This window comes from Camellia sinensis, chromosome 15 (genome assembly GCF_055761805.1).
Source record: "Camellia sinensis isolate YWXY chromosome 15, ASM5576180v1, whole genome shotgun sequence".
Lineage (NCBI taxonomy): Eukaryota > Viridiplantae > Streptophyta > Magnoliopsida > Ericales > Theaceae > Camellia > Camellia sinensis.
This window is the reverse complement of record NC_138975.1, coordinates 17,600,749-17,672,837: the sequence shown is the minus strand read 5'-3', so window position 1 is coordinate 17,672,837 and position 72,089 is coordinate 17,600,749. Positions and strand designations below refer to the sequence as shown.

The 72,089-nt window shown below is 36.5% G+C and overlaps 1 protein-coding gene and 1 long non-coding RNA gene across 2 annotated transcripts; both read right to left on the bottom strand.

Moving 5' to 3' along the window:
- Positions 1 to 42,852: 42,852 nt before the first annotated feature.
- On the bottom strand, positions 42,853 to 44,135 carry LOC114287722 (uncharacterized). The gene is made up of 2 exons (XR_014357315.1): positions 43,870 to 44,135; positions 42,853 to 43,202 (listed from the first exon to the last, which is right to left on the bottom strand). It is a non-coding gene; the product is annotated as an uncharacterized LOC114287722 (long non-coding RNA).
- Positions 44,136 to 50,847: 6,712 nt separating this feature from the next.
- LOC114287723 (inositol oxygenase 1) lies at positions 50,848 to 56,286 on the bottom strand. Its single transcript, XM_028231168.2, has 11 exons — positions 54,982 to 56,286; positions 54,403 to 54,517; positions 53,546 to 53,627; positions 53,213 to 53,417; positions 52,436 to 52,495; positions 52,259 to 52,311; positions 52,038 to 52,160; positions 51,818 to 51,887; positions 51,653 to 51,731; positions 51,458 to 51,539; positions 50,848 to 51,067 (listed from the first exon to the last, which is right to left on the bottom strand). Exons 1-11 carry the CDS (start codon positions 55,010 to 55,012, stop codon positions 51,041 to 51,043), a joined length of 927 nt encoding a protein of 308 aa, XP_028086969.2. The 5' UTR covers positions 55,013 to 56,286; the 3' UTR covers positions 50,848 to 51,040.
- Between the last annotated feature and the right edge of the window lie 15,803 nt (positions 56,287 to 72,089).

Genomic DNA, 72,089 nt, shown 5'->3' with positions numbered 1-72,089 from the left:
TAAAATTTGCTATACAATGACGGATTTGCTTACTATGCCTAGTTTAGTGATAAAATTTGCTATAACAATCATAGATTTGTTTAATTTTCCTAATTGAGTGATAAAATTTTCTATGAAAAATTTATCTCTGAAATTTGTATCATATCATTCATTTTTAATTTTCATCTATGTGGGAGAACAATTTGAAACACACAGATGAAGAGAAAAAAATATACCGAATGCTGCTAGGAGAAATTAAGGATAAAGATGAAGATGAAGATGAAGGCGAAGATGAAGATGCTGATTTTCAGCAACAAAATTAGACTGAAAATTCTAAAAAAGAAGAACAAACATTGATTGAAGACAAATCCAAACATGAAACATGAGAACCAATTCCACACAAAATATGCCCTGAAAAGAAAAAAAAACAGTATCCTTTGAATCACAAAAGAGTAAAGGAAACGAAGTTGACAATCAGCCTGAAGTGGATGAAAATCTGGTAGAAGTACTTGTTTTTCAGAAGATAGAAGACGATATGCTCAAAATGGAAAGGTTACAAATGGAAAATGACATCCTTCAAGCTACAAATGATAACCTGCAGCAGCAACTCAGGAAGCTGAACAAAGAAATGCAAGATCAGCAGAAAACTACAAAAAATCAAATGCAAAGGAAAGATGAAATCAAGATACTTCATGAGAGAATTGCATCCTTGGCTGAGGCAAACAAGTACTCAGAAAAACAACACACACAAGAACAGCCTGCAATGAAGAAATTGAAAACTTTAAATGAAATTTTCAACATCCTACCAAAAAAATAAGGCAAAATCTCATTGTACATTGGGCGAATACAAAGAAAAAGTAACAATCTTCTCTCTTGACTCCTGTAGTTCACTTTTGCCGACTGTTTATCATTAACTCATATTGAATTTATAAATATCAAATATTCCAAAAATATTGTAATGGCCCATTTTTTTTTTTAAATAGCCAGTGCATAACTTAATTGAGCAAATTTTCGAATTTGATTGCCGTGTAAATTCTGTGCGAAAACAGTTTGGTTTTGTATTTTTTAAAAATAGTTTCTGACCTTAGAAAATTATGCAATTTTTATATGTTGTTCCCATATGAGTCTAGCACATTGGATAAAAATTTTAGAATTTAATAATGAGTATTTATTTTATGAAAATTCACGGAATGATTGGTGTTCAGTTTAATTTATAGCAGAATTTAAAATTGAGTTTTGGGTGTTCGGACGATAATTTGAGATAAATCAGTTCGGGATTTATTTTAAATTATTAAACTCCATTCATTTTGGACCCAATTGATTGAATTGTGACCTGTTAGTAACCATGTAATAGTGTTGTGGTTTTATTATTATTATTTGACTACCATAAAAGAGTTGTGAATATTTATGGTGTGTACCATTAAACGAAATATATTTTGTGGTGAGAAAATATTATATTTACTCTTGTCATTAAAGATGTTGAAATATATTTTTAATTGATATATATATATATAGGTGTGTGTATATACATATATGGTTAGATATTTGTTTAGTTAAAACAAAAAGAAAAAAAATATATCTATAAATAGTAACCAAATAGATATTTTGTTCAACTTTTGGGAATTCTTGGAGTTCTTGCCCCGAGGAAACAAGAGAAAAGAGGTTCAAAGTTGGTTTTTCTTGGATTTGATCTAGTGTAAGTCATTTTTGACCCCTAGTGCTTTGGATCAAAACATAGAGGGCGGAAAAGGTGTCGTTTGGCTCCAAAAAAAATTTAATTTCTGTTGCCGAAAAATTTGAAAGCTTCTTGGCTCAAGGTAGGGATTTTTCCTTCACTTCTTTATGTACTTTTACTTGATTATATGGAGCTTAGAGTTGTATATAATTTAATTAAAATTTTTGAAAAATTTGTGATTTATTTGCTTAAAAGGGAAATTTTGAGAAAAATAAAGAGTTGATTCCCAAATTGCAAAAGTGCACACTTGGAATATGTTTTTAAGGTTATGAAAGAGGTATTTTTAACTTTAAACAAAAATGGACTTCGATTCGATCGGTTTCGAAATTTTTACCGTTTTGCGACCAAAAGAGCATTTTTAAAGAAAACAAAAGAATTACGTTTTACTTTTGGAGCTTTTGTTCAAAATAGGATGTCATAGTTGAATAATGCTTAGAGAATGAGTTTGGCAAGAAAATGATGTTTTCTTGGGCATTAACAATATTATTTTGCTTAATGTATATGTTGGAATAAAATCGACACGGTTAGAAATGGACCTTGAGAGGTTACCAGACGTGATTGTGATATGAAAACTAGTGTAGTTGTTCATATTTGATAAGATGTGGAATAGATTGTATTTATCATAATTTTTAAAATTTAATTGTTTAAATATCTGTTTAGAAATATCTGTTTTGGGCTATCGATGAAGGATAGCCATGATTATTGTAGAAATGCATGAGACTTAGGTAAATTGAATCACATTCCTCATTTGTTGCATTGGACATTGCATTACATTCATTTCATTGGAAATGTATCTGTTTTTGAGAAATGTTTGAAAATGTATCTATTTGCGAAAAGATGAATACTTGGTGAATCTGGGTAGGGAGTGTGGAACTGCGCGGTTAGGTGTCGAGCCTTTCAGTTTACTGGTAAAAATGACAGTGGTAGTGCATTAGGGCCTACTTGCAGACACTCACCTAGAGATTCAGAGAGCCTGTATTCATGTAACAGATATGGTTTAAAATGGAAATGGTTTTATATCTATTGTTGCATCTCAGCATTGCATGCTTTATAAAAAGAGAGAGATAAACTGTTTTATCATGAGCATGGCATGAGCATACTCCTCTTTAGTCTCGTCATGGTCCATATGTTGTGTAGTATATCTCAACTGGGTTGTGGCTCACCCTATAAGGGAAACCATTTCAGGTATAGGTGATATGTCTCCGCCAAGACACTAACTTGGGAGGACTCGGAGCTGAGGCTCCATTTTTGTTTTATTGTAATTTGTTGAATGTAAGCCCAGGGCTGTATTTGCGTTGAGCTGAAACTCCATTTTGTGTAACCAAGAATATTCTTGGATAAATTTGTAAGCTTGTAGGGAACTTATTATCTGTTTGGCTTCCATTTCATACTTGTTGTAAAATGCATGCTTGGGATTAGAACTGGGGCATTAAGATGTGAACAATATGTATTTGGCATTTGGGATTAAATGGAAATGGATGTATGGAATAGTTAGCTATATATATCTATTTGTCTATCAGGTGTGTTTGTTGTATAAATACATATACCTTGCCCAATTTTCGAGGCGTTACAAATATTAATAAATTTATTATTCCAACACTAATAACCCTTTTTTCAGGGATCAGCCAGTGTGACAAGGAGCTAACAATGCAACCTATGTCTACTTAAATGACATTGACAAAATATTGAAGGGTCAAGATTTGGCAAGCATTGTAAGTTGAATTTGTAACTCATTAAAATAACATTTTAGTGTTTGATTTATATTAATTCCTTGTTTTGTTTTTTGTTTTCAACACCGGTAATAGACACATATGCAGAACACTTGCTTGCACAAAAACAAGGAACAACATCATTCATATACATTTCAAGTTGCCATGTAAGTAACTAGTTTACTTAACTGAGGAACAACACTTGTTTTGCTTTTTATCAGTGTATAACCTTTGTTTGCTTAACTGAGTAACTAGTTTCAAACATATGACACTACCTTCCCTCTTCAATTGGCCCTGTTTCCTAATTCAAATCTTGACATGTGAAGCAAAAAATCAAGCAAACCAAACCAGACCTTCTGACTCAAATTTTGTAATCACTGTTATATATTTTGACTTTGTTATTATGGCGCCACAGTATGAGTAAATCCTAGTCTTTGATTACAAATTCTGGGCACTTTTTTGGGTTTTCAAAACTACTGCATATGATATTGAGAACTTCAACAAATATTGAGCTGTGTTGAAATTGAAATAGCTGGATTATATGCTATGATGTTGCAAGACATAGTTCACTTTCATTTTGTTAGTGGTGAAGCCTCATAGAGCTCTTGTTTGATGTAATTTATTAAATAATGGACATCTTCCATTATAACTATGGAATTGAGATAATCATGATATATATATATATATATATATTAGTAGATGTACACATTCACATGAGTGTACTTGAAATAAGCAGCATGGATATATAGCCTATTACAGATCATCTATGAATATTTACAGAATGAAAGAGAAGAATAGTATAGATATATTAGGGGATATAAAGATCTATTTGGCATGGAGGAGAAAAAAAGGCCTCAAGACACCAATATATGTGTTCCCTTTATATGTAGTATAGATGAATTTTGTAATGTAGTGATAAATTTTGATATGGATTGATAAAATTTTGATCACAGTGACAAAAAGTTTCATATTCGCTACCTATTTAATTTGAAAAAGTTTAAAGTTAAATTAACATTATTTTTTTTTTTATATTTGTTAGCACTTGTTGACAACAAAAGATGAGGAAGCAAAAAAGAGAATGTTGAACAAATTGATGCCTGAAACCATGAAAGCAAGATACATTCTTTTCCCAATCCACCAAAATTTTCATTGGACAATACTTGTCCTTGACATTGAAGAAGGTTCATGGAAATTCTACAATTCCATGAGACCAAAGGGAGCAATGCCTAAAGATCCACACTTCAATGCCACAAATGAAGTGGTAAAAATGTTTTCACTATCCTGATCCATGCTCAATTATACATCAAAAATTGATACTGTAATATATTTACCATTCTTTAAATCCATGGCTTCTCATTAATTGTTTAAACTGACTTTCTAATAGAACAATTATACAAATGTATATGTTGTCGAGAGAGATTATTGACAAGTACATAAAGAATGAGAAGCCAACTCTCATCAACCCTGATAAATTTCAACAGGAGATAGAGAGCGTCATCAACAGCCCACAACAAGAAGACACGTCATAAGTTTATCAATAACAAAACACTGTTACAAAAAAAAAAAAAAAAAAAAAAAAAAAAAAAAAACAACGAAACCAAATTATAATATTTTGTTTTCAAAATGTTTTTGCAGGCTTGATTATGGAATGAGGCAATATGTTTCAAAAAACAACATAATGCCTACTTTTTTCCAAGGAAGAATGCAATCAATTGAGAGCCGATATGTTAACTGTCTTCTTAACTGACCAACAAGCTGCTCAACAACAAATAGTTGATGAAAACATTGATGACTTGCCTCCGCAATAATCAACAGATCTGGAAGAAAAGAAAACAAAAGGAAACATTGATTCATTTGGTTGTTAGAATGTCAATACTTCATACATTTTGCTTGTTTGGTTGTTACAGTGTTACCTGTATTTTGATGATTTTGGTTCTTACTTTGCTCCAATGAATATTACAATGCTTAGTTGTTACAATGTCAAAGTTATGGACAGTGCTTGGTTGTTACAATATCAAAGTTATGGACAGTGCTTGGTTGTTACAATGTCAAATTTGCTTCAATGAAACATTCAGTCTTTTTTAGCCATATTGTTACCAGATCTGGCTTTTGATATCAGTCTTGTTATGCAAATTTCATTCAAAATATTGATTCTAATATGATTATTTGTGTTGAATTTAAAGGTTAATAACAGGTTTGGAGTCACTATACTGATAAATTTATTTTTTTATAGTGTTTTGTTTACACTGATAAATTATCACTGTTTCAACAAGTTTATCACTATGAACACTGATAAATTTACCACTGTTCAAACAAAAAAACCAACAACTATCTCTTTCTCTCTCTCTCCCTCTCTCTCATTCTTTTTCCCCAATTCAAGTATACAAAACACTATAAAAAATAATAAAAAATTTACCTAAATTGAAAATTAAAACACAAACACTATTACATTGTCCAAATTGGAAATTAAAATACTGTTACAATTTGTAGATATTTCCAAATTTGAGAATGAATGTAAGAACATGTCATCCTTGGTGATTTCTGAATAATCAAAACCATTTGATACTTCAGTTAAACAACTCAAACATCCAAAGCTTGCTTTTGAGTGACCACAAAACAGTATGCAGACTGAGAACTTGTTGGTAAACCAGATAAACATGGTAGTTGATCTAAAATGTTTTGCTTTGCAAAGCAGTTAACATAGCAGATATGCAATTATGTATTCTAGAGATTGAACTATAGCTTTGTATTGTGGAAATTTTTCTTGGGAAAATTAGATAACTCCAGACAAAAATTGCTTCCTATAAGTAAGTAATAGACAAAGATCTATTCCTTTGAATGCTAAAAGACTTATGGGAAAAACCATATTCAAACTTTGAATCTCAAATCTATTGTCATTTGGAATCTCATAAAAGACATCCACTAGATAAAATCACTCAAAAACAACAAAAGACTAAAAAAGGATATATGTATACATATATATATATATATATATATATTCGTTTTCTTTCTTCTCCTTTTATCAGCAATCAACCCAAGAGTAAATAAGGTATAGTGTGAAGAGAAAGAAACTGGAAAGAGGTCTAGCATATGTCATTGTGAAGAGGAATGCATTATCTAACAAGCAAGGCTGTATTCTTGTTTGAATTAATCAAGGCACAAAAAAACTAAAAACATGTATAACTAGTGACATCAATTGATTTTTGTTGAGTTTAAGCCAATGATAAATTTATCACTGTAAAAAAGAGCATTTGCTTGGATATGACAGTGATAAATTTATCAACCACTGCCATAAATATAATAAATCGTCAACTCTTCCCATATAATCAATGGTAAATTTATCATTCTTACAAAAAAATAATCCACCAACTTGTCCAAACCAACCAGTGATAAATTTATCACTGTATAAAACATAAAAAACAACAACTACATTTAACCCAAATCAAATAATATAAATCTGTGAAACTTAATCTTGTAAAAATATCAGCAAAAAATATAATTTATGTTTAACAAATTCCTCAATTATTCAATGCAAGTACCAAAATGATACATCTTTCCAAAAATACTCAATCATTCAATGCAAGTAACACCTCTCAACTCTCAACAAAGTAATTCAATTAAAATCAATACAACTAAAGCAAAGCTTCTTTACATGTCTTCCGATTATGAGTTCCTATCTTTCTACAACTACTACACCTAATTCTCTTGATTTCGCCCTTAGAAGGTATTCTCTCTGTTCTTGGACGTCCAACTGGTCTCTTACAAAGAGGAGGTAAAACAACGTCATCATCAACAACTACATTTGGCTTCCACATACTAGGAACTAGATAGATAGAATGTGAATAAGAATCACAATAACTACTAACACGATAGTAATCATCAAGAAAACAATTCAGATCCTTCTCACTCCTCTTTATAGCACAAAAACTATGTTTGCAAGGAAAAGAATCAATTTCCCACAATCGACAAGAACAAGAATGTTTCCCAATATCAGCCATAACTGAATGATCCAATTGGATTTCATAAATGTCGTCGTTACATTTCTTAATTATCCATGTTTTTGTATCATTAAAAGTTTCTTCCAAATTTTTCTCTGCAAAAGGACAAACAATACGATTCCACTTATTCCCAACTTCTCTCCTTCTTGAAAATTGCTCCATTAGTTTCACCCATAAAACATCAACAAGACTAGTTGAAAAGAAATGGCGTTCATCCCTAATCCATGAATTAAAAGATTCCGCAACATTTGTGCACATTTCACCATACCTCTTGCCTTGAAAATAAGCGTTACACCAACACTCATTAGGCAAATCCTCAAGAAACTTTTCAACACTACGACCACAATGACCCTTAAATTCTTCAAATAGCTCATTAAGCAACTTAATAGTAGGAGCATATGCACATCAACTAAAAAGAGTAAGCAAATACTCTTTAGATTCACAACTCTTCACTGACAAATAAGTCTTCAAGTTTGTCTTCAAATGCATTAGACAAAAAGAATGAGAAGAAAACGGAAAGACCTCAGCTAAAGCTTTCAGTAAACCTCCATGCCGATCAGTAACAAACGTAATATCCCTCCTCGGAGTCAAAATAACTAATAACTTTGACAAGAACCAATGCCAACTGTCATAACTTTCACTATCAACAATGGCAAAACATAACAGATATAAACCTACAAACAAAATATATACACGTTATCAATAACAAATAAAAAAAATTACAAAAAGAAAATCAAAACGCAAAGTATATAACATATAGCACCAGTCATAGATAAATTTATCACTGTACAACTACAAAAATTCAATAGCAGCATACACCATATAGAATCAATGAATAATAAATTTATCACTAAATAAATATAAAAGTTTAACAAAAGTATACAGCATAAGTTTATCACTAATAGATTGACCATACTCAATAATCAACACTCTCCAGTAACAAAAATGATATAATTATAACTGTTTTAATAACAATAACAAATAGACACAGAATATACCTTGGTTACCATCTTTTGTCGTGGCAACCAATAAACAACCTTTGTGTCTTCTTTTCAAGAAACTTTTATCAAGTATCAACACAGGCCGACAATACTTGAAACCATAAATACATGCCTCAAAAGCGAAAAACAAGCATTTGAAATGTCTTCCTTTACTATCAACATCAAATTCCATATAAAAAACACTCCCCGGATTACAATCATTAGCAGCATAACATACCAACAAAGATCGTCAAATGATGATGAATAGTTACCAAAAACAATACCCCTTGCTTTTTCAACACCCATCCAAGCTCGCCGATAAGAAACTTCTGTTCCATAATAGTCCTTGAAATCACAAACCACCTCACTAACCGATGTCAAAGCCTAATTATGACTATCACTTGAAATTAGCCCACCAATCATTCTCGAAGTCATCCTAGCATGTTTAATTGTACGAAAAGAAGATCCACAAGTATGAACATCATTAAATTGTTTAATAACAAAAGCTTTACTATAATTTTTCACTCTAGCATGCACGCTCCATAAACATCCCAAATCAGCACTTCTCTTACAATGAACAGTGACACGATCCTTATCATTCTTAATAAAATCAAAATCAAAATCCGAATGAATAGAATACTTTGACAACGTATCTCGAAATTCAACAACTCCTTGATCAAACCTTTGTCCCCCACTTTTCATTCAATTAACCCACCCATCGGAGAGCAAAGATTTTCATCGATTTGAATAAAATGAAGGCAAAAAATCAGTTTCACAAACAACACTACTACTATTACTACTAGCTTCACCATCACAAATCATATAACCTTCACCCAAAGAACAACACTTAACAAAAACATCGATACAATGAATATCACAAGAAAGTGCGAGTCCAACCATAACCTCCAAATCCTCTTCACTTTGTAGACCACAACAAGAATGTCCAAGAATTTAATACGATATATTCAAAGAACTACCAAGTAACTCACTCCACTTTGCACACAATTTATATACAAAATCCTTGAAATTAAATCCATCATTATACTTGATAACCAATGTCACACCTCTAAACTTGCACATAAGAAACAAACAATTCTCCATCACAATAAATCTTGCAACAAACAACAATTATATTTCAGCAAACAACCAACTCAGACACCCTAAAACAAAATCTATTACAGTGATAAAATTATCAACCAACTCAAACACATCCAAAAACCAACACTGATAACTTTAACAGTTAACACTACCAAAGACCAACAGCATGAACAATGAATAAAGCTTACACTTATTAGGCATGGTAACTCGATTTGAATCTTACCATTAAATTATGCAACTTTTTCATCTCCTATTCTCATACTCACTGATAAATTTATCACTATTGAAAAAGTTAATCCAACAACACCCCCAAAATACTCAGTGATAAAATTATCACTGTATAAAATAACAAACTAGCACCTATGTTCATTAAAAACAATTTCGTAACCAAAAACAAAATCTAAAATTCTTTACATATACATACCTCAAAGCTTTCAATATCATGATCAAAATATGTAACGCCCTGAATTTAAGACATAAATCATTCATTAACAAGTTTCATGAACATAGGGATAAGAATACATTTTCATTCATCAGAGCCTTCTTTACAAAAAGATTACATGTTATCAACAAAGTAAATGCCCTACGGGCTTATAGCTTTCCAATTTACCACTTGGTCACAACAAAAGAAGAGTTTTAACTCTTTACATATAAAGCCCTCGGCTTGAATTTACATTTAATCAACAAAACAAAATAACAAAACATGGAGCCTTCAATTCCTAAACCTTCCAAGCTAAGATCTTGGGGGCGTCATATCACCTGTACCTGAAAAATGATGTCCCAAGTAGGGTGAGCCAATGCCCAGTAGAGATATGCTAAACAATATATGAGAATTAATTAAAACATTAGCATTCAATAAATGTTTAACACTTATGAACCATCTTAAACCTTTTCCATAACCAATCAACGTTGATACCCACAATTCAATTCACTTCCGGTTATTACTCAAGTCAAGTCATTGACATAATTCATTATCATATAAACGATTCAGAATGAGAGTACAACTCATTTATCAACACTTCAATCATAAACATCATTCATACAATTCCATATCTTGCCATTTTACGGAACTACATCCGAGGGAACCGGCACCACCCTAGACACTCTGGCCAACTTAATTATCCATGGAGTTCATTCCCTATCTCCTCCCAGACAAGATACATATACAATGTATTTAAACACGTCGTCATATACAATAACCAATTCAATCACATACACAATGTTAATATCCAACCATCATATTCAATGACATATTCCAATTGATTAGTTTCAATTTACCTAATCAACATGCAGTTCTACAACAATCATGGCTATCCTCCACCGATAGCCCCAAACAGATATATCTAAACAGATAAATAAATTTCTTAACAAATAAAATATCACATTTTCCATAGATGAGTGATTCCTCAATCCAACTACACCATTTAATCACAATTTCCTCCAATTTCAAGATTCTCAAACCAATTTCATATTTCCATAATTATTTCGTCATTTACACAATTAATATATATAATTCAATTAGGGCATTTTTCCCCATTTTCTCAAATAGTGCACCCAAGGCCAAATCTCACCATTTCAACAATTGTACACCATTAACCCCATTTTCAAGGTCTTACATACACATATGGAGCCCAAACAAGTAAACCCTTCTTTCACATTTCCAAACTTAAACCCTAACTTTACCCAAACCAACCATTTATACAAAATGACCAATATTTATGTTAAAACTCATAAAAATGAGTAGATTATCCCTACCTCAAGTGTCGAAGCTCAAAGGAGAAGCGGAAAAACCTCAACGACGCGCAAACTTGATTTTACTCGGATCAAATGGAAGATCTTGAGAAGCTCCAACTTTTTAATGAAAACACAAGGGTTGGAAATCACTAGATCAAGACCAAAATGTAGAGAGAGAGTGTATTTTAGAGAGAGAAATGACAGAAAAAGTGATTTAAGATGTCACTTTCGCGATCTGATATACGTACAGTCCGCTCGAGCAGAGAGTTTGACGCTCGAGCGTCAGACACATAAATTCGACTCGCTCGAGTGCAAAAAATGCCGCTCGAGCGCCAAGACACAACAAAAAGGCACTACCCGCTCGAGCGTAGAATACACTCGTCCAGTATTTTACGGACTTTAGATAGTCGCTCGAGCGCAAGTAAGGCCGCTCGAGCGTAAGAAACTCCGCTCGAGCGTGAAAAGCACTTCTGTAGTATTTTTGCAGACGCACCAAATACTGAAAGATTGCAAACCCTACTCGAGCGCAAAAAGACCCGTTCGGGAGGAAGACCAAAATTCTGGGCAAGGTTCTAGACCAACTAGCAGCCCACCTGTTCCAAACTCGCCCAATGCATCCCAAAACTCAAATAAAAGGAATTAAATGATGGAAACAAGCTATAGACAATAACATTCAACCACGAAACCCGAGTCTGAAACACCATAAAGGTCGAGTTAGAAACTTGGATCGCTATAACCTCCCTCCCTTAAAGAATTTCGTCCCTGAAATTACAAATTAAGCTCAAAATCAACGTTTGGTTATTCCCAACCATGTTAGTCTTACAAACCCAACACCATGACCCATCCTCCGGTCATTCATTTTCACCGACTCGATACACGAGCCCCAATTTGAAATGAAATTCACAATTTCCAAAACATTAACAATGTTTAATCAAAATTCAAATTTTCAAGAAGTGTACATGGCATATACAATGCTCCCAAGGTAATATAATATATGTTATATTCCATATTCCCAAACATGTGCAATGTTTACAAATAATTCGTGTTTCCAAGATGTCCATAACATATACAATGTTTTACAACCCAAACATATTCAATGTTCTTAGAGTTCATCAACAAAACAAGATTTCCAACATATTCTCAAATATTAATAAACAGATCCTGATATTTCTCTCGAACCTCTATTTCACGTTCCCAAGTCGCTTCCTCAACTCCGTGATGTTTCCACAATACCTTGACCAAGGGAATCGTCTTGCCTCGCAAGACTTGGTCCCGTCTATCCAAGACCCTCACGGGTCTCTCTTCATACGAAGCATCCACATCTACCTCTAAGTCGGTCCAATCCAATACATACGATGGATCCGGCTCATATTTTCGAAGCATACCAACATGAAATACGTCATGCACTCCGAAAAGTTGCGGCGGCAACGCCAAACGGTATGCAACCTCCCCAATCCGCTCAAGGATTTCAAAAGGGCCAATAAACTGAGGGGACAACTTCCCACTCTTCCCAAACCTCATCAAACCCCGTCTAGGTGATATTTTCATAAAGACATGATCACCCACCTCAAATGACAAAGGTCTGCTCCTATGGTCGGCATAACTCTTTTGGCGACTCTAGGCCGTAACCAACCTCTTACAGATAAGTGCTACTTTCTCCGTCGTTTTTCGCACCAACTCTAGGCCCAACAAAGGTGCATCACCCACCTCGGTCCAACACACTGGAGATCTACACGGTCGGCCATACAAGGCCTCAAACGGTGCCATACCAATACTCGATTGGAAGCTGGTATAGTAGGCAAACTCCACTAAGGGTAGGTGTTTCTCCCACGACCCCTTAAATTCAAGGACACAGCCTCGTAGCATATCCTCAAGGATCTGAATAGTGCGCTCGGACTGCCCGTCAGTCTGAGGATGGTAAGTCGTGCTAAAGGTCAACCTAGTGCCCAAGGCACTCTACAAGCTCTGCCACAACCTAGCAGTGAAACGCGGATCTCTATCTAAGACAATTGACACTGGGACCCGGTGTAATCTCACTATGTCCCGAATATACAAGTCAACAAGGTAATCTACCGAATCTCTTACGCGCATAGGAAAAAAGTGCGCCGACTTAGTCAACCGATCCACTACCACCCAAATGGCATCACTACCCCGTTGAGTCTTCGAAAGACCCACGAAAAAATCCATCGTGATGTGCTTCCATTTCCACTCGGCTATAGGCAAGGGTTGCAACAAACCCGCTGGCCTCTGATACTCGGTCTTCACTTGCCGACAAATAAGGCACTTTGATACGAACACTGCCACATCCTTCTTCATACCTCTCCACCAAAACTGGCGACTCAAATCATGATACATCTTTGTGCCTCCCGGATGCCCTGCAAGGCGTGAATGGTGAAACTCTCGGAGTACTTCCTCTCAGCAAGACTCCGGCACAAACAAGCAGTCTCGGTACCTCACCCTCAGGTCGGGATACACAGTCAAACCCTTCTCTACCTTTCCACTAGAGATCTTCTCCTGGAGGGATTCTACCTCGAAGTCACCCTTCTGCGCTTCTAACACTCGATTCATAACTGTAGGTTGTGCAACTACAAAAAACAAGGCTACAGATTCAACAGACTCGCTCAGGTGCAAGTCAAACTCCCCAAGAGCACCCAACATCTCCCATTCCCAGATAGCAATATAAGCTACATCACTAATGGACTTCCTACGAAGGGCATCGGCCACAACATTGACCTTCCCTGGATGATAATACAGCTCGAAGTCATAATCTTCTATGAACTCTATCCACCTTCTCTGCCTCAAATTCAAGTCTTTCTATGTAAACAAATACTTCAGACTCTTATGATCCGAAAATAATTTAAACCTCTCTCCATACAAATAGTGCCTCCAAATTTTCAAGGCAAATATCATAGTCGCTAACTCTAGGTCGTGAGTAGGGTAATTTCTGTCTTGTGCCTTTAACTGTCGTGAGCCATAGGCTACTACTTTCCCCTCTTGCATCAACGCACAACCCAAACCCTCTCGTGAGGCGTCACAATACACTGCATAACCCAAACCCCTCTTCAGAATAATCAAGACTTAAGTAGTGGTAAGTCTAACTTTAAGCTCTTGGAACGACTTTTCACAAGTCTCACTCCATACAAATTTGACCCATTTCCTCGTCAATCTAGTCAAAGGCGAAACTAGCTTAGAGAAATCCTTCAAAAACCGACAGTAATACCCGGCCAATCCCAAGAAACTACGGATCTCGAAGACATTCTTAGGTTGTGCCCAATCTTGCACTGCCTCTATCTTGGATGAATCTACAGTCACCCTTTCTTCGGACACCACATAGCCTAAGAATTTAACTTCTCTTAGCTAGAACTCACACTTCCCAAACTTAGCATACAGCTTATGGGCTCTAAGCAACTCGAGCACCACTCACAAGTGTTCCTTGTGCTCCTCCTTAGAAGGTGAATAAATCAGAATGTCGTCCACGAAAATGATCACAAAACGATCTAAGAACTCCCGGAAGATCCAGTTCACCAAGTCCATAAACACAGTCGGTGCATTGGTAAGCCCAAAAGGCATCACCAGAAACTCATAATGGCCATACCGCGTACGGAATGCCGTCTTCGAGATATCCTCCTCCCTGACCCTCAACTGATGGTAACTCGATCTCAAGTCTATCTTAGAGAAGCAGCGGGATCCTTTCAACTGATCAAACAGATCGTCTATACAAGGCATAGGGTATTTGTTCTTAACCGTAACCCAGTTCAATTTTCGATAATCAATGCAAAGTTTCAAAGCCCCATTTTTCTTTTTAGCAAAGAGAGCTGGTGCTCTCCAATGCGAAGTACTAGGACGGATAAAACCCTTATCTAGTAACTCTTGGAGTTGAATCTGTAACTCTTGGAGTTGAATCTTCAACTCACTCAACTCAGCTGGGCCAAAACGATACAGTGCCATGGAAATCGGTGCCATGCCAGGCACTAGATCAATAGAGAACTCGATCTCTCGATGGGGTGGTAAACTAATAAGATCCTCGGGAAAGATGTCCGAGTACTCACAAACCACTCTTGGCAACTCAGTCCAGGCCTCATCACACTCACTACTCATAAAGCTAGCGAGAAGACAACTAAGCTCACTCTGCCCTCACGGATCATACACCGGTGGTAAAACTCTACCAACCCGATCTCCCAAGAAATGAAAATAGTCACCGCTCAAGGTACATACAGTAACCCTATAACAGGAGCAACCTATAATAGCCCGGTATGACGATAACCAGTCCATACCCAAAATCACATCAAACCCAAACATATCCATCAACACAAAAGAAAAGGGTAGTCAACGATCGGCAACCTCTATATCACAACCCCAACACCCTTGTTTCAAAATCATCTCACCCCCAATAGGTGATACAACACAAATAGGAGATGCTAACTGTGCCAACTCCAATCCCAAAATAGATGCAAATGTAGAAGATATAAAAGAGTGGGATGCACCCGTATCAATTAACACATTAGCAACTGAGTTACAAAACAAAAAGGTACCTCTCACAACAGATAGAGCCGGTACAAAATCTGGCGCTGTAACAGCATACACGCGCCCTATAGGTCTCTAATCTACCTGCTCACCTCTTAGAGCATAAGACTGCTGCACAGACTGAGCCGAAAAGGCTCCCTGATTGGCCCTTGAGGCCCGAACTGACTGCGCTGGCTGGTAACTCTGTGTCTGCTTCGACCCAGACGCACCAGGTGTGCCACCCAACTGTGGGCAAAACCTCTTCAGGTGCCCCGCCTACCCACACTGATAACAAGTAAGCGGCTGGCCTCTGCCCTGACTCTGGCCCTAAGAACGAGCCGAAGATGATGCCGCACGCTGCCCTCCTCCTCTCAATGGGCAAGCTGGAGACTTGTGGCCCAACTGACCACATTTGTAACAGGTGATGTCTCCCTGACCGCCTCTTCCAGAACCTGAACTCGGCACTGAAAATGTAGACCTCGAATGCACTCCCTAGGACTGCTGAGGGTTAGAACCCCTCTGCCTCTTACCGTCCCCTTGACCATCCTGACTCTTCCTAGAGCCCCTCATCTTCTCCTCCTTTGCATGCATGATAGTCTCAAGATGGGCAGCAGCCTCCACAAGGCATCCATAATCTCTAATCATGGACCCGGCAACTCAAAACATGAGTCCGGTCCTCAACTTCTTCTCGAACTCCAGACAACGGCGTTCCTCAGTCGCCACTAACTCCGGAGCAAACCTAGACAAACTTGTAAAGGTGGCCTCGAACTCCGCCACATGCGTATTCAACTATTTGAGCTGAGAAAACTGATCCCTCAACTTCTCCCTCACCGTAGCCGGCAAATACTTGTCCTGGAAAGCTTCAACAAAGGCTTCCCAAGTCCCACCAATGCGCCCGCGCACATACTTCCACCACTGACCCGTGTCTCCCTTCAGCTAGAAGGACGCCAAGGTCACTCTCAAGGCTCCGTCTTTGATGTCAAGCATCTCAAACGTCTTTTTCATCTGCTCCAACCACTAGTCAGCCTTCAGTGGCTCCTTAAGGTCACCCAAAAACTCGTCCGGATTCGACTAGAAGAACTCCCTCTTTAGAAAAAATGGCCCTACTTCAACTGCATGGGCCTGGACTTGATGCTCAACCTTGAGAATGTCCATAGATTCCCTTAATGCCCCTGCCATTTCACAGGCTAAGGCGCCCATGGCCTGCTGACCTACTGGCTCGGCCACATTGGCCTGACCAACTCCCTCCTCTTGTACCAGAATCTCATCTGGTATAGGCATCTCCTGCCTCCTAGGTCTACCACGCCTACCACCATGACCTCATCCTGACATCCTAATAAAGGTAACAAAAAAATTAGCACATTCACAAATGTGCCGAAGCTAATCCACCCACGTTCTAATATGATGGACAACAGTAATTCACTCCACTTAAGCACATAATCACATAAACACTTACGAATTTCATTTCCGGATAATGACCGTCCTGTGGCGTTCCTAGAGTTCCAGTTAGAAACGACAGTGATCAAGTGTCTTTCGAACAAGACTCCCAGAAACCCATAGACCCGATCAACATCCTAGAAACTAAATTCCATACCCACATAGTCACAAAAACATGTTATCATATAAGCACATAACATTACACTTAAGTCTTTAACAAGCAAGACAAACCCATTGTGATACTAACCACTTCCCACGTACCCAAAGTATTCAAACCCGGTACGCTCTGATACCAAGTTGTAACGCCCTGAATTTAAGACATAAATCATTCATTAACAAGTTTCATGAACATAGGGATAAGAATGCATTTTCATTCATCAGAGCCTTCTTTACAAAAAGATTACATGTTATCAACAAAGTAAATGCCCTACGGGCTTATAGCTTTCCAATTTACCACTTGGTCGTAACAAAAGAAGAGTTTTAACTCTCTACATATAAAGCCCTCGACTTGAATTTACATTTAATCAACAAAACAAAATAACAAAACATGGAGCCTTCAACTCCTAAACCTCCCAAGCTAAGATCTTGGGGGCGGCATATCACCTGTACCTAAAAAATGATGTCTCAAGTAGGGTGAGCCAATGCCCAGTAGAGACATGCTAAACAATACATGAGAATTAACTAAAACATTAGCATTCGATAAATGTTTAACACTTATGAACCATCTTAAAACTTTTCCATAATCAATCAACGTTGATACCCACAATTCAATTCACTTCTGGTTATTACTCAAGTCAAGTCATTGACATATTTCATTATCATATAAACGATTCAGAATGAGAGTATAACTCATTTATCAACACTTCAATCATAAACATCATTCATACAATTCCATATCTTGCCATTTTACGGAACTACGTCCGAGGGAACCAGCACCCAAATATATATAAGATTTCGGGACTTTCACCCTGGACACTCCGGCCAACTTAATTATCCATGGAGTCCATCCCCTATCTCCTCCTAAACAATAGAGTACATCCCCTATCTCCTCCCAAATACGATACATATACAATGTATTTAAACACGTCGTCATATACAATGACCAATTCAATCGCATATACAATGTTAATATCCAACCGTCATATTCAATGACATATTCCAATTAATTAGTTTCAATTTACCTAATCAACATGCAGTTTCTACAACAATCATGGCTATTCTCCACCGATAGCCCCAAACAGATATATCTAAACATATAAATAAATTTCTCAACAGATAATATATCACATTTTCCATAGGTGAGTGATTCATCAATCCAACTACACCATTTAATCACAATTTCCTCCAATTTCAAGATTCTCAAACCAATTTCATATTTCCATAATTATTTCGTCATTTACACAATTAATATATATAATTCAATTAGGGCATTTTTCCCCATTTTCTCAAATAGTGCACCCAAGGCCAAATCTCACCATTTCAACAATTGTACACCATTAACCCCATTTTCAAGGTCTTACATACACATATGGAGCCCAAACAAGTAAACCACTCTTTCACATTTCCAAACTCAAACCCGAACTTTACCCAAACCAACCATTTAGACAAAATGACCAATATTTATGTTAAAGCTCATAAAAATGAGTAGATTATCCCTACCTCAAGTGTCGAAGCTCAAAGGAGAAGTGAAGAAACCTCAACGACGCGCAAACTTGATTTTACTCGGATCAAATGAAAGATCTTGAGAAGCTCCAACTTTTTAATGAAGACACAAGGGTTGGAAATCACTAGATCAAGACCAAAATGTAGAGAGAGTGTGTATTTTAGAGAGAGAAGCTCTCAACTTAGGGTTTTGGAAAGTTTTAGAGAGAGAAATGACAGAAAAAAATGATTTAAAATGTCACTTTCGCGATCTGATATACGTACAGTCCGCTCGAGCGGAGAGTTTGACGCTCGAGCGTCAAACACATAAATTCAACTCGCTCGAGCGCAAAAAAGGCCGCTCGCGCGCCAAGACACAACAGCAAGGCACTACCTGCTCGAGCGCAATGAGACCTGCTCGAGCGTAGAATACACTCGTCCAGTATTTTACGGACTTCAGACAGTCGCTCGAGCGCAAGAAAGACCGCTCGAGCTCAGACCCGCTCGAACGTAAGAAACTCTGCTCGAGCGTGAAAAAAACTTCTGCAGTATTTTTGCAGATGCACCAAATACTGAAAGATTGCAAACCCTGCTCGAGCGCAAAAAGACCCGCTCGAGCGCAAGACCAAAATTCTGGGCAACAAGGTTCTAGACCAACTGGCAACCCCCCTGTTCCAAACTCGCCAAACATATCCTAAAACTCAAATACAAGGAATTAAAGGATGGAAACAAGCTATAAACAATAACATTCAACCACAAAACCCGAGTCCGAAACACCATAAAAGTCGAGTTAGAAACCGGGATCGCTATAAAATACAAATTCAATCGCAGCGCAAACAACAGAATAACAACAATATCACAACAAAAACAAAATCACCAACTCAAACTTAAAAAAAAAAAAACAAACGCTACAACAAAATGCACTTTTGGCGACCACTTTTGGCGACTAAAAAAAATTTAGTCGCCAAAAGTTGTGGAATCGGAGACTAAAAATAATATTAGTCGGCAAAAGTCAAATAATTAGCTACTAATTTTTTTTAGTCGAGGAATATTGATTATTGGCGACTAGAAAAAAATTTAGTCGCTAAAAATATTACAATTGGCGACTAAAAAAAATTTTAGTAGTCGTATAGCTAATTTTGGCTACTAAAATTGTTTAGTAGCCGAATGAAAAGAAAAAAATTATTTTTTTATCTTTGGCGACCTAAATTTTGGTCACCAAAAGTATGTTTTCAGTGACAAAAGAATATTTTAGTAGCCTTATAGTTGGTTTTAGCTACTAAAATTGTTTAGTAGCTGAATGAAAAGAAAAAAATTATTTTTTATCTTCGGCGACCAAAAGTTTAGTCGCCAAAAGTATATTTTCAACCACAAAAGAATATTTTAGTAGCCGTATAGTTAGTTTTAGCTACTAAAATTGTTTAGTAGCCAAATGAAAAGAAAAAAAAATTATTTTTTATCCTTGGCGACCAATTTTGGTCGCCAAAAGTATATTTTCAGCGACAAAAGAATATTTTAGTCGCCACAAAACTAAAATATTTGGAGGGAGATTTCAAATTTTGGAGGGATTAAAAAAGTAATTAGCAACTAAAATATTTAGTCGTGAATTGTTATTAATTATATATGTATTTTGTTTCCAACCCAAACCGTAACAAACCAGCAGCTCTATTTACATTTTTATTTATTTATAGAAAATCATTAATACCATCAAAACAAATAAATTATATAATGTAACAGAGATACAGCTATAGTAGTCCTGCTAATTTATGAGCGAAAATAAATAAAAGTAAGATTTTATATTATTTGTATATAAAATATATATTCAATATGATTTAATAATCTAAATTACTTTAATATCATGTAATGACTAATAATTTATATGTATATTTAATATTTTTATATATCTATATATGTATAATTCGAGTTTCGGGTTGCTCGGGTTGTTTGACGTCTTTGTCCAAGCTCGCCCAAATTTAATTCAGGTTTCTGAATTTTTGCCAAACCCATATCGAATTTAAAAATATCTTGTCAAAGCCCTAAAATTTTTTTGGCTAGGTTCAGGTTGGTTGGGTTGAGTCGGCCCAAATTGTACCCTTATGTGATATTTTCCCTTTCAAAAATGTTGACAACACATGATGAACTGATCACATTGCACTGAAATTAAAAGTATGAGGTTTAAATAGTTCTAATTGAAATTACGAAAATTAAAGTGAAATGTAATTTACCTCATCCTCATTAACTGGAAAGTATGAATCCTTAGATTTGAATTTTACCAAGTCCTATAATCCTCCCCCTTTCCCTACTATCATTTAAGTATTGTTCAAATTTTACAAGGACTTTTTTGTTCATAAAATTAAGCTTTAAAAGTTAATAATTTAGATAGTTGTCTTCAATTGCACCACATAAGTTGACATAAAAAATTCTAATAAATAAATAAATGAAAGTGATAACTTAAGGGTGAGAATAATAATAATATTAATAATAATAATAATAATAATAATAATAATAATAATAATTTTTGGGATAAAGGTTAAACAAACTTTTATTTTTACTTTTTATATTTCTTATTAAAAAAATCAATTATATTTCTTATTAAAAAAATCAATTATATTCACATGAAACAAGCTTTTGTGGAATTATAGCGCTCCCGGTTTTCCCTTCCTTTGTTTATTGTATTCTGGACTTGGTTCTGTGGTTATGTTGTTGTCTTATTCTCATTTTCATCCTTTACTCTTTGTATTTGAGTCTTGGGTTATGTTAGGCAGGTTTGAAACAGGTTGGTTGTGTTTAGAAACTTTGAGTTGATGCCCAGATTTTGGCCTTCACACTCGAGTAGGGCTTTTGACGCTTGAGCGGGCCCTTCGTTTTTGTTTCTCCGCTCGAGCGGGTGTTTTGACGCTCGAGCATGGTTTTTCATCTCTCAGTTTTTGCTCTGCAGGTCGTCGTACGCTCGAGCGAGAGTTTTGACACTCGAGTGGGACCTTTGATTTTGTTCCTCTGCTCGAGCGGGGAGTCTGACGCTCGAGCGGGGACCATGGTCTGCAAAACTTCTGAAAGTGTGCATCCGGCACTCGAGCGGCACTTTTGACGCTCAAGCGTGAGTCTGTGTCTGACGCTCGAGCGGGGAGTTCCACGCTCGAGCGGGGCGACTCTTATTTCAATCTGAAAAGTGACATTTTGGATCACTTTTTGATTTCCTTTCTCTCTCCTACTTTTTCAAAACCACCATTGGAGAGCACCTCACTCTAAAATTCTAACTTCTCTCTAGGGTTAGATCTAGTAGGAGTGATCCTCTATCCTTGGGCCTTTGTAAAAAGTGTTGATCTCGTTGTGGGCTACATTTTGATCTGGAAATCTTGGGATTTAGAGCATCTCGAAATTTTTCATCTTCTCCAATTGAGCTCCGAATTTGAGGTAGGGATTTCCTTGTTCTTTTATAATGCTTCGTCTATAGATAGACATGTGGTAGTTTTGTATTGCATGAAAATCATATCCATGTTGGGTTTGTTTGAAAATCATGAGGGTGAACCTAGGGTTGGTTGTTTGAAAATGGGTTTGTTATCTTTGATTGTGGTTTGGACTAATTGGGATGTAAATTAGTATATCATTGTTGAAAGAAGAAAAAGCCCTAATTTATATTTGATTTGATAAATTAAAAGAGGGGTTTTATCCTTTGGGCCAATACATATGTATTCTGGGTCTCAAATGTGGTTAGCATTGTTTGTTGTTGGTATTTGAGCCTTTTTGGTCAATATTGAGAAAGATGGAGAAAAGCCCTAATTTATTGTTATGAATTAATTTGCACAATTGATTTGGAAAGTTATGAAAGAATGAAATTGGTTTTGTGAAATGAGAGGAATGATATTGGGTTTTGTGAAATGGGAAAAGTGTTTTCAGAATAAGTGGTGGAACAAGTCAATTTTGAAAATGGAAAATGAATATGAGAATTGGAATATCGCATTATGAGTGTTGAATACACGCATTTGGGGGTTTTACCCTTACCTATCGTACTAGTGGCGTTGTTGGGTTTAAGATCTCATGAGAGTTGAGTCTTTATAATCGATGTATTAAAATCATGCATCTAGAGGTTTTGTCCTTGGTCATCGGTGGAGGATGACTTGGTTATGTTGAATTATCGTGTGTGCATTACACCTGTGTTGATCGAACATTGTATGTAATGAAGTGCTATGATACATTATATGTATAATTGTTAGGGAGGAGATAGAGGGTGTACTCCAGTGTGTGGGAGGAGATAGGGGATGTACTCCACACATACCTATGTGTTCATATACTTTAACACATTGCTTATGTATCTTGATAGTTTATGTTTATGTATTACACTTGTTGGTTATACTCTGTTATATTGTGATTATTGGTGTTATACCCTGCACTTATAATCAGAGGTACCGTTACCTTCCAGCTAGCGGCTGGAGAACTGACTGCACTGAGAATCTAAGGTACCACACCCTTCCAGCTAGCTCCTGGTAAAATGGCATACCGTTGTGAGAAGTGTATCCTTGGCTTACTGTGCATATAGCCGGTAGAGCAAAGTTTTATTATTTTTGTCTCAGTGTATCTGAGTATACCATGGATTGTGATGGTTACAGTTTTGGAGGGCCGAGTGCCTCGTTTGTTGATTATATACATGTTGATGATTTGTTATCTCCCTTTATTAAAGGCATGCATGTATAGATATGAATGTATTGGGAACAAACCAAAATGCCATTGTGAGATTTTGGGAAAGTGTGAAGGAAAATTGGGTATTTGAAAGTATGTTTTGAAAAAGGGAAAATCTGTTGTAAGTATGGGAAATGGGAGAAAGGTAATGGGCTTAGAGAAATTGTTTTTCTAAGAAGTTGTTATTGTTATGAAAGTTTGGGAACAAGTGGTAATGAAATGAAATGAAAGATGAATCGCTTATGGCGCTGAATGGATTGACTGTTTTGAGAAAAGTTTATACTTATGTATATTTTTGTATAAACTGCCACATTGATAGTATAGTACGAGATTGAACATTCATGATCATAGTTATCTGTAAGTTGTTATTGTTGAGGATCATGTAGAGATCCCTACTGGACTATATGTTCATCTCATGTTGTTGAATCCTTTTCAGGTATTAAGCAGGATGTGCTACAAGATGTGGATCTTCTTATTTGCTGGCCATGGGGCCTCTTTGTGTTGGCGGAATGCCATATATGTAAAAGGGTTACACCCTTCTTCTTGATTCTTTAATGATGTAAGCCTTCGGGCATTTTATTTAGTATGCTCATATTGTATTTAATTTGCATTTGGATGAGAGAATTGTTATTTATTTCTACTCATGGGACTGAAGAGTTTATTTCCGCATGTTATCTTTGAACTTGAACTAAGTTAATGAATTTGGTAATGACTTTAAGAAATAAAAAGTGAGGCGTTACAGGAATCCATTTTCATGTGGATTGAACGTGCAATTAGGCCCACAGAGCTCATCACAAATCTTATTCCAATGGTTTAAATAGTTGATTTTATTCTTATTATATTTATTTATTTAAAAATAAATAATTTGTTTTAAAAATATATACTTAGAAGTTAGAATCCGCTTGACAACGTGCTATTTTAGTAAAAACAAGTGTCAAAGTCTTTCAAAAAGTCAAAAATTTAAAAGAATTTCAACTCATATAAAAAAAGGTTAAAGATTCCTTCTTATTCACTCTAATTTTTGCATTAATTTCATTTGGTTTAACTTATTAAAAAATGCCCTCAATATAATTATGTTAAATTTGTAGATTTTTTTTTTTAATCTCAAAAAGGGCAATATAATTTATTCTTTATTTTGTTTCACTTGTTTTCTTTTATATTGGAGTTTCTATCGTAAGATAATTTTATTAGGTTGATTGACATTTATAAAAGTTCATCTCTCCATTCTTGTGTTTTTCTCCTAATTCCCTTTAGGGAGAATTGAACTTATGATCTCTCCTTAGGATTAAACCTTTAGAGGAGTCATGCTTATTTAAGGCCCATTTAGGAACGATTTAGGGAGAATTGAACTTATGATCTCTCCTTAGGATTAAACCTTTAGAGGAGTCATGCTTATTTAAGGCCCATTTAGGAAACGATTTTTTTAGTAACTTTTTGACTAAAATGTGATGTACAAAAAAATAACAGTAATGATACGCACACAAAGAACCAAATACAGAACCAAACACATAAATTTTTTAAACTTTCTAATACTTTTTTTAACTTTTCCACTCAAATTTTATACTTCCAAGCGTGGTTAAATATTAGAGATTTGTGGGTCATATTTATGCAGATTTGTTTAGGGTAAGTTTTACACACACACACACACACATATATATATATATATATATATGCAATAATCTTTGACTCTTTTTTTTTTTTTTTTAAAGTAAGTATTTACATAGAGATCTCTTAAACTATATAAAAGTATATATATATTATTTTGATTCCTTAAATTATACAAACATATAAATAGACCTCTTAAATTATTGATAAGTAGTACTTTGCCTGTACTGCAAATTGATTTATATATATATATATATTTCTTTTTTAGTGAATTTTATAAATATTTATTTTTTAGATACACTTTATCTAAATATGCTTGAAAAATATAATATTAGTGAAACTTTTTTTTAAAAAAATTCAACAAATACAAAAAATATTTAAAAAATAAATTTTAATATATTTTCGTATTTTATTGTATTCAATAAATTTTTTAAAGATTTTTGTACAAATTTTATACTTTTTAATATATCAAGATTAAACAGATTTAAAAAATTTTAAAAATTGATTAAAATATTTTTTAAAATTACTAAATATACAAAAATACAAATTGAAAACTCCAAAAATTATTTTTAAAAATTCCAAATAGTAACTATTCCAAACAGTAACTAGTTCATCTCCCCCTTACTGAACTTTGCACCTCTTTTATCGACCAAAATCATTTTTGGTCGCCAAAAATACTTTGGGTGACAAAAATTTTAGTCACCGTTAATTTCTCTTCAGCTACAAAATAGAATAGTCAGCATATATATTTCATTTGCCGACAAAAAATTGATTTAGCCGCTAAAAATGATAAAAGTTTTGGGAGGGAAACAATGCCCGCGCTTCCTCTATTAGACGAAATGATATTCAAAGTCTCTCACACCCAGACTGTCTCACCACCAAACCTCACACGAAATCACTTCACCGCAGCCTATCGTACGGAGGACGTCGGCACGGCCACTCACAGCTAGAAATCACCACCGCCACAGCCGCAAATCACAGGTTCTCTCTCTCACTCTCTCTCGCTCTCGGTCTGTCTTTGTGTCTCTCCCTCTCTCGCTCACAGTCTCTCTCTGTCTATCTCTGTGTCTCTCGCTCTCTCTCTTTCTCTTTCTCTCTCTCTCCCTCTCTTTCCCATCCTTTGTCTCCTCTTTTTTGATTGTTCATTTAGGGTTTAATTTCATGTTCATTTAGACTGTTCCTCTGTTTCCCCCTTTTTCTGATTTTTTGGACTGAAAAGTGTTTTTTGTTAGCTTTCACAATCTCTTATATATATATATATATATATATATGTATATGTATGTATTAAGTTTTGTGTTGAATGTTGAACTGTGATGTTGAATATGTCACATGTATCATAGAATTTTGCTGGGGTTTGTAATTGTTGTATCATTTTTACAGGTTTTGGGCAATTGATACTAGATTATGAATCATATGAAAATTTGATGTGATTGGATATAGAAATTAGTGAATACTTTTTTTCCTTTGGTGGAGGCATGTTAATGGGTTGATATCTACTCTAGTCATGTTATTGTTGTGATTGCTTCCTTATTTATTTATTGAAAAAGAATAATCGTGGTTTTTATTGGATTTCCTATAAATAGACATAAAAATTGTAGTGGTGCTAACTTCGTATCTAGAAAAAGGGTGTTTCGGGGGTAAAAATTCAAAACAACCACCAAACCACCGTGTGACTCACACGGATAGTTCCCCCATGACAAATAGCACTTGTGACAACTGACGGAATGTAATCCGGACCTGTAGCTTAGGAGTTAGAACCGAATACGCCCTAAACTTAGTCGAGAAATGGCGTTTCGGCGGCAAAAATTCAAAACAGCCCCCGAACCACCGTGTGGCTCACACGGATAGCTTCGCCATGACAAATAGGACTTGTGAGAACTGACGGAACATAATTCGGACCCGTAGGTTGGGAGTTAGAACCGAATACGCCCCACACTTAGTAGAAAAAGAGCGTTTCAAGGGAAAAAATTCAAAACAGCCCCCGAACCACCTTGTGGCTCACACAGACAGTTCCTTTATGACAAATAGGACTTGTGACAACTGACGGAATGTAATCCAGACCCGTAGGTTGGGAGTTAGAGCCGAATACACTCTAAACTTAGTCGAAAAAGGGCGTTTCGAGGGCGAAAATTCAAAACAGCGCCCGAACAACCATGTGGCTCACACGGCTAGCTTCGCTGTGACAAATAGGACTTGTGAGAGCTGACAGAACGTAATTCGGACCCGTAGGTTGGGAGTTAGAGCCGAATACGCCCTAAACTTACTCGAAAAATGGTGTTTCGGGGGCGAAAATTCAAACATCCCCTGAACCACCGTGTGACTCACACTCATGACAAATAGGACTTGTAAGAATTGACAGAACATAATTCAGACCCGTAGGTTGGGAGTTAGAGCCGAATACGCCCTAAACTTAGTCGAAAAAGGGCATTTCGGGGGTGAAAATTCAAAACAGCCCCCAAACCATCGTGTGGCTCACACGGATAGCTTCACCATGACAAACAGGACTTGTGACAACTGACGGAACATAATCCGGACCTGTAGGTTGGGAGTTAGAGCCGAATACGCCCTAAACTTAGTCGAGAAAGGGTGTTTCGAGGGCGAAAATTCAAAACAACCCCCGAACAACTGTGTGGCTCACACAGATAGCTTCACCATGACAAATAGGACTTGTGAGAACTGACGGAATGTCATCCGGACCCATAGGTTGGGAGTTAGAGCCGAATATGCCCTAAACTTAGTCGAGAAAAGGGGTTTCGAAGGCGAAAATTCATAACAGCCCCCGAACCACCGTGTGGCTCACACGGACAATTCCCCAATGACAAATAGGACTTGTGACAACTGACGGAATGTAATCCAGACCTGTAGATTGGGAGTTAGAGCCGAATACGCCCTAAACTTAGTCAAAAAAAGGCGTTTTGAAGGCGAAAATTCAAAACAGCCCCGAACCACCGTGTGGCTCACACGGATAGCTTTGTCATGACAAGTAGGACTTGTGAGAACTGACAGAACGTAATTTGGACCCGTAGGTTGGGAGTTAGAGCCGAATACGCCCTAAACTTCGAAAAAGGGCATTACGGGGGCGAAAATTCAAAACAGCCCCGAATCACCGTGTGACTCGCATGGACAGTTCCCCCATGACAAATAGGACTTGTGACAACTGATGGAACATAGGCCCAGTTTGGTAGGACTTATTTCTAGCTTATTTCAGCTTTTAGCTAAATTTAAGCTATTTTGATGTGTTTGGTTCAGCTTAACAATACAGCTTATAACTTTTTGTAAGTCAAAAATCAACTTATTCTTTGAGTGGGGGAGGAGAAGCTTAATTTATAAGTCAAAAATCAGCTTATGTTCACAGTTATAAGCTATAAGCTGTTAAGGTATAAGCTATAGTCACTTTCCCACAGCTCTACTAAACGGGGCCATAATCTGGACCTGTAGGTTGAGAGTTAGAGCCGAATACGCCCTAAACTTAGTTAAGAAAGGGCGTTTTGGGGGCAAAAATTCAAAACAGCCCCTAAACCACCGTGTGGTTCACATGGATAGCTTCGCTATGACAAATAGGACTTGTGAAAACTAACGGAACGTAATTCGGACCCGTAGGTTGGGAGTTAGAGCCAAATACGTCCTAAATCTAGTAGAAAAATGGCGTTTCGGGGGCAAAAATTGAAAACAACCCCCGAACCACTGTGTGACAAATAAGACATGTGACAATTGACGGAATGTAATCCAGATCCGTAGGTTGGAAGTTAGAGACAAATACGCCCTAAACTTAGTCGAAAAAGGGCGTTTCGGGGGCAAAAATTCAAAACAGTGCCCAAACCACCATGTGACTGACACGGACAGTTCCCCTATGACAAATAGGACTTGTGACAACTGACAGAATGTAATCCGAACCCGTAAGTAGAGAGTTAGAGCCGAATACGCCTTAAACTTACTCGAAAAAGAGCTTTTCAAGGGCAAAAATTCAAAACAGCCTCTGAACGATTGTGTGACTCTCACGGATGGCTTCCCCATGACAAATAGGACTTGTGAGAACTAACGGAACATAATTCGGACCTATAGGTTGGGAGTTAGAGCCGAATACGCCCCACACTTAGTAGAAAAAGAGCGTTTCAAGGGCAAAAATTCAAAACAGCCCCTGAACCACCTTGTGGCTCACACGGACAGTTCCCCCATGACAAATAGGACTTGTGACAACTGACGGAATGTAATCCGGACCCGTAGGTTGGGAGTTAGAACCGAATACACCCTAAACTTAGTCGAAAAAGGACGTTTCGGGAGCGAAAATTCAAAATAGCCCCCGAACAACCATGTGGCTCACACGGATAGCTTCGCCATGACAAATAGGACTTATGAGAACTGACGGAACGTAATTCGGACCCGTAGGTTGGGAGTTAGAGCCGAATACGCCCTAAACTTACTCGAAAAATGGTGTTTTGGGGGCGAAAATTCAAACATCCCCCGAACCACTGTGTGACTCACACAAACAGTTCCCCCATGACAAATAGGACTTATGACAACTGACGGAATGTAATCTGGACCCGTAGGTTGGGAGTTAAAGTCTAATACGCGCAAAACTTAGTCGAGAAAAGGCGTTTCGGGGGCGAAAATTCAAAACAGCCCTCGAACGACCATGTGGCTCACACGGATAGCTTCGCTATGACAAATAGGACTTGTGAGAACTGACGGAACATAATTCAAACCCATAAGTTGGGAGTTAGAGCCAAATACACCCTAAACTTACTCGAAAAAAGGCTTTCCGGGGGCGAAAATTCATAACAGCCCCCGAATATGCCTTATACTTAGTCAAAAAACTCACAACACTTGGTTTAAAAAGCAACAACTTTATTAAAATAACATCTACATATGCTAATAATTGCCTTTATATATTTATAGGACGTAGAAATTACATATTACATTGTTTGTGCAGCTGGTTGGAATAAATATTGCATGATACATATATATATATACTTTCTTTTATTTCCAAGAAGACATTTCTCGATTGTTCTACCTTAAATGCATGTTAGAACATATTCCATATGGCTGACTAAATTGATATTTTGTAACCAATTCTAATGTTTCATTTTTTGTTTTTCTTTGTAAATGGCTTTGTTGCGTGGACTTGTGGATAATCCATGTTAGTGTATGGAGAAGAATTTTCACTTTTGTGTAAAACTAATATAATACTTTTGTCGTCCTCAGCTTTTGTGTAGTTCATTATTACTGATACAGAAAACTTTTGGCAATCAACAGATAATGATTGCCATGGTACATAGATCACCTTCTGTCATGGTACATATATACCATTTGCCGGCGTACATATAGGACGTTTTGTCATGGTCCATAGAAAACTTTTGTTGTGGTACATATATCACCTTTTATTATGGTACAGATTACGATGGTAATTTGTACCATGCCAAATGGTAATTTCGCTTGGTAGTAAATGTATTTTTTGTATACGGAGGGCTTTGATTTTTGTATGATATATTTTGTATGGAATTATTATTTTAGTTTGGACAATAGTTGATTTGTATGGACTTTGATATTTAATGTTATTTATTTTTGGTACATGGATGCAGATTGTGGAATGATTGATAGTATGTATCATTTTGTTTATATATGTATTACAGGTTGCATTGTATATAGACAGGTTGTGGAGAAATTATAATTTCGCGATAAATCATAATATCATGTTTTTGGCGACTGAACAATTAGTAGCTAAAAAGAAATTGGGAAAAGACATTTGGTAACTAAAAGTTTTGTAGCCAAAAAAAAAAAAAAAGACATTTGGCGACTAAAAGTTTAGTAGCAAAAAATAAATAAATAGACATTTGACAACTAAAAGTTTAGTAGCCAAAAAAAAATCAAACATTTGGCGACTAAAATATTTCGTAGCTAAAAACAAAAAACTAAAGGATAAAAACACTTTTGCCGACTAAAATTTTAATAGCAAAAAATGTAGAACTTTAGGCGACCAAATATTTAGTAGCCAAAAGAGGAACTCTTTGCTGACTAAAAATTTAGTAGCCAAAGATGTGGGACTTTCGGCGACTAAATTTTTAGTAGCCAAAAAAAACTCTTAAAAAAGTGGGACTTTAGGCCACAAAAGTTTGATCGCCGAAAATGGTCTAATTTAATTTAATGTCTAACCTTTTGGTGACTAAAGTTTTAGTCCGGAATTGTATACATTTGGCAACTAAAATAATTTTAGTCGCTAATTACCTTTATCGACAATTTTTTGGCGACTACTTTTGCGACCAAATAATTTAGTCGCTAAAACCATTCGGTGACTAAAAATTAATTTTTTGTGACTAAAAATTTAGTAGCCAAAAGTGAAAATTCTTGTAGTGAAAACATCGAAATTGAAATCAAAATCAAACATACCAGTCGAGCTACCTCCATAACATCGCAAATTAGAAAATGTAACTATACACCAAACGCAAAATCGCAAAATAGGAAGATTCACTAAGCACGAAATCACAAATCACGAAGATAAACCAAGCGCAAAATCACAAACCACAAAGCTCCTCAATAATGCATTAGCAAATCATGAAGTTCCACAGAAATCCAAATCACAAACCCATATTCACGACACAATATTTTGATAGAAAACCCAAACAGAAACGCGCCAAAATAGGGGAGGGGTAAAACGGTCCAAAAAAAAGGTTCAAGACCTGATGGTGCACAAGAACAAAACTTAGGACTAGGAGGGGAATAAATACAAAATATAGGACCAGCCAGTAAAAATCCCTTAATATTAATAATGCATTAAAATGAGTCAAAGAAGTAAATTTATATATTATTTTCCATATTTTCCATATTAATAGCCCAAACCTAAGGCCCAATCAATTCATTCCAAAACAAAAGGCCCAAACTAATTGGAGAGTCAAATTTGAATCGCTTAGGTAGCGTTTGGTAACATTAATGTTTTTAGTTTATGTTTACAAAAATTTTATAAATTGGTTTTTGTTCATTTTTAGAAAAATATAAACTACAAACACATTTAGTTTGAACAAAATGTTTGAAAATTTTTAAAAACATAAACTAAAAAATACGTTTATTCAGTCCTAAAATATTTATATTTATGTTTTGTTATTTATGATAATGGGATCACACGCATTATAATTGGAAAAAAAAAATAATTAAAAAAATTAATTGGGAAAAAAATATTTGGAAAAAAATTAATTGAAAAAAAAATTAATTGAAAAAAAAAATTTGTTAGTCAAATTTTTAAATTTCTGTTTAAAAACCAACGTAAACTCATTTTTTTAGTTTACGTTTTTTCCTCAAATTTATAAACTGAGATAATCATTCATAAATCAAAAAAAATATCAAATAAGTTTTTATGACAATTTTTAAAATGTTTTTAAGTATAAACTGAAAATTAAAACGAAAATGGTTACCAAATAGATCCAATAAACGTTCATTTCATGGAAGGTCGACTCTGGGTTCATTGGGCGCTATGAAGATTCTTAAAATACCTACAATATTTTATTTACTAGTATCCACACAAAATCTTCATGCATATATAATTACTAAAATTATTTATTAAAATATACTTGCATAGAAAAAGATACGAAAAATAATCATTATAAGAACTCAAAAAGATAATAAATAATGGTAAAATCAGGTTTTAAAAAAATAAAAAATTATATGTCCAAATTGAAGAGACAAATTATATATCCAAAAATAAAAAATAAAAAATTATATAAATTAAAAATAAAAAATAAAAATTATATATAATAAAAAATAAAAAATATATATAATGAAAAATAAAAAATTATATAAATTAAAAATTATATATCCAAAAATAAAAAATAAAAAATTATATATCCAAATTGAAGAGACAAATTATATATCCAAAAATAAAAAATTATATATAATAAAAAATAAAAAATAATTATATATAATAAAAAATAAAAAAATTATATAAATTAAAAATTATATATCCAAAAATAAAAAATAAAAAATTATATATCCAAATCGAAGAGACAAATTATATATCCAAAAATAAAAAATTATATATCCAAATTATTATAAAATTATATATTTTATAAATGATATGAAATTCCATAGAAATCGAACCCACAATCGAATAGAACACCTATAGAAATTCACCAACGATGAAACAGATTATTTGATCCAAATTATGGCACAAAAACTAGATTTTTTGAAAAAAATAACAGATAATCTCGTGTAAAAAAATAAAATAAAATAAAATAAAACCTACAAATCTTTACAAATACTAAGAAGCAATCAAAATTATTTCAGAAATAGTAAATTAAGCAAAGCCCTCAAATAAATTTTTTTTTAAAAAAATCAATGAAATCAATAATTATAACTAGGGCACAATAATTAGATTTAGGGCACAAAGAGGGGACTCCACTGGACACCGAAGATTGTTGTTGATTCAACACCCGAAACGATCACAGCCGCTCGCTAAGCGATTCAAAATTTTTTTTTTTTTTTTATTTTTTTGTGTGGAATAGCTACGAAATCCTTATCCTCCCTCTCACTTAAGAAGTAAAAGGTTTAGCTGTAAATTTTTTTCTCAATTTCTTAAAAAACAGACATAGATGTATATTTTACACAATAGTCAATTTAGGATGTGTGCTTTTAATAGCATTTTACTCCAATTTTAACTTGAGCAGTTGGATTATATACTTTGTTGACATGTCTTTCAATGTTAAAAATTATAATGAGATCATTATACGAAAATTATAGGAGAGAAACTGGATTGGAAAAATATTGGAATAATAAGTAAACAAATAGAAATAAATTTCAAAGAATAAAATAAAGGGATTTTTTTTTTTTTAGAGTCCCTGATATTAAAATTTTATAGCATACAGGACATCTAATATTTCTATAATGTCTAAAGTCCCTCAATATCAATCCAGAAAAAATTCGATTCCAGATAAATTCTATATCCATCTCAAAGAAATTTTGTTTCCAGAGAAATTATGGATCCATCACCAAAGAAATTCTCTTCCTAGATAAATTCTTATTTTCTCAGAAGCCAAACAGCCCGTCTTCTGTTTATAAGATTTGAATCCTCCAAAGCAACTGAAATTCATGGCTTTCACTCACTAAAAACACCTGGACAAGGTCTTCTCTTTCAGTCCAATACACCCAATTCCCAACTTTCAATCACATAAACACTTTCATATCTTCGCATACGTATGTACATAATAACCAACAATTAAATCATAGACCCAACCTGAAAAAACTCCAAAACCCTAGTCAAGAATCCTTATAGCGATTCATTCATGTGAAAAGAATTGAGTAAGTCCATTTATGTGGGTGTATATATATATGTAAAATAGTAAGCGATTAACGATGAGACTGAGATGGGTTTTTTCTTGGGATACTTACGTGTAAGTCCTACGGAAAAAATTTGTCATAAAAAAATATCACTAATTGTAAGTTTTAGCAACAATTTATAAAAATCATGACAAAAAAATCACTAATTGTCAATTTTTAGTGACAAATATAAAAATTGTCACAAAAAATTTATTTTTAGCGACAATTTTATCAAGACTTATTTTGAATAGGACTCGATGGAAATTAAGTCTAACTATTAGGACTTATTGATAATTTATCCTTTTTTTTTTTCTTCTGGGTGTGAGATTGTGATGATGAGAGGAACAGAGGCCACAACAAAGTTGCCATTAAACTGTGCAGGAGAGAGAGAGAGTGATGAAAGTGACATTTCTTTTTTCTTTTCTTTTTTTTTGGAGGGGGTAGGGGGGGGGTTTACTTGCTTGCTCCTTTGTCATTTTTCATGAAAAATACCTTCAGAGCTCTTCTTTTATGAAAATTCTTTAAAATTGTTCCATTAGATGTTGAGAGCAAAGCCCCAGTTGCAATGAAAGAAATTCTTTTCTTAACAAAGAAAATGGGTTCTGGGAAGAGAGAGTTCAGAGAAATTGTTTTAATCAAACCAGAAAAGAAATTCTTTTCTTAACAAAGAAAATGGGTTCTGGGAAGAGAGAGTTCAGAGAAATTGTTTTAATCAAACCAGAAAAAAATTTCTCTGTATTTGTTTACAATTTTAAACAAGGTAGAGAAAATTATACATAGAAAATTGAAATTTCTCTCCAGATAAATTATGGACTTCTCAGATAAATTTTTAACTCAAGCTTTCATCATCTTCTTCCTCCAGAGAAATTATGAGAATCCAGAGTGTTAATGTAAATGTAAATCACCTACTACACTCCACCAAACCTACCTCCACCACTCACTCCTATCACCTACTACACTCCACCAAACCTACCTCCACCACTCACTCCTCACCTACCTCCACCACTCACTGCTCACCTACTCCAGAATCATCTCCTATATAATAGGAATTCTTGTACAAAATCAATACAACAATCTTGTAATTCAATACACATCAATCAATAATAATACATCAATTTATTTTACATGGTATCAGAGCTATAGGTTAAGCTCTTGGTGCTCTTCGCCTTCTGGCGGGCGGCAACTTTGCCTTGACCGCCCGCCGGGTCTCAACCCATTCACACCTCCCTCTCCCTCTCGGCACCTCACTGAAACACACAAGTTCCCAGATAGATAGAAATCATACTTGTAAGGCTTGTAATTTCTTTTCGGATGATCAAGCTCCGACCCGTCCATGGTATTGCTCCGCTCAGTGGAAACCATGACTGAGCTCCCTCACCATGCACCTCCCACCGCGCACCTCCCACCGCCCTTCCCCCAAGGGCTTCCTCCTTAACCGTATCCTCGACTACGCCACCACCGCGGCCGCTCCGTCGCCGACGGCGGCGACACCACCTCTCCCGAAAACAGGCGGCCCCAGCGGAACGATCACCGACGAGTTCACCAGTGCTGGCTCCATCGGGAAGTTCTGCCAGGTCATCGGCGCCGTCGTCGATGTGAGATTTGACGAGGGGTTGCTGCCGATCCTGACGGCTCTGGAGTTTCTGCACACCTCGATCCGGTTGGCGTTCCACAGAGACACACAGCACACTCGGGTGAGAGAGGAGGGGGGGGGGAAGAACCCACATACAGAACAACACACCCAATGTTAGCTTCACCACGGCAGCTTCACCATACACAAGACACTCACACACTGAGATACTGAGAACACACATTTTTCGAAGCTCTCTCTCTAGGGCTGGTTCTCTCCTTCCACACCCAGATACACACCTCACATTCTCACCCCAATACCCTACAACATACACTCCACTCACCCGACAAACACACTCAGATTCATACACACACACCACTCACGGTTTCTCTCTCTCTAAAGACGCACACCACTCACATTTTTCTCACCTTTTTCGAATCTCTCCCTCTCTCCTCACGGCCATCCACTGAGTCACCCACTCAATTTCTTTATTTTTTTCTTTTATTTCCTTTACACCACGACACCCATGTGTCTTGTCCCCTCTCTCCTCCGTTTTGATTCCCAATTCATTATTTTTATTTATTTTCTTTATTTCTTTGCAAAAAAAAAAAAAAAAAAAAAAAAAAAGAAGAAGAAGAAGAAGAAGAAAACGAACACCAAACTCATTTCCTTTTATTCATGTCGGGGCTCACCCCGATCACCATTTTACACACACAAAAAAAAAAAAAAAAAAAAAAAAAAAAAAAAACAAATATATCACACAACCAAACAACCACATCCACAGGCGGGATTTTGCTTCTCTACTCTGCTGCAGGTCTCTTCTTCTTGCCTCCGTCCTGAGCAGCCCTTGACGGTGTTGCCTCCGTGTTTCCTTGTCCACCGAGCACGTTCACTCCCCCAAACTCTTCCACTGCAGCATATGGCGGACCTCCAAATCGGAACATCACGGTGGCCTTCCGCTTCAGCTCCTTGTTTTCTGCCCTTAGCACGCTCATCTCTGCTCGCGCATCCTTATACATGCGTTGGAGCAGAGCCAGCTGGGAGTTTAACTGTTGCACCTCATTTGTCCTACTCTGTAGCCGGTGCGACAGATTTGTGACCGCCGTCATGGACTCCACACATGCCTTCAACGTATACTGATTGGCCTCCACATCCGACTGCAACGCCATTTTTTGCTCCACAGACCGCATCGGAAAGTTCAGCGGAGCAAACCCAGCAGTGTTTGGTTGAGGTTCACTGGCCACCGCACCAGTTCTCTCTCCTGTAGACTCGTTGAGGTCGGGAAAGAGGGTAAGCAGCCCGCGGGAAGACGAAGCCATTTTTTCTGGGCAACAGAGTGTTATAGAGAGTGTTACAGAGTATCTTCTCAGCAAAACCTTCTCAGCAAAACGAAGAGTTTTTCAGAGGATTTTCGCCAATTGTTTGTCTTCGCCTCTGCCTCAGCTCTGTCTTGGTTAAATAGCCGAGGCAGCCACGCGCATCGCGCGCCTCTTCTCGCCGACAAACAGGCACGCCTTTTGATGCATTCGGGCACGCCTTTTGATAGCACGCCTTTTGAGGGTGCGGGCACACCTTTTGAGGGCACGACTTTTGAGGGCTCGATATCTACATCCATGTATATTTTTTTTTGGGCAGCCTATATACACACTCATACAGTGTCTTTTACACCGGTCAGCTTTATCAATCCCTTTGTTTCAACCTCAAATAGGTTTCTATCTTCACACCTATTTGAGTTTGAGGGGGGGTTATACCAGTATCATGTATCATGTTCAAGTCACCCCATGGCGCACTCCCTAAGTCGCCCCCTTGGTGCACCACCACAAGCTTCAACAACGGTCTGACACGACCACACAGTGTCTGCTACAACGGTCCGACATGACCCCGTAAACTGTCTTCTACATCGGTCTAACATGACCCCGTAAACTGTCTTCTACAACGGTCCGACATGACCCCGTAAACTGTCTTCTACATCGGTCCGACATGACCCCGTAAACTGTCTTCTACAACGGTCCGACATGACCCCGTAAACTGTCTTCTACACCGGTCCGACATGACCCCATAAACTGTCCCGACATTGATTCCGGTCAGCTTCTACATCGGTCCGACATGACCCCATAAACTGTCTTCTCCAACGGTCCGACATGACCCCGTAAACTGTCCTGCTACAACGGTCCGACATGACCCCATAAACTGTCTTCTACATCGGTCTGACACGACCACACAGTGTCTGCTACAACGGTCCGACATGACCCCGTAAACTGTCTGCTACAACGGTCTGACACGACCATACCGTGTCTCCTATCCTGTTTTATTTTTCAGTTTATTTTTTCTGTTTTGTTCCTCTCTCCAAACTCAAGTTGGCTAGTACCTATCCTCCTTGAGTTTGAGGGGGGCTGTTAATGTAAATGTAAATCACCTACTACACTCCACCAAACCTACCTCCACCACTCACTCCTATCACCTACTACACTCCACCAAACCTACCTCCACCACTCACTCCTCACCTACCTCCACCACTCACTGCTCACCTACTCCAGAATCATCTCCTATATAATAGGAATTCTTGTACAAAATCAATACAACAATCTTGTAATTCAATACACATCAATCAATAATAATACATCAATTTATTTTACACAGAGAAATTCCAAAACAAATCATGCTATGTTTTATGTTTTCTTGGGAATTAATTGCCTTTTTCTTTTTTCTTTTTTTTTGAATAGGGGAATTAATTGCTTTGTTGACATTACTTACCAGGAATGACGGTGGAAAGAGTATGGAGATGGCAGATCAGTAGTTTCTAAATTGGGTTCTGTGAAAACGGAGGCAGACCAGAGTTTTTTTGTTGAAAATATTTGATTTGATTTTTGCCGGGTAATCGGCAATGATGTTTAATTTGAGAGAGTCAAATTTCTTTGTGATATATGGGTGTGGGGTTGAAGGACTTTAGACATCACAAAATAATATTGTGGATCTCTTCAATTATTAAAAATAGAAGATGGATCTTAAACTAATTTTCTCTAAAATAAAACATTTTAGATTATGAGGGAATTAAACCAAATATGGCCACTCTCTATCGCTGGTGTGCTCTACCTTGCCCTCCCCTTCTCTCCCCTCCTCTCTGCCACCTTCTAGCCCTTCTCCTCTCCCATAGCCTCTTTCCCTTGCCTCGTTCCTTTCCCAACGCCCTTTCCATTCTTCTTCTTTTCGTCTTCCTAGATCTAAGGTTTCAAGGTGCATCAAGATTGAAATATTCTTCCAAGATCTAGCGTTTTAAGGAGTTGCAACTTGCAAGGGTTAGCGAAAGTTGCACAAAGGGGGGGGAGAGGGTTGGGTCACAACTCACGAAGACGGATAGTTAGGGTTAGAGTTTGAAGGTTAAAGAAGACGAAGATTGTTTTTATGAAAAACCAATTTACATTCAAACATTGGCCATGGATTATCTGTTTTAAATTCGTTAAACCGTTTGTCTTAATACACGCTCACACAAAATCATATGAAATCTCGAGATATAATCTAATAACTAAAGATGCAATAGGACATTACAATTTGGAGACAAAATCTAGGGTAAAACAATTGATCTTATTGAACTTTTGAAAACAACAAAAAGAAAAGAAAAAAAAAAGAAGAAGAAGAAAGAAAGAAGTAGCTTTGCCGAATGGCAATGCATTTTCTGGTTTTTTTTAGGGAACAGCACCGTCACAACGGCAGCATGACGGCTGCGGAATAGTAGTGCAGCATACACAATTAGCACAGAGAGGTCCCTGAAGGAGTTCTGTAGCAACAAAAACACAAAAAACAAAAATAAAAAACAGTTCATGAATGTCTGAATGAAACATATGCAATTGGAATATATGCATATTGGTGGTGATGAAAAATCAAAATATATACGTCGATGATGAGTGAATCGAGCTGCATCACATAGTAACAGACAACAGAAAAGGATGGCAAAGATGATGTCACCAGAACAGACCTTGGAGAGTAATTTTTCATTATTGGATGATTATAATTAAACAATCTTTTAGATTTCTGAATAGTTGGGTGGTCAAATCATCTATACTATTACTTTGGGCATATTTGTACAAGTAGTGTGGGTTGAATTTAATTTTGGGTTTCTTTTCTTCTTTAAATTTCTTTTAATTTTATCATCAAGGAAAAGATATTGGTGATTATTAGTTAGAATTCACTCGAGTCAATGCGTCTCGCAGCTTATTTGGACTTTCTTTGAGTTTTTAACATTTTTTTCAATAGTTCACCTAATACATCAACTTAAAGCTTGGTACTCATGTGATGGCAGATTCCACGGTAGCAGTAGTTGTAGCTCTACATTAGGAGCACGGGGATCTTTCTATTTAAAGGAGGTGTATGGACCCCATTTGTCAATAGAGATCTCCCATTTCGAAAGGTAACTGGATGGTAGGATTGTGCAAAATATCTTTCAATCCGTTAAAATCGCATCAATTTGCATTGCTCGATCCGCTAACCGTGATTTAAATTTTAAAATTTATAATCCGCTTTTAAAATCGCTCCGCTCTGCTATAGTTAATACATATTTATTTTTTAATTTATAATGAAATATCAAAGTAAAAATGAGTATGAGAAAAAGTTGAAAATTCAACCTATAAAGTTGAAGATTTAAATTTTAATAAATTCAAACTCGAGATGTTCAGCTTGAATCTTACGAATGAATCGAAAGTTAAATTCACATTGAATCTTTACCTAAATCACAGTCAACGAGTTGGTCCCAATTAGTGCAAAGTTGCAAGGCAAAATATTTATATATATATGTATATATATATATATATATATATATTTATTTTATTTATTTATTCCAGTAATGTTGGAGTTGCTCTTATTTGAATTAAAAAGGTTGAATTTCATGGTTGGGTATTAATGGAAACCAATTAAGGATATGTTTGAAACTTCAATTGTAATTCCGACCTCACAAATATCCTTTTCCTTCTGATCACAGCCATTCATCAATGTTAAATTTTGGCTTTGACTGAATTGTTTCTACAAGGAAAAACGAGTGGATCTTATCTTAGACTATGCAACTTGAAAATATAGAAAAATAAGTAAAATATGTATTGAAACTTTAATTTTTTTGTGATATTATTTGATTATTAACGTCCATTGAGCTATGATTAACAAGATTCAAGATGTATTTATATGGCATGAGGCAGGTGGGAATGAATAATATTATATGTATTAATTGGTATGTCAATTAGTGTACTAACAAGTAATATGACCATTGCTACTGATGCAAGCCAAAATTTTATTTCATTGTGATGATATCTGAGCTACTTTAATCATACTATTCATTTTTTACTAACTAAAATATAAGAAGGCGATTCATTTTTTATCTATATACTCCAACACTATTATTTATTTTACTTATTTATATACACAAACTGTTTAAAGAGTCTCCCAAGTCCTATGAAGAACGGGTACGGGTACGAATATTAGTATCGGTACGATACGGATACGTTAATACGGTAAAATTCAAAAAAAAAAAGAGTACGAGTACGGCTTAGTACACTTGTAAAAAAATATTTATTTTTAATTTAGAGTAATGCAAAAATTAATTAAATGGTTTAATTTGTTAAGGTCCAACCTACAATTAAGTAAATATATAAATCAAAATTAAATGTCAATATATTAAATAAGGAAGCAGCTTGCCTCCAATCCGTAATCGGATTGGACGGTGTTGTTCGGCTCGTGGGGACCCACAACGGGTCCCGTTTTGATAATCCGAACCGTTCAATGTGTAGAACTTATTGAGTACTATACCCCTATAAAAAATCACCTTGAATAGATATCGATAGTTATCTTATCTTATCAGTTTTTTTATCAACCGTTAATTTGTTCACCGTCCATTTTTTTTATACAAAACTGATTTGATCACATAGCTATCGATATTCAATCAACTTGATTTTTTACAACCATGTAGTATTCGACGAGTTCTACACATTGAACAGTTCGGATTATCAAAATAGGACTCGTGGTAGGCCCCCATGGGCCGGATAGCACCTTCCAGTCCAATTAAGGACTAGAGGCAAGCTGCTCCCATTAAATAACTTATAAATCATAGTTTAATTTTAAAATCATGCTAAGCATAAAACAAAAACTAAAAAAGAAGTCTAGTGAAAGGAGTTTTGTCTCTGAAGTAGAAAAAAATATTATTTCAACTGAGGTACGGTATGGCTTGGGTATATACTAAGGCTCGTTTGGGAACAGGCTAATTTAGTAACTTTTTGGCTATTTGACTAAAATATGAGCTAAAAAAAACTAGTATGTTTGGGATGACTTTTTGGCTTTTTACGAAAGGATGTGCAAAAAGTAGAGAGAAAAGAGAATCTTTGACTTTTTGGTATGGGTTGTTGCCTTTTTGGCTAATTTAGTAACTTTTTGACTTTTTAGCTAAAAAGGAAGGTTCCCAAACGAGGCCTTAAGAAGAAAATTTTTGTATACATGTTTTGTGTTCTATGTACGTGTTTTATGTACCCGGTATGTATGCAGAAGTATCATACAAGGTACCATACGCCGGTAAGAACCCAGTACGAGTATGACATATTTTTCGAAATACCCATGCTTCATAGCCCAAGTCTCTTCAAATGTAGCTAACTTAAATTTTTTTTGTTAAACTAGTTATTGTAATAACTAAAGTGACTAAAATTTTATAATGGTAACTATAATAACTAAGGTGTCCCATTTAAATTGTCTATTGGAGACACTCTTATATATTATATGCCAAAGTCTATTTGCATTTTTTATTTTATTTTATTGTATTGTACATGCTTCTTTCATTTTTTTCCCCTTCCGTACATTATCAAACCAGTCACATTTTAAACAATATTGTGACAAATTTATTGCATATGCTAGGATCTCCATGTAAACTGCATCATTTCATTATAATATATCAGGCATTCCAGACGATATCAAAAAAACAAAAACAAACAAACAAACAAACTAATACAATTTCTCCCCACCAAGAGTTCCAATTTCAGGCAATAGACTGGCATTGTTTTTACAACAAACAATCCATATTTATTTATACTTATTATTTAGTTTTGTGGAGAAATGCCTGAAATTTGAGAATTAGGGTGTTTCTTCTTCTTGTATTCTATGGGGTTTCGTTTCCAGAAGTCGGAATAGGAGTAGAACAGCAAGGACAACATGAGTTTGGCGGTGGAGGTTCACAACATACACATGCTGGGCATATTGGCCCTTCAAGTTCTGCATCACAAAAAAACCAAACACACAAATTAAAAAATCTGAAACCCGATTGAAAAATGAATTTTTTAATTATAAAATGTATATGGAAAATATTTTTCAAATTAAAAATAAACTATTTAAATAGTTCATCATATATAATAAATATAAAAAAAAATTTATTGGTGCAAAAATTCAAATTCATCCAACATCGATTGTCATACTATCAGTTTATTTTTATCTATACTGCATATATGTTTTTAAGCATAAACCTTCCATTTATTATAATATATATGTAATTTGATCATTTGATTACTTTTGTCTAAATAACATTTCCCTCCCCCCCCCCCCCCTTCATGTATGCATACTTTTCTTAGTTTATCATACGAGATAAGCATTTCATATCGTTAAAATGAGTACAAATTAATTTTATAATATGCTAACTTTACCTGTAAAGTTGAGAGATCTTCAACTTAAGAAATCTAAACTCCAACAGCACCACCGTTATCACAATCACTAGTACATCAGTTTTATAGAAAATATTTTCTATTGGAACAAACCGTGGAGTTGTGTTTCAATTTTGAAAGGATTTTAGAGAATTTTGAAATTCTCTCTCTCTAATTGCCAGATTCAAATACAATGAGAACAAGTTAAAGTGCATGAAAGTAAGAAAAAAAAAAATGAGGATTACCGCGATGAGGGATTCGAGCAGCTTCTAATTCTAACATCAACGGAGATGACACCACGGCGAAGATGATCATAAGGCTCACCATAACAATTCTTGTGGAGCTACTTGCCATTGTTGAGTACTGTTAAAACAAGCTTTGCTAGCTAAATTAATAGTTGATGATCATCTTTGAGGGCCTTTGGACATTTATATAGCCGTTGAGAGGCCAGTTTGGTCAACAAAGTACTATTATAATCACCATTTATTTTTATTATATAATGTTTCAGTTTAATTATCAATATTGTAAAAATATATGAATGGTGAGACTTATTACATTAATATTGGGTTAAGAAGTGAGAATAGAAATGTGATAAGTATAGCATGAGAATGACTTGTCTGTAATCCAATCATTGGATTGGACATCACTATGGAGCCTTTCAGGAGTTTCATTTTGATCATTTAAATCGTTTATTTTTTAAGTTAATTTGTATAAATCATCTACAAAAAAATTAAGTCAATCCAATATACATAGATACATAATTTTATCACATTTATTTTCAAAAAATATACAATTTATTTTTAAAACGATTCATGTCTTTCATTTTTATAAATGCTTTACACAAAATAATAATAATAATAATAATTCAAACAATGAAAACGAGATCCCTAATATGGTGCCACTTGAGAACAAAAGAAAAAAGCTGCATTTTGCAACTTGGGCCAAAAAAATTTAGCTACCTTCCCAAAAATGGCTTTTTTGACCATCAAATCATTTGAAAAGGTAGCTAAAAACTACTTGTGAAATTACAGTTATATTTTTGATATTGTTTAAATAAGTCATATGGGTGAAAGTAGTTATTTTTTAAATTTGATTATGATGTGACAATATAAATAAATATTAAGTCAAAAAGTCAAAAAATAATTTTTTTACCAACTTCCAAATGACTTTCTGAAAAAATAAAAAAACTTAATTAAAAATCAAAATCAACTTTTAATTATCTTTTCAAAACACCCCTATGTCTCACCAACAACACCATCTAACTTAATAAATAAATAGAGTGGCGTGGAGACAAGCCCTTCATGCCTTATTACATGTGGATGATTAGCCGAGTTATTTGAATTTAATGGTTGAATTCCATGGTTGTTTATTAATGGAAATTCATTTGAGCAAATGTTTGAAATTTTAGTTATACTACCAAATTTGCAAAAATCTTTTTCTTTCTGATTGCATCATGATTGAATTTTGGCTTCGACTTCATAGTTTTTATTTGACTAGGATTTTCTTCGATATATTTTTTTTGGTACAAATTTATGCAATGTTTTTTGATAAAATTTATTACATAAAAAATTATTATGGATAATCCAAACCCCTTTATCTTAGGCTATAGTATTCAACACTACACACTTAGGAAAAGTCTTTCGAAACTAGAATATATGAATTAGATTTATTTTAAATTTAAATTATATTACTGTTGGCTTATTTTTTCTACGAAGAAAAATATCATAAATGCGAGCATACCAGTAAGGATTGAAAAATCCTTACAAATTAAATTCAAGCCAATTATCAAGCGATTGCGTTGACGGTTCTTTTGCCTCAACAAAGAGGATTTCAAAATTGCAAGTGTAGAGAAAACAAAAATTAAAAGAAGAAAGAGAGAGATGGAAAAAGATGATTAAGTGAACAATCAAAGTAATAATTACTTACCTCTACTCCTATGCTTTGAAAAGGAAGTGCATAAAATACTTTGAAAAAGAAATACTGAAAATAATTGCTTCGAAAAGAAAGTACGTAAAATAAAATGCAGGAAATATAAATGACAAGAAAAATATAAATCAATTGTCTTTGATTTGAGTTTTTGATCTTTTACAATGTAGGCATTGATGGTTATTTATAGAGGAAAAAAAATATAGCAAAAACTACTTAGTAACTACCTATTTCTTCCATCTTCATCATTGTCTTGCTATGTGTCTTTCCACTCATCCACTTTGTTCTTCATGTTCTCCACCATCTCCATAACTTCTTTTAACTTCTAAATGAATAAGAAGATGCCATGTGTCCTGAAAATAATAACAATAATAATACTAATAATAATAAGAATAAGAATATTTTATGGTGCCAACATTACCCCTCGCGATCCTTAAAAATGATGTTTACTTGAATTTTTGAAAGGTCGAACCAAGACATACTATCATTTTTGTGCCTTAAAAAAAAAAAAAAAAAGCAATTGGCCATCAATTTGAAAAGATAAACCATTCCCAACCACTGATTTAAATGCGTAGGCTTTTCCTAGCCAAATTCAACATTTCAAATAACTAAGTTGTTATTTGGTGCATCAAACTCATCAAAACAATACTTAAAGATGATTGTTTTATTAGCCATTTCATCAAAATTAAATTTTGATGTGAACCATAAATCCAAAAAGGATTTTGAACACCAAGAACCATAGTACAAGATGGCCTTAAAAATTCAAACAACTTAACATTTTGAATAATTTCGAAAAACTCAGATTCATAAACGTTAAATTGTTTATCATTCTTAGTCATGTTTGGCTTGAGAATATGTTCTTTGGCCAAATAGCTTTCATCATTTATTGACAAATATACTTGTTTTTCTATTTCATCCATGAATGGATTATGAAAGTCCTTCATGTGAGTTTCATCATTTCTTGGTCTAATGGGTTGTTTCATTTTAGTTATTAATGGCTTATGAAAATCTTTCATAGACATCTTATGTCCATGATTTGGCTCTCTAAAAATGGGTTTTTCAACCCCCGAGTCTTAGATGGAACATTATTTTTAACCATGTTTGACTTAATAACATACTTTTTAGCCATGTTATTTTCATAAATTGGCTCTTTAAAAATGAATTATTTGACCTCCCGAGCCATTGATGAAATTAACTCTTTGTTTTTGCTATTTTCAACCATGGAAAAATTCTGAAAAAATTCACCAATTCGGGCCATTAAAGCTTCAATTAAAGACTTGGTAGTGAGAATTGACAACTCATCATTCCATTGGTGAATTTCCATATCAAGTTGATGAATTTTTCCAATTAAATAATGTCTTTTTTCTTCCACCAAATAATATTGTGAGAAATGAAAATTTATTTCATCAAGAAAATGGATCTTTTCTTGAAGATCCAAAATTTTTTGTGTATGCCAATAGATTTCATCTAAGCTATTTGAAATGAACAAATCCAATTCATTTTTCATTTCTTACACTCAATGTCTTACTAGGCATGTCAAAAATTGTTGGCATATTTTTTCTACGAAAGAAAATATCATAAATGCGAGCGTGCTAGCAAGAATTGAAAAATCCTTACAAATTAAATTCAAGCCAATTATCAAGCAATTGCGTTGACAGTTCTTTTGCCTCAATAAAGAGAATTTCAAAATTGCCATGTGTAGAGAAAACAAAAATTAAAAGAAGAAAGAGTGAGATGGAAAAAAATGATTGAGTGAACAATCAAAGTAATAATTACTTACATCTACTCCTATGCTTTGAAAAGGAAGTGCATAAAATGCTTTGAAAATAATTGCTTCAAAAATGAAGTAGGTAAAATAAAATACAGGAAATATAAATGACAGTAAAAATATAAATCAATTATTTTTTATTTGAGTTTTTGATCTTTTACAATGTAGCCATTGATAGCTATTTATAACTGAAAAAATACAGTAATAACTACTTAGTAACTACCCATTTCTCCCATATTCATCATTATCTTGTCATGTGTCCTTCCACTCATCCACTTTGTTCTTCATGTTCTCCATCATCTTCATAACTTCTTTTAACTTTCAAATGAATAAGAGGATGTCACGTGTCCTAAAAATAATAACAATAATAATACTAATAATAATAAGAATAAGAATATTTTATGGTGCCAACAATTACATTAAATTTAAATCATACCATATAATTCAATTTAAAATATTTTTAAAAATATACAACTTTATCTAGTGAGTTATTAGAGCATCCATACCAGTCTCGTCAAACTCATTTCTAGACCAAAATTAGAAGCAGGAAAATCAACTTTCAAGAGCCTCCATCAGCCTCTCTACATATTTGTAAAATTTATGGTTGTTACAAGACATCGCTTGATGTAGCGATATAATGTTCACAAGTTATAAATTATTTTATTATTTTTTCATCAAGTGATCAATTGACCAGAGGCAAAATTGATAATTTTCACCAGGTGGTCGACCACCTAGACATCTTTCCGGTCGACCACAATTTTTTTTTTTTTTTGGTTTTTTTGGGACTTTGGAAAAATATGAAACTAATATATATACTATACAAATTCTATCACTCTAGATTAAATATATATATATATATATATATATATATATATTCCTTTTGAGGAACGTTAAGATGAGATAAGCAAATTGCTTGCACAATTATTCAGCATGTTTGGTTGTGCCTTTTCAAAAATACTTTTCAGAAAATTCTATATTTTTGTTTTTCGTAATTTTTTTGGTTTTTACTGAATTTTTTTAATATTTTAAGTAATTTTTTTTACTTTTTAGACACACCTAACATAAATGTACCTAAAAAGTACAAAATTTGTGAAAAAAACCTTTTAAAAATTCGCTAAATATCAAAAATATAAAAAAAATTACAAAAATTCAGTACATTTTTTGTATTTTTATGTATTTATTAAATTTTTAAAATATTTTTTCACAAATTTTTTAATTTTTAGATACATCTAAGTAAAGTGCATCTAAAAAGATAAAAAAATGTTTAAATTTTAAAAATATTCACTAAAAATAAAAAAATACGAAAATCAAAAAATTGAGTTTTCAAAAAAACTTAATCCAAAAAACTCAAACCAACTGATTAATTTTATTTTATTTTTTTTAAGGAATATGACACTTCATATAAGTAGATAAATAATACAAAATTAGTAACACCTCCTACAGCTTTTTAATAATAAAAAATCTCATGTAGGTATACATAGAAAAAATATTAAATAAAATAAAAAAACACTTTTTGAAGTTAGTTTAATTCAAAAGATAAATGGTTAGGAGCACTAATGATGTGGTAGTGAGCGTCTTGGTTTTTTTTTTTTGATATTTCTAATACATTAGTACTATTAATGGTGCTCTTTTTATTAGTATGAATCGTTGTTGAATTCAAAATTTGTTAAGCGATGCTCATAGTTTACTTTTCTATCGTTTAACAGTGAAAATTATTTTTTACTCACAGAGACTTGTTTTCCATTAATTATAGAAAATGTTTTTATACTTTTATTTTTCACTGTACTAAGGGGTTGTTTGGAGTGTCTTAAATAAGTGTACTTGTTGTCTTTTTGGACTAAAAAATTAAGGAAAAAAACATGAATGTTTGGGTTAACTTTTTGACTTTTTATGAAAAAATGTGTATTAAAAATTGTATAAATTAGTGTATAGAGGAAAATTAGGATTGGGAGTTGTGCAGCCGTAATTTTTGACTTTTGGTGAATAGTGATAACTTTTTAACTTTTTGAGTAACTTTTTGACTTTTTATAAACTTGTCAAACTTGACCTAAATATCAAAAAATATGAATAAAAAATAAAATTAAAAATACAAACAGAACGTCAGTAAAGAAATAGAATGTTGAGATAATAGGGGATTACCACAATGAGGCAATCGAGCAGCTTCACATTCAAACATCAATGGAGATGACACCATCACGGAGAAGATGCTCATGATAAGGCTCACCATAACAGATCTTGTGGAGCTACTTGCCATTGTTGAGTAGTGTTCATTAAAACAAGCCTTGCTACCTAAATTTATATAGCTATTGAGAGGGCATTTTAGTCAACATCTTGGTATCTTGTTTGCATTTGCATAATTAACTGATTTATTTGAATTTAAAGTTTTGTTATTGATGGAAACTAATCAAGGATATATTTATATAGCCATTGAGAGGGCATTGTAGGTTTTACTGAAAATATTATTGGTAAAAAAAATTAAATTGATCGAATATCAATAATAATTATATGATCATATCACATTTTTATTAAAAAACAGATAACAAGCGTGATTTTAAGAATATATAATCCATTTTTTTTAAAGCAAATATAATTAACTCATGTTATCGATATCTAATCATAATTATTTGTACCTAAATACCCTATTCAACAAACCTTATAGATAGATCACTGAGATAAACTTAAAACAAACCCAACAAAATTAAGTCAGCATGTCGTGACATGTAAATTTATCATTACTTGATTGATATGAAATATCCACGTAAACAGTGTGAGATGGTGATGTGTGACCATATGAACTAAAAAAACACTGAAAAAGAAAATAAAAGAAAATTATGATATTCAGTATTTTTCTACCTTTTATATCACAAGGTATATTTACAACCATTTTATATTAATTAATGTATAAGCCCACATTGATATGAAATTGCAATATATTAATTTAATGTATAAGCCCACTTTGATATGAAATTGCAATAAAGGACGTCTGTCCCACCCTATGCATTAAGTGCGTGCTGCTAGCCCTTGCAGTTAAGACCTTCAGTTTGCTTTAATTGCAGTATTTTCCTACAATTTTTTTTTATTATTATTTTTTCGGAGGGTGGTTTTGTTGTTATTGATAACCAATAACGGCCTCTTTTGAGGATAATAAAAAGTAATTTTTGACTTTTAACTTATTTTGGTCACATCATTTTTTTATTTTTTTACATATTTTTTTAAAAAAAAATCAAAAATCAAAAAATCTACTTTCAATCAATTTTCTAAAACAACCCAATATTTATAGGATTTTTATAAAAACACAATGGAAGTAATATTGGTCTTGTTTGAAAAGTTGGCTATTAATTTTTTTTTAAACTATTTCAATCTGTACTAAAATAATTGTATTTGAGAAGTTAATTGGCTATTTTTTTTAATTGATTTGATAATTGTGAGAAAAAAATAAAACAATTATATAAATTAAATATAACATTTTATTTTATTAACTATTTTAATTTATTTTGTCTTTTAATAGACTATTTGAACTTTAACCCTCTTCACAAATACCCCCATTATATTATTCCAAAAGAACCATAAATACATAATATTATTTCACGATGTAGTAGTCAACATCGAAGCACACAAACAAAAACAAAAAATCAAAAAAAAAACCCCTAAAAAAAGAAATGCATCTAAAAGTCTCCATCACCATTCACACGCTAAAATTATCAACCCATAGCTCCAAATTTTCACCATCTCAGCTTCTCAGGGAAGTACTGCAACAACATTCCATCAATTAATTCGTTAGAAGAACAATAAACAAGTACTATAAATATTTGGCATTAAGAATTAATTAAGTACAATTTACAGTTTAATTTGTTTGTCTTTAGATTGTATTTGAATCTTTTGATTTTCGGACAAGTTTTAGCAATTCTAGAATTATGATGATATTGGACGGTTGTTCTAAGATTCATAGTGAACTTATTTTGTCAGTTTTGCCCATGAACATAGGCTTATATTCAAATCACATAAATTCTTATTTATTTTGTGGGTTAGTTTTGCTTTTAATTTTTATTTTTTTTTCCAATTTTTCATGTTAAGATAAAAAGAAAGGCGTGTTGTCCTTCAACTAGGGAGGATCACAATGTCACAATGGTGGTGCTCACCTTTTTAATGAGAGAGAGATAGTATGGCTTGACTTTTTCGACATCGATTCTGACTTTGCTCTTACTGTATAGGTCATACTTGCTGCACACAAAAAAAAGAAGAAAAAAAATGAAAATACTAATTTATTAGTTAACTTTAACAATTATTAGCAAACAGTAATAAGAACAATTTTCATATATTAAGAATCAGCTTACTTAAATATTTGGAGCCACTTTAGATTCTCAATGTCTTCTTCATTCATCAAGTGTTTGTATGCTCCTGACTTATGTAAAGCTGAAGAAAACAAAATCAAATATTTTGTTTTTTAACCTTATTATAAAATGACTGTATATCACACACTTATGCTTTTTTTGGCTTACCATAAAATGAGTGATATCTGATAATGAAAAGGCCCGCTGAAGGTAAAGTTGTATGATTTTCCTTAGCCACCTAAAAAATAAGACGACAAAAGTAGATTTTCACATCCAATTTCTGAAGGTTATGTTTGTATTATAGATTATTAAAAAAAATTTCCCATTTTTTTACTTGATAAATCTAAGATCTATGCAAGAATAATTTAGAAAGGCTTGGAAGAAGTACCAAATACATGTAGTCATCATGGCCCCATGACATCATCACATTGTTGAGTCCACAACCCTCAGAATAAATTCCAAATTTGGTGTTGTAAGCTGGATTTTCATAGTCTGCATTTTCTTTGAAGTACTGCACCACGAACCCAAAAACATGCAACAAAATTTTAGAAGAAAAAAAAAAAAAAACTTTTAATCATGTTTATGATGGGTTCTTGTAAAGAGGCCGACCTTGTGATGGACAATTGATTCGTCAAAAGCACAGCCGACTGGGAATGTGTCACCTACAATATGTTTGATGTTTTATCAGTAAATCTAAAATGGGAAGTAATTAGAAACAGAATTATATTATATAGATTACAAGTTTGATAGAAAAACAAAGTTAATACATGAAACATGGTACTTTACCTACAACAGCCCATTGAGGAAGCTCCCCAAAGCTAGGAAGAAGAAGAACCTTCCCAAGATCTGGAAATCCATAATACGGCCAAGTTAACCATTTTGTTACATGTAATTGAAATTTCTTAATGAAAGAAAATGTTAGTCATTGCTTAATATGTGGTTCATTAGCTTCGGTGTAAGCATAACTAAAGTACAAAAATTTGTAAACAACAATGCAAGGTATCAAAAAAATAATTAAATCTAGACCGTATTACAATTTCTAGGTAAATTTCTGCACTAGATTTTTTATTTGTATTAAAAAATGTATAGAAATATGTAAAAGCGATCAAGATTATGTGAAAATTATATAAACTTTTTAATTATTTTGACATAACCCTTAATGGAAATCATTATTCTAACTTGTATCTTCTAGGGCTTGTACCTTTGAACTATAGGTCAAGCTTGCCTTAGCAACACATACCAAAGAACGGCCCAAATAGGCATATGGCCCAAAGTTAGGAGTACGCGTTTACGTGAGTGTTAAAAATAGAAATAATAATGTGCAAATTACGAAATACTACAATTACTCAAGCACATAGTCATGTAATGTTTCTGACCCATTAAAATTTATTTTCTTACTAATTACCGTGGAAGAGTCGTGAGTAATGAAATTTAGTCTAACACCACTAATAAAGGTCCCAAAGTTAGGTTTGGATTAACAGTGAATTTGTTAAAATTGAGCAATGGAATGGGAATCAATAGAGAATTTCAAAGTAATAAAAGAAGGGCATATTGGAATATTACCATGTATAAGGCCAGTCAAGTGAAGCCAATCTTCATTGGGATAGTCTTTCCTAATAGCTTCGGCTGTCTGCAATAAGTGCTCAATTTGAGGTTCATCCAAATCAGGGTCACTCTCATCCACAACATCATTTAGAAGCTCACAACATTCCCATATGCTCATCTCCACCTTGTCCACTTTCCCATACTTTTCTCTCATCTTCTTCACCTATACCAAATAATCATCATGAATTTAAAATTTTCTCAAACACAAAAATAAAAATTTTAGAAAATCAAAATGAAAATTTCTAACACCAAAAAAATAATAATAATAATAATTTCTAGCTTCATGCTTACGAAGTCAAAAGTTTGGTTGATGTGATTGACGCGGTAAAAATCCTCTACCCCTTGTTGCCTGAGACTCTCTGCATCATAATCCCTGTTTTTGCACTTGTATGTTAGAACAATTCCTCACTAAAAAGTGTCTAAACATACAAATTACAAGGTAAAACTTAAACGAACTTGTATGTTAGAACAATTCCTCACTAAAAAGTGTCTAAACATACAAATTACAAGGTAAAACTTAAACGATACAAAATTATTAAAAATTTTAAATTGGAGAGGCACATGATCTTCTGTCTTTAAATTTCTCTATTATATATTGAGATGGAATCTCATCACGAAAAATATCAATTTGGCTTAATATTGGGTGACAGCTTTAATATTTTAATTATCAATTCTTTTAATCATCAATTGTGGATCAATATCATGTCAACACAAATTCTTCCACAAACTGAATTTTAATTAAACCTTTTTTTTTTTTTGTGGGATATGCATCAACCTTTTTCCATTATATTTCACTGTTCTGATCACATGAAGCATTATCCATCAAGCAATAAAATAGGGCTTGTTTGTTTGAGTGGTCAATAATTAATCATCTCATCCCATCCCCATCCCCATCCCCATCCCCATCCCCATCCCCTTTGGTTCTATGATGTACTTGGTTCTATGATGTACTTTGTGTTGAATAACCAATCAATTAATCAAAGTGAATATTAAAACTATATTATTTTATTCAGTATGTGTTGCCAAAATCAATCTAGGTTAAGCATGGAATCCCTGTTCTAGGACTGATTCACACTGTTTGGTTCTCGGGAAACAATCACAGACCTCACAGTGAAATATATATAATGATTTTATGGAGAGAGAAAAACCTAAAGTTTTCGCCAAATGAATTGATCTCTGGCACCACAAATCCACCATCCAACACCAATTCATTTTCATTGTTTGGGATCTTCTGTTCCTCATGTTCCTCATGAGCCTCAACTCCTGTTTTAAAAAATAAAAAATATATTTAAAAAATAATATAATTAATTAATTAATTAATTGCCTATTAATAATAACTAATGAAAAATCTAAAAACCAATCCCTCATAAAATTTAAAAGAAAAAGAGAGAGAGAGAGAGAGAGAGAGAGAGAGAGAGAGAGAGAGAGAATCTAGAGGAAAAGACAATAATTACCAACAAAGGAAATACTAATCTCCACTTTTTTCTTTTCTTTTCTTTTTTTCAAGGAAAAGGGTTGCAGGAACTGGGTATGAAATAAATAATTTGAATAATTTAAGCTCAAATTCAAAGTACAGATCTGTTTGAAATAGGCAAAAAGGGAACAGATCTGATTGTTTTCATGGTTTTTTAAAAATAAAAAAATAAAAAATAAATGGAAAGAACTGGTGAACCAAAAAATAAAATAGAGATGAAATAATAAAAAAAGAAATAAAAAAAGAAAATTACCAAAGTCAGGTTGATCAATGAGGATAGTCATCCTGAATCAAAACCCAAATTCAAAAATCTCACAAACTCAACTAAAAAAGAGAGAAAATCAACAAGTCTTCTTCTATGGGGTGGTGACATTGTTGTGGAGGATTTTTGGTATTTATAATGACCGGACAGTCCTTCCCTGAGAATTCAGAGCTTCCGAGTCCTTCCCTGAAAACTTCTTTCTATCCTTCTTTGAAATTACTTATATTATATACATACAATAACACATAGAAAGAAAAAAATAATACTAATAATATTAAAATTAATACTGTGAGTGGATATAGACATATACATGGATACACACAAATAAAAGAGAGGTATTAGAGAGAGAGTTGGGTTGGAACACAGCATTGCCATGCAAATGCAAGTTGTCATTGAGAGAGAAACTCTCTCTCTCTCTCTTGCAAGTAATTATCCTTTTTCCTAAAACAATAATTATCCAAAAAATTATCCATTTAGAGATTTTAAATATAATCCATGTTTTACAAATTTTAAATTTACACTATCCATTTTATTCCTATTTCCTGTTAGTTTTGTGCTAAATAATTAGGGCTAAATGTTTATATGATTCAAAAAAAATTTAAAAAAATATAATGCAGAGCCAATTGATCTTGCCGACCCATGTGAAAATTTCTTTGTATGAGTGAAAAATTATTAGTTAGTTTTGAAATATTATTTAACACTACTTAAATAGGGTCTCCATAAATAATAAAACATAAAACAAACAAAATGAGTCATCTTTTATTTAGGTAAACATTGTCCATTTTATAAAATACTTTCTCAAAAGTTATTACTAATTGAAAAAATTACATTAAGAATATTACATGATATTTTGAAAATGTTAAATAATTATACTTTAGCCTAGAACATTATTTGGGCAATTATCTAATCACGTTTTATGATTTATCTCTCATGTAAATATTTAATCAAAATTGTACATTCTAGAAGAGTAAATTAAACTCTCTTCACCTTATATTTGAAAAAAATATAATTAATTTTACAGTGTTAAAATAATTACAATAACATTTCTTTTAATAAAGTTAAAACAATCAAAATTAATAGAGATGGTGGATAGATATTAGAAGAAACAAAAATAAATATATATTTAATAATAAAAAAATATGATAATACTTTTTTTATTCATAAGACTAAAAAATTATTGATAAAAATAATCTAATTGTTATATGAATTAAAATTAAAAATTTATAAGAGATCAATGTAATTATATAAAAAGTTTAGGACTAATTATATATTTCCCAAACCTCAGGGGTGTTGAATGTAATTTCCATAATCTGTTATTTGAGATATTTATTTATCATCGGTTGTGGGGTCCACAGCCTCATCAGGGGTGACTCAGCTTTGAGTTGGATGTTGTCACGGACGGTTCAAAACCCTAGCGAGGTGGGTCCCACTGACGTGGCATCGTCAAGGACGATGATGACGTTTCCTCCTCCTCACTCACAAAAACAAACGTACGAACGAAACGGTGTTTCAGTTTCCCCGAGATTACCGTCGTTTCTCATAAGGAAACTTCAAAAACATAAATAAGATTTAGATTAGGTTTGTCATTTCCTAAAAAAAAATTAAAATATTATAAAGTTATTTATTTTATTTAAATCATATTATCGTATTTAAATTATATTATTTCTTTATTACATTATTTTAAATTTAACTCATATTCTATAAAAAGTCAAAAAGTACACTTATTTAAAACATCTCAAACAACTTCATAGAGCATCTCCAACCCATCCTTCATATCTTCAAATATGAAGGATCCTCTCTCAAAAACAACTCCAACACATCCTCTATATCCTCCTCCCAAATAGAGGAAGATGAATTGATCTTCCAAATATAGAGGGAGGATGAAAAAATGGATGAGACTCTAAAATATTATTCATTCTATATTTCTTAATTATATTCGAAATAACTTTTAATGTGTAAATTTAATTTTTATAAAAATGACATCAATAAAAAGTATAAAAATCATACCTTTAAAATGAGTATAATATTAAATATGTTTTACAAAAATTTTAAAATTAAATATTTATTAATGAACAAAAATTACTTTTTGATTGGAGTTTGAATGAAGGAAATGAAGCTTTGTGATTAGAGTTTGAATGAATAGTGACCTCCTCTATATTTACTTTTTGAATAAAAAATATTATTTCCATCCTCTTGGGAAGAGGATGTGGTTGGAGATGCTCTTAGGTTAGGTTTGGCATAACCTAAAAAAATTAAAAAATCAAAAAGTCACTATTCTATTTAAGTCACATCACTTCAAACCCAACCCATATAATATAAAAAGTCAAAAAGTACACTTATTTAGATCATCCCAAACAACGCCTAAGGATTGTTGGAGATAATTTGACGAATAATAATGCTCTATGTATCTATTAATGTATTAATTAGTATATTAATAAATAATGTTATATAATTTTAAAAGTTTTAAATATTTATTATTTATATAATAGTCGGGTCAATAATAATAGAATAATACTAGTTGGTACACGAATCCAGTGTCACTGTTGCCGTTTGTGGGACTCATTTCGGTTCCTATATTGATGATTCGAACCATTAAAATTTTAGAAAATATCAAAAACAATATGCTTATGAAAAATCAAGTTGACCGAATATTAATAACCACTTCATGAAATAACATTTGTATTTTGTTGGATACATATAAATTCATTTTTTTAATATAAAGATGTGATTTGATGAACAAGTTATTGGTATTTGATTAACTTGATTTTTTATAGGCATATTGTTCTCGATATTTTCTAAACTTTTAACGGTTCGGATCATCAAAACAAGATTCGAAATGAGTATCACAAACGGCACAACAGTCACCGCTGTGCTTCATGCACAGAAGTGACACTGCATACTTGGTACACTAGTATGTACATTAATTAGTGCATGTAATATCACTGTTCCCAAAATAAGCCAAAAATATAAAGGGTGAAAATTGTAATTAATATTACATAAATTAAAATTTTATACATAATTTTTATACATAATAATGATATGATTCATTATGGCCCTATTTGATACAGCTTTTTTTCAGTTTATTTCAGCTTTCAACATTATTTAAGCTATTTTGATGTGTTTGGTTTAGCTTAACAATGCAGCTTATAATTTTTTGTAAGTCAGAAATCAGCTTATTCTTTGAGTGGGGCAAGAGAAACTTAATTTATAAGTCAGAAATCAGCTTATGTTCATAGTTATAAGCTATAAGACGTTAAGGCATAAGCTATAAGCACTTTCTCACAGCTCTACCAAACAGAGCCTATGAACCTTTCATTTCAAAACAAAACACTATTAAATATTAATTTATTTAAAATAATAACATTGTCATATATTGTTATTATTATTTATTTATTTATTTTTATTTTTTTGGTATAATGAGTTGTTTGGTATTCCCTAATTTAGCACATTTTTTTAATTTTATTTAGATTACATCATTTCTTATTTAATTCACATCACCTCTCTATTACTTTACACATACTTTTATAAAAAAAAATAATAATAATATTATACGTACTAATTAGTGTACTAACTAGTGTGTCAATTGCTGATGTGGTATAATTTAAGAAGTTTTTAATATTTGTAATTTATATAATGAGTGGAGTTAATAATAATATCGTAACTAGTGTTAATATACTAGTTAGTACATTAATTAATACATATAACACCACCGTTATAAAAAATCAAAACACATATCCATTAGTGCATATAGCAATATTCTTTTGAGAAATAACTTTTTTTTAACTTATTTATTTATTATAAAAAACTTGCAAAAGTAAATAGAGATATAATATGATCTAAATAAATCAATAAATTGATATTTTTCTACCTTCTCAAAAGAGGTTATCATTTTTTTCGCTTTTGACTCTTCACATTTTAATTTTTTTTTATTTATTCTTTGACGTGGTTAGGCCCACAAAGGTTATAGCTCACTATGAACAATCTAAGCCCATCACTTCGAGCCCAACACATAACCCAACTGATGAGATCCTGAACAGCTGAAAGCCAACATGGCACGAAGAACCAATGATATTCAGACATGTGGCAGGTAAAGGACAAGCCACATCAGCAGACAAAGATCTGCAAAGTTGTTGCCACTGCACATCACCATTAATGCAGCTCATCACAGCATTTATTACGACAACACCTCTCTGTCGGAACAGCACCCCCTTACCCTAAACAAGGTAAGCTACAGCATAGACTTTCGGCCAAGGTGGCAGGTCGGAAGGGACAGCGAAATGATTACCAAAGGATATAAGCAGACGTTGAAGACAAGAAGAAGGTTAAGTTTTCTATCTCCAATTCATATCTCTACATTACACTTCTCTCTCTCTAACTTGCTCGTCGGAGGGTTCGCTGGGGGACTCCCCGTTCCCCTGTTGAACTTGTGTGCAGGTTCTCTAGTGGGCTTGAACACTCAGTTACCGGTTGAAGAAGCGTAGATTAGTCCAACCCATTCCACCTCGGACCCATTGTATCGTAACTGTATCATCAGTTGACACCGTCTATGGGAACGCTTTGCTCCTCGCGCCAGTTGTGTTCACTGTCGCCGGAGACCCTGTTCCAATAACCTTTTCTCGCTGCCCATCGAAGTGTATGGTCACCACTAGATCCATGGCTTCTCACCAAAATACTGCCGACCACCAAGCCGACCCCCCCAATCCAAACAACCCACCACAATATTTCATCGAGCTTACCTGCAGCATTAATCGCATGGCCGAGCAAAACCAAGCCCTGATTAATGCCCTACTCCAAAGAAACCTTCTTATACCCCCTCCACCACCTCCCAATATTCCTCCCAACCACGAACAAGCCCCGAGCCATACTATCCCGCAGCCTAATCTACCCAATAGAGAAGGCTTGCAACCCCCTCCCCCAGGTATAAACCTGCCACCCCGGGGCCCACAACCATCGATCCCGGCACCAATCCTTGAAGGAGAGGACAACAGCATCCAGCCCCCATTGCCCTCCAGAGGTGACCACATCCCTCTCTGGGACGCGAAACTCCGAGCCATGAAGCTCCAACTCCAAGGGGTCATGCAGAACATCCAGCATAAACCCTCTACCACAGCAAACTCATCATTTGTCGCCTCCATCCGGGACAAACCTCTACCCCCCAAGTTCAAGATGCCCACCATCGACTCTTTTGGCGGTACAACGGACCCAGTCGACCACCTGGAGACCTACAGAACCTTTATGATCCTCCATGCATTCCCTGATGAGATCATGTGTCGAGCTTTCTCCGTGACACTGAAGGGGTCAGCTCAGCTGTGGTTTAGCCAGTTACCAGCAGACTCCGTCTTCACTTTCCAACATCTCAGTGACTCCTTCCTCTGCCATTTTATTGGAGCCCAGCGCCAGCGACGCCCGGCAACCCAACTTCCCAACATTCGACAGACCGAGGGGGAGTTGCTACGCAGTTTCGTTACCCGCTTCAACACCGAGGCCCTGCAAGTAGCGAAAAATGATGACAAGGTCATCCTCACTGCTTTCATGGCCGGTCTGCGGTCGTCCGACTTCCTGTTCTCCCTCTCTAAAAACCCCTCGACCTCCATGGCAGCCCTACTCTCCAAAGCCCAAAAATACATGAATGCTGAGGATTCTCTAACCGCCCGGCAAGATCCAATAACCAAAAACGCGACCCCTAGAGAAAAGAGAAAAGACTCAGAACCCAGAAACACCCAGTATAATAGCCAAACACCACACTATACCGATCGACCCCCCCGGGCTGACCGGTCGGCACTAGTTCGGCCGCCTGGTCGGTTCGAGCGGTACACACCCCTTAATTCCCCCATGGAACAAGTCCTCAATCAGATCCAGTGGGACTACCCCCTCAAATGGCCCCAACCTTCACGAACCCCTCACAATCGGAAAGACCAGTTCAAATATTGTCGCTTTCACCAGGACCATGGCCATAACACCGATGAATGTGTTAACCTCAATGACCAGGTCGAGACCCTAACACGTCAGGGACGCCTTAGCTGGTTCACGGACACCCGCCCTCGGCAGAGGCAAAGAACTGAGCCCCTCAGAAACAACCGCCGGCGCACTCCTTCCCGGCAGCCAGCCCAACCTAACCAAGGCCATGATCGCCCTCCACAACAGCCTCGGCCACCAAGTAATCCCCCCCCACCTGTTAGTGAAATCAGAGTTATTTCAAGTGGCCTTGCTTGTGGGGGACCATCCGCTCGGCTCAGAGGGCAGAACTCAGAAAGATAAGGCAGGGCTCCGACAAAGCAGTTGCCACAGTAAATCAACCCCCCAAACTACCCAAGCAGTGGACCGAGCCCATCACCTTCACGGACGCCGACTGTGCAGGCATTCGTTACCCTCATGATGACCCTCTCGTCATTTCTGCCCTCCTCCCCAACTATAAGGTCAGGCGAGTTCTCATTGACAACGGCAGTTCTTCAGACATCATCTTCCTCAACTGCTTTTGCCAGCTCAAAATCGGGGAGGAAAGTTTGTCTCCTCTCCAAACCCCTTTGGTCGATTTCATTGGCGACCGGGTGACCTCAATCAGCTCCATCGATCTTCCCATCACAATCGGTGAGTATCCACGGCAGACTACAAAGTTGCTCACTTTCCTTGTTGTCGACTGCCCATCCGCCTACAACATCATCCTTGGTCGCACCGCCCTAAATGCTTTTCAAGCTATCACATCAACTTACCACCTCGCCATTAAGTTCCCCACCAATCTGGGGGTCAGGACAGTGAGGGGAGAGCAGAACGTGGCCAGGGAATGTTATGTCGCCTCACTCAAAAAAGTCAAGCTGAAGGAAGCCATGATCATCGAAGGACTTGACGTCCGAGATGAGGACGAGCTGGTCAGAGGAGAACCTGTGGAGGAGCTCGTGGAGGATCCCATCGACCCCACCAACCCAACGAAAACTGCCAAAATTGGCAGGCAACTATCCCCCCAAGCAAAGGCCGACCTTACTGCCCTCCTCACCGAGCACAATGATGTCTTTGCCTGGACCCATTCAGACATACTGGGTATTGACCCATCCTTCATAACCCATCGCCTCAGCATTGAACCCCATTTCCGACCTTACCGCCAGAAGCAGCGCATCTTTCATCCTGAGCACAATACTCTTATTGCCGCAGAGGTTGACAAGCTCCTTGAGGCCCAATTCATCAAGAACGTGGACTACCCCAGATGGTTGTCCGATGTGGTCCTAGTCCGCAAGAACAATGGCAAATGGCGACTCTGTGTCGACTACTCCGACCTCAACCGAGCTTGTCCCAAAGATAGCTATCCCCTCCCCCGCATAGATCTGCTGGTCGACGCCACGGCCGGTCACCAAATGCTCAGCTTCATGGATGTCTTCTCTGGGTATAACCAAATTCTGATGCACCCATCTGATCAGGAACACACCTTCTTCATTACCGACCGAGGCACCTACCATTACCAAGTGATGCCATTTGGACTGAAAAATGCTGGGACCACCTACCAACGGTTGGTCAATGCCGTTTTCCATCATCAGATCGGTCGAAACATGGAAGTATATGTCGACGACATGCTAGTCAAGAGCAAACTCTCTGCTGATCATCTGGCCGACCTACGAGAGACCTTCGCCACCCTACGAAAGTATCAAATGAAGCTCAACCCGGAGAAGTGCGCCTTTGGCATAGGATTTGGGAAGTTCTTGGGTTTCATGGTCAGTTAGTGTGGCATTGAAGCTAACCCTGAAAAGATCAAGGCCTTGATTGAAATGCAGTCACCCAGAACGGTTAAGGAAGTTCAGAGACTCACTGGCCGAGTTGCCGCCCTCAACCGCTTCATTTCCCGCACAACGGATAAGTGTCTCCCCTTCTTCAAAGTTCTTCGGCAAACTTTTGAATGGACGACCGAGTCCGAAGAGGCTTTTCAGCAGTTGAAGCAGTGCATGGCCAACCCCCCTCCTTTCTCAGGCAATCACTAGCGAACCCCTCTTCCTCTACTTAGCCGTTTCAAGCACCGCAGTCAGTGCAGCTCTTATCAGAGAAGACGACTCTGTTCAACGGCCGGTCTATTATATCAGTCGGGCCCTCAGGGGCGTCGAGCAGAATTACCCACTGTTAGAAAAATTGTACCTGGCCTTGGTCACTGCTTCCAGACGACTTCGTCCTTACTTCCAAGCCCATTCCATAGTGGTCCTCACCGACCAACCTTTGAAGAAGGTAATGCAGTAACCAGAGCTCTCTGGCAGACTCATGCAATGGTCAGTGGAACTCAGCCAGTTTGACATCTCCTACAGACCTCGAACGGCCATTAAGGGGCAGGTTATCGCCGATTTCATCCTGGAGTTCACTAATCCTACCCCAACCACGGCCACTCCACCCCCACCAACCCCTATTGAGCCAAAGGACCCTCATTCTTAGACTCTCAACGTCGATGGATCATCTCGCAGAGAAGGCAGCGGGGCTGACCTCATCCTCACTGCCCCTGAGGGTGGTTATTTCAAATGTGCTTTTCGTTTCTTATTTGACACCAGTAACAATGAGGCTGAATATAAGGAATTGATAGCAGGGCTCCGCCTAGCCAGGGACATTAGTGTCAGCCACATCCGGGTGTTCAGCGACTCCCAGCTCATTGTCGGACAAATTACGGGGGAATTCGATACAAAGGAGGACATAATACGGGCTTACAGGGATATTGCCCTTCCCCTCGTTCGCCTCTTCAATAATTTCCACATCCAGCACATTCCTCGGGCGAAAAACTCAAAGGCAGAAGAGATGGCTTAGTTGGCTTCTGCAGACCAGTCCAACCTCAGTCATGGTGTCCGTCTCGAGTACCTAGCCCACCCTGTCATTTCTCCCGATCAGTAAGAAGTACAGTTCCTCCAGAATGAGCCCATCCCTTGGGCATCAGATATCTTTCTATTTTTAACAACGGGGGAACTTCCAGATGACCAACAGCAAGCCGCCAAAGTTAAGGTCCAGCCGTCCAATTACATCCTCGTCAGTGGTGTCTTGTACAAACGTGGTTTTTTACGCCCGTATCTGCGATGCCTCAGCCCAGCTCAAGCAACCTATGTGATGCGAGAAATCCATGAGGGTATCTGCGGTAATCATTCAAGCGGCCGGTCCCTAGCCCACAAAATACTTCGCATTGGTTATTTCTGGCCTACCCTCAACCAAGATACGATCGACTTCGTACTCAAATGTGATAAATGTCAACGCTTTGCCAACATCTCCCATGCTCCTCCTACTGAGCTGATCACACTCTGCAGTCCCTATCCGTTCGCCAAATGGGGGATCGACTTAGTTAGACCACTTCCCACCGGCCGAGGCCAGACCAAGTTCGCGATTGTCGCCATTGATTACTTCACCAAGTGGGTAGAGGCAAATCCCCTTGCCACCATCACCGAAAGGAACACAACCAAATTCATCTAGCAGTCGATCGTATGCAGGTTTGGCATCCCTCAAGCCATCGTCTCCGACAACGGCAAACAATTCGACAACGCCAAGTACAGGAAGTTCTGTGCAGACCTCTAGGTCCAACCCTGTTTCTCCTCCCCAGGTCATCCCAAGCCAATGGCCAAGTCGAGGTTACCAACCGTTCTCTTCTGAAGATCATCAAAACTAAGCCAGAAGTTGCTAAGGGACTTTGGGCTGAGGAATTACCGAATGTACTATAGGCTTCCCGTAATACCGCTCGGACTCCCACTAGGGAGACCTCGTTTCGCTTAACATACGACGCTGAGGCGGTCATCCTAGTGGAAGTCGGTCTGCCTACCCCAAGGGTTTTACATCCGAACCCAGAACTAGCCGAGGAGCTCCGTCGGGCTGACCTTGACCTAATTGAAGAGTTCAGAGAAACCGATGCTGTCAGACTAGCCTCCTACCAACAGAAAATGAGAACACACTACAACCGCAGAGTCCGACCAAGGGAGTTCGCCGTAGGGGACCTTGTTTTGCGAGAAGTAACTCTTGCCACCAAAAATCTGATCGAATGCAAACTGGCAGCCAAATGGGAGGGACCTTACGTTGTGAAAGCCAGACCACGACCGGGCACTTACCGACTTTAGGACATGGAAGGTCGAGACCTCCCCCACCCTTGGAACGCTGAACATTTGAAGCGTTATTTTCAATAAAAGTTGTATTTTTATATCGTCCAAAATGTTGTATTTTCTTTTGGGCAATCTATGTTCTCATTTTTTCCTCATATAGTATAAATTTGTGACCCCACGGGCTACACTTTGTATAACAGCAAGCTTATATCTCAACTATCTGTGGTATTCCGATAACGCTTTGATTGCAGCCTCAGCCAGACTGAGCGTGAAGAGCTCGGCCAGACCGAGTCACAAAAAGCCTCAGCCAGACTGAGCATGAAGAGCTCGGCCAAACTGAGTCACAAAAAGCCTCGGCCAGACTGAGCACAAAAAGCCTCAGCCAGACTGAGCATGAAGAGCTTGGCCAGACCGAGTCACAAAAAGCCTCAGCCAGACTGAGCACAAAAAGCCTCAGCCAGACTAAGCATGAAGAGCTCGACCAGACCGAGTCACAAAAAGCCTCAGCCAGACTGAGCACAAAAAGCCTCAGCCAGACTGAGCATAAAGAGCTCGGCCAGACTGAGTCACTTAAAGCCCTAGCCAGGCCGAAGCCGTCATTGCGACTTCATGATCATAAGCACAGTGGCCATGTTTTCTCACTTTCGCTCTGCATTGAATTTTTCTTACAAGTTAAAATTCACTCTACATTGAGTTTTCTCACTTTCACTCTGCATTGAGTTTTCTTTACATTTTACACTTCACAATAATTTATACATTTCAGATGCACAAGCAAAAATAATGGACTGAAAACACAACTCAAATTTTTATTTATTCACCAACTGGTACATAAGTTCATTACAGCATTTCAAAAAAACAAAACAAAAACAAACACACAAAAACCACTCTAACTACAGGGTCTTCTCCTTCTTCTTCAATTATTCCTCCTCATTGGAAACGAGGTCTTCTTCTTCAATCCCCTCATCCAGGGGGGTCTGGGTCACATCGTCTTCGTCAATTTTTACACTACTGAGGTCTAAGCCTGGGAACAGTTCTTCAGCTTTACACTTGAACATCTTCCAGCCACTGTCCCAGAACTCAGCCATTTTGTGTTTATAGAAGTCTGACCGCTGGAAGCTCTCAATCACTTCTGCCTCGGTCCTGCCCCCAACGGTCGTTCCAAACGGGCCCGCCCCTCCAGACACCTCCCTCGCCACGTTGCTGGCGACCGCGGCATCGATCACCATCTGAAATTCAGCAGACCCCTTGAATTGTTCTATTGCTGCGACATACAGATCAGGGTATGCTGCCCTTTCAGAGGCTGCCTTGGTCCTTTCTTCCTCCAACTCCTTTTGTAGGCTCGCCTTTTCAGAGGCCGTCTTGGCCCTCTCTTCCTCCAACTCCTTCTCCAGGCTCGCCCTCTCCTCCATTGCCTTAGCACACTCGTCTTCCAGCTCCTTCTGTAGCCCAGCAATCTTCACGTCTACTTCATCTTTTTCTTTGATTTGCTGGGCGCGCAATTCTTCATTGTTGGTCATAGCCTCTTCATGCCGCTCAATGGTGACCGCACAGGCTCTTTGAGCATCCCTCAGCTTCTTCTGCTCGCCAGCCAGCTGGAACTCGAGCGACATAACTTGGCGGCGTTTGTCTTCTAGCTCCAACTGGACCGCGATCAGCTCAGCTTGGGCTCGGTCAGCAACATTGCGGTGAACAATGGCCAACACTTGCATCTTTTTAGCTTTTTCAGCTTCTTGCCAACCTCTGGAGCACGCGCTTCCCGCAACCTTCTTCCACCTTGCACTCTCCCTTTTGAAGTTTACAAGTTGAGCCTTGGCCTTATCCGACTTGACCTTTGCAGTCGCCGCCTTTCTCAGCAGAGCCCCAACTAAGGTGGTTACCTCCATTTGGGCAGAGCACAACCCCCTTAGCAGCTCAGCCTCATTGAACCTGGCTGCCGAGCGCATAGCCACCTCGTCCACGATCACAACAAGGCGATCTGCAGCTGCCCTGGCTGGGCCTTCTTCTCCCTCCAGTCGCCTAGACACTACGCGGGCGTGGTAGATTGCAGTCGTTAGCCTGACCCCCCTCCTCCTTAGGACGCAGGACCCCCATGGGGCTGTTCCTCTCCCCTCAGCTCAGGGCCAGTTGCCTCACCTTCTACTTGAATTTTTTGGGCGATCTCCGCCACTATTGGGATGATTTCCATGACCTCTGAGGCGACCTCCACCACTTCTGGGGCAACCATCCTTCCTGGGATCTCCCCCACCCCCTCCTCCCCTGCCTCCTTGGCCATAGGGGTCTCCTCTGCCGTCATCTCCTTCCTCCTCTTTAAGGCAAGCTCTTCTTCACTCCTCCTCACTCTCCTCTTCTTCTTCACCACACCCTCCACCTCCATCTCCTTGTAGGCCCTCTCCATCAAAGGATTAACTGGGGGCGGTCGTGGCTCAAATCCACCTAAGTCTTTTTCTCCCAGGGGTTTGGGGCGAGGTCGGATCCTCTCCCTCGCGATCGGTTTTGGCGATCGATCTGCCTGAGACTCTTTGAACTTACTGGCTTTGGCAAGGTTGGTCATATCCTCAGCCTCTTGCGCTTTCCTCCTCGCCTCTAGTTCAGCCCATCCCAGATCTCTAACGCTCGGCTAAGGGCCCAATCAGGCTGCAAACAAGGTTGAAGGTTGAACGAGTTCGTCCCACTTGACTCCCTCGTTTTCCCTCCATGCCTTCACCTTTTTTATCCTCTCCTCTGCTGCCGCCTCCAATTTTGGCTCCACAGATTTGGTGGGTACTTTCCACACCGTACGCACCCCAACCCCTCCATTCGCGGACACGTAAAACCACCGCGGCCTCCAACCCTTAATGGATGACGGCAGCCCCGTCACCAGACCCCTCCTTGCTGCCGCCTGCAACGTCACCCAAGTCTCTTGTTGTCCTGAGGCCTTATAACACGCGAAAAATTAGTCCACCGTCATGGCCGCCCCTTCAGTCACCTTCAGCCACGCGCTTGCACAGGCTAACACAATCTTCCACACGTTGGGCATTAGTTGCCCCGGTGTTACCTCCAACCGGTTTAGGACATCAACCACCACTTGCGAAAGCAGCAGCCTCAGTCCTCATTTCAATGCTTCCTTGTACAGGGCAAACTCCCCCGGTCGGGCGTCGGATGGCCTCTCCATTGACGACGGCAACAGTAACTCTATTTCAGCGGGAACCTCGTATTTTTTGAGCATAACCTCCAAGTCCGCCGCAGTAACCGTTGATTTGTTAGCCTTCGTATGCCAGTGATCTAGTTCCGCCTGGCTGATTGGCTTCGGAGCCGCTATCATGGTGGAAGAATGGGATTGTACCACCGGCTCCCCTACCCTCTCCACTTGTCTCTCCGTCCAGTACTGCTCCGCCAGCTCCACTGCGTCGTCATCCCCAAACGGATCAACCCTGGCAGTTCCAGCTTCTTCTTGAGCCATCTCTGTGGTGTGCCTACGAATAGCTTCGGAAGCGGGTGTAAGAAAATTCAAGAAATGTTGCAGAGGTGTATCGTCAGCAACAAAGGAGTTAACACTTGGAATGTTTTGATTTTTTACAAAGAAGTAGGTAAATCGAATAATCCCAAAAGCCCAAGACTTGCTCGTATTCCAAGGGTCACAATTAATTTTTGCCAGTTTGAAAACTTTTCAAAAACATCTGCCAAAACTGTCTTTTCAACACCTATCATAACCTATCGTTTCATTTTTGGCCCAACGCCTAATCTCCTTCCCCACGAGATGCTGCCACGTGTACGATCATGATTCACTGCCACCTCCCCTTACCCTGTCTTTTCCACTTCAAGTCATCACGTGACACGCCATCTCTTGAGCCCCGCGCCCCCCCATCTCAACCTCCCACTCGACCACCCTTTGCGGTCGGTCCTCCTCATGGTCGGCCATTCCACTCGGCCACCCTTCACGATGGGTCCTCCTCATGGTCGGTCCTTCCACTCGGCTACCCTTCGTGGTCGGTCTTCCTCATGGTCGGCTCATCCACTCAGCCACCCTTCGCGGTTGGTCCTCCTCATGGTCGGCCCTCCCACTCGGCCACCCCTCGCGGTCGGTCCTCCTCATGATCGGTCCTTCTACTCGGCCACCCTTCGCGGTCGGTTCTCCTCATCTTCTCTATTAGTATTCCCTTCGTTGGGCTAAAGCTGCACTTGGGAATGGAGGACTACTGACGTAGTTAGGCCCACAAAGGTCATAGCCCACTATGAACAACCCAAGCCCATCACGTAGAGCCCAACACATAACCCAACTGATGAGATCCTGAACAGCTAAAAGCCAACATGGCACGAAGAACCAATGATATTCAGATTTGTAGCAAGTAAAGGACAAGCCACATCAGCAGACAAAGATCTGCAAAGTTATTGCCACTATACATCACCATTAATGCAGCCCATCACAACATTTATTACGACAACACCTCTCCATCGGAACAGCACCCCCTCACCGTGAACAAGGTAAGCTATAGCATAGACTTTCGGCCAAGGTGGCAGGTCGGAAGGGATGACGAAATGATTACCAAAGGATATAAGCAAACGTTGAAGACAAGAAGAAGGTTAAGTTTTCTATCTCTAATTCATATCTCTACATTACACTTCTCTCTCTAACTTGCTCGTCGGAGGGTTCGCTGGGGGACTCCCCGTTCCTGTGACACCCCTGTTCTGTACTATGCTAATTGGTCCCTTATACGAATGTGATTAAATGTTTTGATATGATTTTGTGTGCCATTATGTGAATATATGTGATTTTGAAGTTCTATCTGTTCACCGTGGGAATATCTGTTTGAATAATCTGCTTTGGAAATTAAATTGAGAGCCTTATCGGCCATAGAACCCGAAATTGATTACGCCATTGTGATTGGCATAATTTTTAGAGCCTACAGTGAAATTTAATTGAAAATTGATTCGGGTCGGATTAAATTGATCAAATTAGTGAATTAGTGCTCTATTCTTTGATATTATAATAATATTACAAGAGAGCGACTTTTAATATGAGCACTACACAATCAATTACTCCCTCTTGCTTCACTTGGCTGATATACACTCTAAGGAGAGGAAAGGGTCGGCTGTTAGAGAGAGAGAAGGGAGAAAAATCTGTGTTTGATCTTGAAGGCTTGGAAATTTGAAGTCCAACTCTAAATTGGACCATAGATTGAAGGAATTGGGCTTCTAGGTAAGCCATTGACTCTTGAATTCATGAATTGAACTTGTAATCATGTAAGCTCAAGGTTTAATTGTGATCAAGGGCATGATTTAAATTGGTTTCGATGAGATATGGTCATGCATGCATAGAATTGCTTCTAAATTGCCATAAGTTGCATAATCCAGCATGTATCATGTCAATTAAGCAAGATTTGAAGTTTGATCATGCATGCAAGCTTGGTTTTGTTGAGCTTTATGAGAATAGGCACTATTTGCATCTTTTGAAATGGAATTGGAGCTGAAAGATTGCATGCAAGTTTGATTAATGAACTTATATGAGATTTGAAAGCTTGAACCATGAGTTTACAAGAATGTTGATTTGTTTTGAAGAAATGTGACCATGATTTTAAGTAATTGGCCTCCTAATACTTGTATACTCATGGTATGTAATATGTTTGCATGTTTGAGAACCAAGATTTTGAGTTTGGAACCTTTGGAGGTTGTTTGGAGCTCAAGAGCACAATTCTGGGTTTTCCAGAATTTTGAGGTCCGCTCGAGCGGAAGAATATCCGCTCGAACATAAATTTCGTGCTCCCAACACTTTTTGCATAATTGGATGTCCGCTCGAGCGGGGAGCTTTTGTAGACAAGCCTTCCGCTCGAGCGCTATATTTCACGCTCGAGCGTATTTTTTATGCAACCAGTACTTTTGCAGGCCTTAAGGGTCCGCTCGATCGGGGAAGTCCACGCTCGAGCGGGGACCCTGTGCTCTGAAATTTTGTATGCTCGTTCTGTGCTTCGTTTTCCGTTCTCTTTCACTTGCAAGCACTCTTAGGCATATGTTAAGCATTGTAAATGAGTTAATGAGATAAGAATAAAGCCTAAAGAGGATTATGTGAATCAAGGAACGGATTGAATTGTTAATGACCCTTTTCTATTCATGGAATGTGTAGGGTCAAGTTCCAGGGCAAATCCACAAGCCGATCACTGTGAGTAATATCGATATTTGAAAGCTTGTCAATGTCCAATTGTTTATTCCCTTATAAGCTTTATGAGTTGCTAATTGGGATTATGGACAAAAGTCTGACATGAATAAATGAATGGACTGAAGGTCGTTTTGATAGAAATGAATGGACCGAAGGTCGTTTTGATAGAAATGAATGGACCAAAGGTCGTTTTGATAGAAATGAATGGACCGGAGGTCGTTTTGATAGAAATGAATTGACCGAAGGTCATTTTGACATAAATGAACGGACCGAAGGTCGTTTTGACATGTATGAATGGACTAAAGGTCGTTTTGACGTAAATGAATGGGCCGAAGGCCATTTTGACATAAATGAATGGGCCGAAGGCCGTTTTGACATGAATGGAAATCTGAATGGGCCAAAGGCCAGTATGTTTGGAACTACAGTCACTTGATCTAAATTTAGTATAGTTATGTATATGTTAAATAGAAATATGAATTGGGCCTGAGGCCGTTTGGAGCATGTTGTTCTACATATTGTTTGTGTAACTTTGTATTTGATATTATTCACTTGGCTATCGCTCACGCTCATTCATGTGTTTGTAGGTGAGCCGAGGGAAGTCCAAACCCAGCCCCAGTGAAATCTGTCAGGAACAACAAAGGTTTTGGAGAGTCAACCTTGTGTCTCACGCACGAGACCCATCCTTGCCATTTTGTTATGTATTTATATTTTGTCTTGTTGGTGAGAATTTTGTGTATATCTGCATATAGTTTTGTTATGGGTTGACTTAGTTTGGATGATCCTGTTTGTAAAGGATTTTATGGTACTGTACTTTGTTGTGGGTTATTAACGTATATGCGTATTGAAAAATCTAGAAATCCCCTAGATGTTGATTTGTGATTATGTAACAATTTTAAGCAGAATATAACAATCCCAATCAAATAATCAAGACAAAG

Bases quoted from the DNA above. Each gene is read 5' to 3' on its own strand.
- LOC114287723 (XM_028231168.2), bottom strand. From the start codon at position 55,012: ATGACTATCCTCATTGATCAACCTGACTTTG. The intron at 52,312-52,435 runs GTAAAGTACCAT...AACATATTGTAG, and splicing joins TCCTCAATGGGCTGTTGTAG to GTGACACATTCCCAGTCGGC. The intron at 51,540-51,652 runs GTAAGCTGATTC...TTTTGTGTGCAG, and splicing joins AAGTGGCTCCAAATATTTAA to CAAGTATGACCTATACAGTA.